General features: G+C 40.0%; 3 protein-coding genes across 3 annotated transcripts in view; 1 reads left to right on the top strand and 2 right to left on the bottom strand.

The window, feature by feature from the left end:
• The first annotated feature begins 32,357 nt into the window (after window positions 1-32,357).
• Window positions 32,358-37,782, top strand: LOC113660895 (E3 ubiquitin/ISG15 ligase TRIM25-like). The gene is made up of 6 exons (XM_047820446.1): window positions 32,358-32,960; window positions 33,214-33,309; window positions 33,448-33,681; window positions 33,870-34,029; window positions 34,352-34,411; window positions 37,556-37,782. Exons 1-6 carry the CDS (start codon window positions 32,379-32,381, stop codon window positions 37,780-37,782), a joined length of 1,359 nt encoding a protein of 452 aa, XP_047676402.1. The 5' UTR covers window positions 32,358-32,378.
• A 1,552-nt stretch (window positions 37,783-39,334) lies between these two features.
• On the bottom strand, window positions 39,335-44,384 carry LOC113649456 (tripartite motif-containing protein 16-like). The gene is made up of 6 exons (XM_027157272.2): window positions 44,275-44,384; window positions 41,457-41,820; window positions 41,111-41,206; window positions 40,757-40,990; window positions 40,409-40,568; window positions 39,335-40,162 (listed from the first exon to the last, which is right to left on the bottom strand). The coding sequence occupies exons 1-6, from the start codon at window positions 44,277-44,279 to the stop codon at window positions 39,636-39,638; spliced, it is 1,386 nt and encodes a 461-aa protein (XP_027013073.2). The 5' UTR covers window positions 44,280-44,384; the 3' UTR covers window positions 39,335-39,635.
• Window positions 44,385-64,924: 20,540 nt separating this feature from the next.
• Window positions 64,925-65,000, bottom strand: part of LOC125145857 (tripartite motif-containing protein 16-like) — a 3,897-nt gene continuing 3,821 nt past the window's right edge. The window contains exon 2 of the mRNA XM_047820413.1: window positions 64,925-65,000. This exon is cut by the window's right edge and continues 499 nt beyond it. Coding sequence (XP_047676369.1) covers window positions 64,973-65,000 — 28 coding nt within the window. The 3' untranslated portion in view covers window positions 64,925-64,972.

Here is a 65,000-nt window from a genome sequence, read left to right on the forward strand (position 1 = left end):
TGACTATGAGGCTGAAGTTGTGGATAAACCGTCTGTGGAAATTTGCAAATCCCAAAAAGCATTGAAGCTCCTTGATGGTGTTGGGAATAGGCCAGTTTTGAACCGCTTTTACCTTCCCCTCGTCCATAGAGGTTCCGGATGCTGATACCTCATAGCCTAAAAAGGCTATCTGGGGTGTGTGGAACTCACATTTTTCGGCCTTGAGGTATAACTGGTGTTCCCGGAGCTTCTGTAGGACTTCCGTGACGTGTCGAATATGTTCTGGCATGGATTTGGAAAAGATGAGAATATCGTCGATGTAGACAATCACAAACCGGTTCAGGAAGTCCCGGAACACATGGTGCATAAAGTCTTGAAAGACAGATGGCGCGTTAGCTAAGCCATACAGCATGACTAAATATTCATAGTGGCCCGTCGGAGTCACAAACGCCATTTTCCACTCATCCCCTGAACGGATTCTGACTAGGTTGTATGCACTTCTTAAATCAAGTTTTGTGAAGATTTTGCAACCATGTAATTGTTCCAGGGCCGCAGGGACGAGGGGGAGGGGGTAGCGGAACTTGGTGGTGATACTATTGAGTGATCGGTAGTCAATACAGGGTCGGAGGCCTCCGTCCTTCTTAGCTACAAAGAAGAAACTGGACGCAGCAGGAGAGGTAGAAGGACGGATGTAGTCTTGTGCAAGAGCCTCTTGAATGTACTCCTCCATGGCCTCTTGTTCGGGAATAGAGAGCGGGTAGATCCTTCCCCTGGGCACTGGTTTACCTGGTAGGAGATCAATCGCGCAATTCCATGGCCTATGAGGCGGTAGCTGCAAAGCTTTCTTGGGACAGAATACGTCGGCATACTCTTCATATTGGACCAGGACCTTGGAGGGGATGTTCTGGTGAGGGCTTTCGATGGAGGTGGTACATACTCGTACTCTGGATGTTGGTCTACGTAGTAAAGGCAGTTGAGGGAAACAGGTTGACAAACAGTGAGAACTCCATCTCGTCACCTCACCGGTTTACTAGAGAGCTCCGGGTGGTGTTGTTTGAGCCATGGATGCCCAAGAATGACATCTGAGGTCGGATTTTCCAAAACCAGGAGGGTGATGTCCTCCGCATGCAGCGCTCCCACTGTCAACATCACAGGGCCTGCATTATGGTGGATGTTGGATCTGTTTAGTGGTCTGCCGGTGATGGAGTGGGCTTGGAGTGCCCTCGGAACTCTGCTCTTGGGGATCTGAAGGGCGTGACAGAGGTTCGAGGAGATGAAGTTGCCCGCTGAACCGGAGTCGAGGAGAGCTGAAATAGACATAGAGTGATGGAGAAAAGATATCACCACTTGAGTTTGTAAGGGTGAGTGAAGGGGTGGTTCAGATTGGAGAACACTCACCGGGTGTCGTGGTGGGCGAATGGGGCATGAGGAGACCGTATGCTCCGCAGCTCCACAGTACAGACATAATCTCTGATGAATTCTCCGTTGACGTTCTGACGATGAGAGATGCATGGAATCCACCTGCATGGGTGTAGGTTCGGGATGAGCGAACATTGATCGGCTAAGAGATCGGGGTGGTGAACCCTCCGTCGTTAGACACCCTAGTCGGCGATGATCCGTGCAAATGGACAGTTGAATGAACCTCTCCAACCCCATTTGATCATCATAAGAGACGAGATGTAATTGTACTGATGGATCCAATCCATTACGAAAGGCTGTAATCAAAGCCGTTTCATTCCAGCCACTCACAGCTGCTAGGGTGCGAAACTTCAAGGCATAGTCAGTGACTGTCATGTTCCCTCGTCGTAAATGATACAGCTCGTCACGTGCTGAGGAGTCAGCATCAGAAATATGAAATACTTCCTTGAAATGAGAGACAAATAAAGCATATGACTGTACCGTCTGGGAGTTCTATTGCCACAACAAATCTGCCCATTGGAGAGCCTTTCCTCGGAGATGTGAGATGATAAAGGCTATTTTAGAGCGCTCGTGGGATATGGTTGAGGTTGCATCTCGAACACTAGCGAACACTGCAGCAGAAATCCGGTGCAATTCTCCGCCGAACCAGAGTAGGGCGCTGGGCTGGCCTTGGGAGATGCGACTACGGCTGCAGAAGAAGATGGTGCTATGGCTGGTGCGGTTCCGCAGGGATTGTAGCGATGCGCGAAGAAGATCCACCAATTCACGAATGGGATCCGACACTGGAACATTCATAATGCTTCCAGTATTGGTCTGGTCTTCTGTAATGATACACACATGTATCGAAATCAAACTGTATGAAGCACTACGAAGTTTCAGCAAGTGCACACACACACACGCTGTGGAGAACACAGGTGAAGGAGAGACAGGATCCTAGACAGGAGTAGGTAGATCCTGTTGCACCGAAGGCGAGGGAGAAGGAAGGAGAGCCGATAGCTGTGAAGCAAACGGGAGTCTGGCGCTTGAATGACTGCGGGGAAAAATCACGTTAGCACATACGAGACCAGACAAAGACTGAGTGACTGAGAGTGGTTTATATAGGGTGTGTGTTGATTGAAGAATGCAGAGCAGGTGGTGCTAATTAGTACTCAGGGGAATGTGAGTGCTGGTGAGTGAGAGAAGGACCTGGTGACTCCGTGACAATATGTTCCAATACAATTTCCATTTACTTACGTTGTCTTTTTCCACTATTTGTATTTCCTGTAGTTGTTTTATTGTCAGATTACTAGGTCCATCCATTGTCTTAAACAGGTTAACTATAACATATATACTGTCCTTAATATTTTTATTACTGCAATTCATTATTTCTTCAGGCAAAGGGTTTATGACATGTGCTTCCAGAGCTGTCATTATTTGTTGAGCCGAAATGTCTCCCATTTGATCAGGACATTTGGGATCAATCTCTTCAATTGTTCTATTACATGTTTGAAATAGCTGAGGAGTCACAGTCACTTCTTCCTTTATTCCTATAATTAATATGGTTATTGATAATAAAAACAGGGTTATAAAGGATATCAGTCCTATGCTAGATGCACAGCACTGGTGCTCCTTCTTTTTCTTCATTCTATAACACAGATTAAGAATTTTCTTTATTCAACTGTTTGCCTATTTTATTCAACCATCTCTTCACTCTTCCCTCTTTCTTAAGGGTTACATTCTGAGCATTTCCTTCTGCTGCTCCTTGAATTAGGGACATTTTCTCCCCGACTACTGCTATGTCTGCAGTCACTCCTTCAATTGTCCTATACAGTCCTAAAACTGTTGGCCCAATTGACCTTTTTACCATTACCTGAACTCTCCCTGAGTTCTCCTTCTCCTCCTGGGAAGGCTGATGTCTTCCATCTTGTCGGCTGCTGGGAATAATATTAAAACAGATACTCTTCAACAAAATCACTGTTTCCATCCCCATCGAGTTGAGCCTGTTTTTTTTCTGGTTTTACTCTTGGCTGAAGACCATAATTTATGGTATCCAATATCCTCCAGGGGATTTTTTCCCCCTCGCTATTCTGCGACTCTCCTTCTCTTATCACTTGCACCATCAGGTCAGTTAATAGGAGTTTCTCCCAAACATCAGGCCCTGTTGCACACCAAACAATTCCTGTCATTTCTCCCTTCTCCCTTCGCCTCTTAAAGCCTTCCGGAAGAATTGTGGTGCCAACTGCCTGTCTCATCCAGTGATTATAGTTAATCATGGATGTTAACATTTCTTGTTTTTCCTTTATAGTCCTTCTCTGTTTCTGTCATGATTAGAATATCATCATATACACAACAGTTTTAGGTACATCTTTCAAGATTTCTAGCATTGCTGCCTGAAATAAGTTCGGGCTGTTTATGAATCCCTGGGGGAGTCTGGTATATACATATTGGTTCTGTTCCCATGTGAATGCAGTTTTACTCTGCGATTCTTCAATGGCTTCATCAAGCTAGGTCTATTTTTGATAAGAACTTGATAAGAGCAGAGAAGATTTTCTGCAGTGTAGGTTTTACACACACACACAGATACACACACACACACACAGATACACACACACACACACACAGATACACATACACACAGATACACACACACACACACACACAGATATACACTCACACATGCACGCAGACGTACGCACACAGGCACGCAGACGCACGCAGACGCACATACACTCACACACAGGCACGCAGACGCACACACGCTCACACAAACATACGCACACACACACACGCTCACACAAACATACGCACACACACACACGAGCTCACACAAACATACGCACACACACACACGCGCTCACACAAACATACGCACACACACGCTCACACAAACATACGCACACACACACACACGCTCACACAAACATACGCAGACACACACACACACACACACGCTCACACATGCATACGCTCACACAAACATACGCACACACATGCATACGCTCACACAAACATACGCACACACACGCTCACACACACACACACACACGCTCACACAAACATACGCACACACACACGCTCACACACACACACACACACACACACAATCTTAAAATGTCTGTATTGTTGATCTAAATCTGATCCATGTTTATAAAGCTGCATTAGGAGGATAGAAACACAGACAGGTGTCTCACACACACTTATTATAAATCCTGTGATTAACATCTAACATGTGGACATTTTATTACTGTAGATTTCTGTTATCTGACTCTGGACCCAAACACAGCACATCCTCATCTCATTCTGTCTGAGAAGAACAGAGTGGTGACATGGAGTGAGACACAACAGCGATACTCTGATCATCCAGAGAGATTTGACTCCTGGCCTCAGGTGTTGTGTAAGGAGAGTGTGTGTGGACGCTGTTACTGGGAGGTGGAGAGGAGCGGTGATGTGGACATATCAGTGTCATATAAAGAGATCAGCAGGAAAGGACGGGGTAATGAGTGTTGGTTTGGATACAACAGTCAGTCCTGGAGTCTGTGGTGTTTTTCTTCCTCTGTCTCTTTAAGGCACAACAGCATTAAGACTGAGCTCCGAGGTCCATCATCCTCCAGAATAGGAGTGTATGTGGATCACAGTGCAGGAACTCTGTCCTTCTACAGCGTCTCTGACACCATGAGGCTCCTCCACAGAGTCCACACCACATTCACTCAGCCTCTATACGCTGGAGTCAGGATGTGGAGTTATAACTCACCTGTGAGGTTTTGTGATCCAAAATAAAATGTTAGTAAAAGTTTTCAGTAAAATTCTTTTTTTTAAATGTGACAGACTTGTTTTTTTTTTATTTATTCATTTATTTTTATTAGATGCAAAATATAAATACAAAGACCAACAAAACAAAACGTGTGTGTGTGTGTGCGCGCGTGCGCGTGTGTGTGTGCGCGCGTGCGCGTGTGTGTGTGCGCGCGTACGCGTGTGTGTGTGTGTGCGCGTGTGTGTGTGTGCGCGTGTGTGTGTGCGCGTGTGTGTGTGCGTGCGCGTGCGTGCGTGTGCGTGCGTGTGCATACATACATATACACATACATAAATCAAAGAGGAAAATATATTAATAATAATAATTATAATGACAATAATAACGATGAAGACAGTAATAGTATCACACAAGACAAAATGTAAATGTAAAATTGGGTACGAGGAAGGTGACAATATCAACAGTAATAGCAATAATAATAATAATAATAATAATAATAATAATAATAATAATAATAATAATTTAATAATTATTAATAATTTATTAATTAATAATAATTAATAATAATTATTAATAATTATAATAATAATTATTATAATAATATTGAAAAAACAATTAATAAGAAATAGTAATAATAGTATTAACAGTAGTAGTAATGATAAATATATTAACAAATATACTCATTTCATCCAGAATGAAGGGGAGGTTAAAGGATCAGAAAGAGGACAAATAGAACTAGTAGTAGTAATAGCAATAATAATGCTGATACAGCCATTAATAGTAATGATAATAGTAGTAGTTATAATAGCAATAATAATAATAATAATAATAATAATAATAATAATAATAATAACTGTAATATTGATACAACTATTAATGATAAGGTATTATAAAGCTGCCGCTGATAACCCTCATGGCCATGGCATAGCATAGACCAACACTGGCGTCATATTACAACGGGCTATCAAGGTGAAGTGCTGTGGGATCCATGGTCCCAAAATCCATCCCCATCCCCAGCCGTCCCGCACATGCCACGCTTACCCTGTTTGTGTGTGTATACGTTTTTTGTTTGTTTGTTTTTTGTGCAATAAATATGGCGAGAGAGACAGAGAGAGAGAGAGAGAGAGAGAGAGAGAGAGAGAGAGAGAGAGAGAGAGTTTTAAATATAAGTATATCATTTGTATTTATTAGTCTGTGTTGCTGCCTCTTCCTGACCCTCCCTCCTCCCAATCATGTGTGATTATTGATGTGATTATTGATGGTGTATCATTGAGGATGGCTTCAGACAAAGAAGGTCAGTGGATTCATGACTGTTTGAAGGTAAAGAGAGATAACCAAGACGGGTGCAATTCTGATGTATTATTTTGAGTGGAGGTAGACAAGTTTTCCATGGAGATGTACTCTATTAGTACATTTTTCCAAGTTGTAATGTGTATGGCGTTCCTCGATTTCCAGTTCATGAGGATAGTTTTCTTGGCGATAGTTAGAGCCACTAGGAGTAATTGACTGTTTGTACTGTTTAAATTGATTATGGATATGTCACCTAATATACAGAGGGAGGGAGACAGCGGGATGTGACAACCCATAAGGTTGGATAGTGAGTCCATAACGTTTTCCCAGAATGTTTCAACCGCAGTGCGTTGCCAAATAGCGTGTAAATATGTATCTGGGGTGTTTTGTGTGCAATGTGAGCATGTTTCTGAAGTAAAACCCATTTTAAATCATTTCTGTCCAGTTAGGTGAAATCTATGAAGTACTTTATACTGTATAAGTTGTAAGTTGGCGTTTTTTGTCATGAAGTAGATATTTTTGCAGATTTGTGTCCAGAAAGCGGCATTGGGAGCAATAGATAAGTCTGATTCCCATTTAGCATTGGGTAGGCTTAATGTGTTGTCTGATTTGGATATTATTTTATATATTTTGGAGAGTAATTTTTTTTTTTTTGGGGTGGGGGGGGGGTTATATTAATTAGTTCTGAAATTGGAGGCGAAAGGTCTAGATTAATTCTCTGAGTGTCAATTTTTGATTGAATGGATGATTTGATTTGTAAATATTCCAAAAAACAATTACTCCCAATGCCGTATTTCTGGACCAAGTGGGAAAATGGTGCCAAGTTGTTATTAAGGAGGATGTGTTGAAGTTGTGGGTTGCACGGTTCCCACCTTCGCCTTGTGTGTGTGGAGTTTGCATGTTCTCCCCGTGCATCGGGGGTTTCCTCCGGGTACTCCAGTTTCCTCCCCCGGTCCAAAGACATGCATGATAGGTTGATTGGCATCTCTGGAAAAATTGGCCGTAGTGTGTGATTGCGTGAGTGAATGAGAAGTGTGTGTGTGTGTTTGTGCCCTGCGATGGGTTGGTACTCCGTCCAGGGTGTATCCTGCCTTGATGCCCTAAGACGCCTGAGATAGGCACAGGCTCCCCGTGACCCGAGGTAGTTCGGCTAAGCGGTAGAAAATGAGTGAGAGAGTGAGTGAGAGTGTTGAAGTTGTGTGATGCCCTTATCTACCCATGTGCATAAGTTGAGTGGCTTCTTCTTTACTATAAAATCTGGGTTATTCCAGATCGGGGTGTATTTAGATGATGCAAGAGGGGTGTTTGTGATTTGATGAAATTTCCACCAGGCTGTCAGAGCTGTGGCTATTGTTGGTGATTTAAAACAGTGGTGCTTTTTGATTGCCTGACTATAGAAAGGTAATTCTGAAATGTTAATCTCTTTACAAATTGACTGTTCAACATCTAGCCATGTGCTTTCTGATGGGTTAAGATGAATCCATTTGTATATGTTTTGGAGCTGATTGGCCAAAAAGTAGTGGTAGAAATGTGGTGCTTCCAGTCCTCCTTGTGTTTTTGGTTTCTGTAGTGTAGTCAATTTAATTCTTGGAGTCTTATTTTTCCAGTAGAATTTAGTGACGTTTGAATCTAGTGATTTAAACCGGGTGAGGGTGGGTAGTGCTGGAGTCATTAGTTTAATTTAGGGAGTATAGTCATTTTAATTACTGATATTCTGCCCATAATGGATAGTGGTAAATTCATCCAGCGGTGAAGGTCATCATTTATTGTTTTAAGTAATGGAGTAAAATTGAGTCCAAACAGCTCTGACAGCCTGGGGGAAACATTAATGCCCAAGTATGTGATATAGTTAGTGCACAAAGGGATAGGTGATGTCTGGGATGTCACATCCAAACTGTTAGAATGTAATGAAAGTATGGCTGATTTACTCCAGTTGATGGAGTATTCAGAGATATTTGAGAATGAATCAATGAGTTTAATCGCTTCTTGTAATGATGGTGAGGGGTCTTGTAAATATAGTAATATATCATCAGCGTAAAGACTAATTTTGTGGTGCATGTTTAGTGTTTGAATTCCTTTAATGTAGCTGTTTTGACGGATAGCTGCTGCTAATGGTTCAATGAAAATGGTAAATAATGAAGGGGAGAGTGGGCATCCTTGTCTAGTCCCCCGTTGCAGCATGAAGATATGTGATGTTAGTCCATTGGTGATGACAGTGGCTGAGGGTGATGTATACAGAATTTTGATCCAATTAATGAATGACTCTCCAAAACCAAACCTCTCTAATGTGGAAAACAGGAATTTCCAATTGACCTTGTCAAAAGCTTTTTCTGCATCGAGAGTAACTATGATGGTTTTGGTTTTTTGAGTTGATGAATAATGCATCAAGTTAAAAAGTCTGCGTGTGTTGTTGGATGAAAGTCTACCTTTGATGAAACCGGTTTGATCTGAATGGATTATAGATGGTGTGACTTTTTCTATTCTATGAGCTAGTGCTTTAGCGATGATTTGAATGTCTACATTAATTAGGGAAATCGGGCGATAACTTGATGGTAATGTTGGGTCTTTATTTGGTTTAAGGAGGAGTGAAATTGTGGCGGTGTTCATAGTATCTGGGAGTTTTGATTTTTGTTTCGATTCAGTAATCATACGGATAAAAAGTGGTGATAAAATGGACCAAAAGTGTTTGTAGAACTCAGCAGGGAATCCATCGGGGCCTGGTGCTTTGTTGTTTGGCTTGAGTTTGAGGGCATTAAAAAGTTCATATTCTGATAAGGGAGATTCAAGAGTATTTATTTGATGTTTACTGAGTTGAGGTTGGTTGATATTGTTGAGGAATGAGTCAATGTCTTTCTGATCTGGGTCTTTATTGGAGGAATATAATTTACTGTAAAAGTTTTGAAAGATTTGATTTATTTCATCTGGTGAGTTGGTGGATTTCCCTGCTGTGTCTACAATCACTGGTATTGTAGCTTTTTCCTTATTTTGTTTGATTTGATTTGCCAAATATTTACCAGATTTGTTATTATGATGGAAGTTTTCTTGTCGTAGCCTATGAATTAGGAATTGTGTATGTTTATTGATTAATTCGTTCAATTTGAGTTTATATTTTCTTAATGAATCCTGAGTTTCTTCTGTTGGGTTATTAATGTGCTTGCTAAAGCACATTCTTATTCTCTTGCATACTTATTATTATTATTATTATTATTATTATTATTATTATTATTATTATTATTATTCCAGACACATTTTCGGCACGTAACTTGTCCTGCAGCTTTTGTCCTAGACCCATAAATGAGGTGTCAAATCGACCGGCTCATTGAGGAGAGGTGTGCTATCCATTTTGTAAGCGATCAGAATTCCAGAATTCCCAGTATGGAAATTCAAAGGGGTGTTTTTTCCCCATAGACTTGAATGGGGAATCTCTCTGTAGATGTGCTAACATCCAAAAGAGGGCAGCAGACACCAGTGAATCTGTGTAAAGGTCTTTATTAAAGCTTGTTGCTATATTTCACAGTGAGCTTCAGTTTCATTTCATATATATATATTGTGGGATCGCCCCCTATTTTCATGATTTTCGTTTGACGGCTCAGTGTAGTTTTTTAAGCCTCCTAGGACAAGTGAGAGCCGAAACAAAGGACGGAAGTGCTGTGTGTTTCGGTCAGAAACGCATTTTGGATTAAAGCGTTTTGGATTAAAAGGCTTACATATTCCAGTTCCTTAGACTCTTGGGGATTTTTTACAAGCATTTGTTTTGGAAAATATTCCCCCAGTGAAGAAAGGTAAGCGCCGCCTATTTCCGGTGACTATCAACTTGGATTAAATTAGTGTGATGGCTATAAATAATATTATGCTTTGTTTGTGGGCTTAATAAAATCCCGAGAGTCCAAGCTTTCAAACAATATAACATTTAACTGTGTATTTAATGCTTAAAACGAGTTGGTGGCGTGCCTTGGACAGCACGGCGGTCACATATGTTGTTGTTTCTGCCATTTGTATAACTTTTTGTTGTTTTCAACTATCAGTGTAGTTTTTATAAGTTTTTTATTTCACTTTAAACTAATGTCCTTTTAAGAACAGCAACGGCTCTTTTAAGAGCCACCCATTAATTAAAATTAAGCGCATTTTTTCTTTGTCTCCTCACATTACATAATTACTTTTTGACATGATATGACACGTATATCACAAAGAATGATAAGAATGATTGTAATATAATAAAGCTTGGGTATTGTTAGATGCGCCATTCTTCACATTAGTTAATTAATACATAAAACCGCAAAGGCTTTCTCGTGTTCCTGGATGGCCTAGTGGAAAGCGAATCCGTTTAGCATGCAGACATTCGGGGTTCGAATCCACCCTTGGACAGTTTTTTTTCTAAAACTTTATAATAAAGGTTCATTAGTTGACATTAGTTACCACATTACTTAACATGAACTAATAATGAACTGCACTTCTACAGCATTTATTCATTTTGTTCATGTTAATTTCAACATTTACTAATACATTATTAACACCGTGTTAACATTACTTAATATACTGTGAACTAACATGAACAAGGAATAAACTTTATTTTAACAAAGATTACTAAATACAATAATTTATTGCTCATGGTTAGTAAATGTTAGTTAATACATTGCATTTGAACTAATGATCCTTATTGTAACGTGATTATATTTTTTCCCAGTAAAATCACTGATTGATGCTTTAGTTCAAGATCTTCATGGCGCTTGTTTCAGGAAAAGATAAATGGATTTTCAGGTGTGCTCTTTTGTTGCAGGTGAGAAACTAGTCTGCAAATATAACCATAGTAACTGTGCAGCCATACCCTAGCAACCATGTAGTGCACCGTACGAACCATATTGCAATATAAAGAAGCCATATCTCAGTTACACAACATAAAACACTCAGCACGATGAGGGGAACTGACGTCACGTGTAGCCCCGCCCCCAAAATAAGCGAAATCAAAAATTTAGCACAACATGGACATGTCGTATATCAAAACACTCAGCACGATGAGGGGAACTGACGTCACATGAAAGCACATTCACATTTTCTTTAGGAAATGTCCCGTTCTAGTTTATGTTAATGTCTTCTAGTTGTTTAATTTTTTGTTCCAATTCTACTTGTTCATCCTTTTCTTTCCTTTTTTTGTAAACTGCAAATGAAATTATTTTTCCTCTTAGTACTGCTTTTCCTGTTTCCCACAGAAGAGATGGAGATGTTTCCGGGGAGTCATTCATCTCTAGAAAACATGCCCACTCTCTTTTGAAATAACTGTCAAAATCATGATCTTTCAGAAGAGATATGTTAAATCGCCATCTGGTAGTGGGTTTATGTTGACTAGTTGTGTTCCATTTTAATGTTACCGGGGCATGATCACTGATGGCTATTGGATGAATCTTTGATTCAGAAATATTTGATATGATAGAATTACTGGTAAGAAAGAAGTCAATGTGGGAATATGAGTGGTGTACTGGTGAGAAAAATGAGTATTCTTTACAGTTAGGATGCTGTAGACGCCAACTATCGCCAAGACCAAAATCCCTCATGAACTGTTTTATGGTTTCTGCAGATTTCCAAATGCGTTTATTGCCTAAACTATTACATCTATCTATTGTTGGATCTAGAACTGTATTGAAATCACCTGCAATTATAACTGGACAATTAGAAACATTTGAAATTGAAGAGAAAAAGGTCTGGAAAAAGGATGGGTCATCTGTGTTTGGGCCATACAAGTTGCCAATTGTGACCAGGCTATTATTAATGGAGATGTTTATAATAATGAAACGTCCTTCAGGGTCTGTAATAGTGGTGTTATGAACAAAAGAGCTTTTTTTATTTATTAGAATGCATACTCCTCTTTGTTTTGTGTTGTAGTGAGCCGAGAATAAGTGACTGTAATTTGATGATGTAATTTTGTTATAATCTGATTCCGATAGATGTGTTTCTTGCAGGAGACAAATGTCGGCTTGTAGTTTATTCAAATGATTAAAAACTTTGACCTTTCTTTGTCTGAGAACCAAATCCACGAACGTTCCAGGTTACAAAAGTGATAGATGACATGTTTTAGTGACTATGGCAGTTATTGACTCAGGAATGAAAGTGAAGTGTTCAGAAAAGCCAGGGAGTAATGTCCTTATCGCGATATAGTTGTCTGTCTATGTATAATTTGTCCACTGTAATGACTGCCTTTTTTCCTTCATTTATTTATTTCAGTAAAATTCTAACTGAGGTGTGAGATTTAATTTGTCCCTGAGCTACACTGGTCATTTTGTGTGCAGAAACTGGAACAGTAATGAATGCTGAATGTAGGATGTTTCTAGAAATAAGAAATACTTTCAAACAGACTATTTAACTGTATGCACTCTTAGGATGGATTTATTATACATGATATGAAAAGTTTCTAACCTCAAAAAAAAAGTGTAGCTAGAGCATGAAACAAAGACAGCAGCTTGACAAATAAACCTGCGTAATAAACGGCGACATAGATGAACTCTCCCAAAGTAGAGCCAAATGGGGATTCAGGGGAAGTACTTCATAGATTTCCCTCTCTTTCTTTTTCATATCTTTACTTTCTAAGTATTTTCAAGACCTCTGTAAATAATCTGGATATTTTGGACTTTTTGGTTTTACCTTCTTTTTTCCTTTTTCCTTTTTCTTTTTTTTTTTTTTTGCTCTTGATGTGAAGTTTGTTTTATTATTGTTTATTGATGACTTATATTGGTTTATGAAAGTTCAGACAGGCGTGCAACCAGGTATAGTTAATGTGTAAAAAGTCTTTTGTTTAATTTTTTTCTTAAAGATTAAAAGCTCTTTTATTTTATTCTAAAGATTCTGAATGTTTTACATTACTTGAAATATAGGCCCTAAGTTCAGGCTGCTCAAAGCCGTGTTTGCACTTTTTATTTATTTTATTCAGAAGAAATTCAGTGTCTGTTGTCTGTTACTTGACATGTAGTAAAGACAACTACAGGATTGTTTTCCATTTAAGTGCCAGACAAGTTCAGACTTTAAAAACACTTGAAATTTAACAATAAATGATATAGAAATGTATGTGTGTTATTGATTTTATTAACATGAGGGTACTATTTTAAGTGACAATATAAGATTCGGACCTTTGCTGGGAGGACATTTTAGTAACTGGACCTCTTTGAATTTTAATTGAATACCCCTGGTCTAGATGAAAATAAAGGGTGTGAAAGCATTAGTTTGCCATCTATGATGTCATAAAAATATCCACTGCTGCATTTTTGAGATCCAACATTTATCATGGCAAAGATTTTTGGATGAGACAATAATTGTTCTAAACTCTTTCTCAGGGGAATATAATGGAAACATTTGTTTTTTATTGTGAGGTCTCTTCAGTTTTCTCTTTTCTGACAACAAACTGCTAATCCGACCGAAACCTCTTCTGCTTCCACAAAATTGAATTTTTCTTTTATGACACTGTCCTGTCTGTATGATGCTGAAACTACAACAAATGGCTCTTTAAAGGACACAAAGAGTCCCAAAGCTTCTTGTTGAAGTTCACTTCCTGCATGTGTGTTGAATACTGTTTGTATCGCTGACTCCTCAAGCTGTTCAGTAACTGAGCTTGATACAACTGAACCGCAGCCACAAGAGCTTTATAACTCGGCAAGTTTTCGAGCGATTTACACCGAACTCGGGCAGGTTCTTTAGGACCTTACTCCGGACGAAATTTTTATTTCGGGGTTCCGATGGAATTTTCGGTTTTCCCGTAGACGGCGATCGAACATCCCATAGACTTGAATGGGGAATTCCGAAAATTCCTCTAAGCTCTCACACACGCAGCATGCACAGAGCTCAGGTACGGCTTCTGTTCTGTGTTCTATGCAGTATAATAATAAGTAGAATCCCATAACGACTGCAGTATTGACATGAAATGTCCAAACCCTCAGTAGCCACTTTTTGCCAAAAGTATTGGCACCGCAACGGGTATTCTGGTGACATCACGTGACGTCACGTGTAGCCCGGCCCCCAAAATAAGCGAAATTAAAAATTAAAAGCACAAAATTAAAAACTCAGCCCAATGAGGGGAAGTGCCTCACGTGTATTTTGGTCACATCACATGAGGTTACATGACGTCACGTGACATCACGTGAAAATAAAAAATTAGCACAACATGGACATGTGACATATCAAAACAATCAGCACAATGAAAGGAACTGCCTCACGGGTATTCGGATCACGTCACATGCTCATGTCCGCTCGCCTCCAAAAGTATTGGCACCCTAGTGTTCCAGTTGCTTTCACAATCTTTCTGTCCACTTGCCTCCAAAAGACATCAAAGTTTGTCGCGACGAACTTTACAAATCTAGTTTTCAATTTTTGTTTTTTTTAATTTTTGTTTTGTAGGTCAAAGTGTTTTATATATTGTGTCTTGAGTTAATGTTGCTGATCGATTTGAATTTATTATTATTTATTGATTATATTTAATTTTCTTTTTCAGTATGTGGAGGAAATTCTATTCTATTAATCAAAGATAATAGTTCAAGTGAACTTTCCCTAAGTTGCAGAGAAGAACGCAGCAGAGTCCTGTGGAATATCAAACTTCTTTATTCAATACACTTGCAAGTGTGAAGTAAGTCTGTCCCGACCTAAGTCTGAAAAGAGTGAGTTACTTGGATGTAAGGCAGTTCTCCTTTTATACATGGAGCTATGTGTGTGTGTGTCTTCCACTGTGCGTGACTTCCTCGAATCTAATCGGTCACTCCATTAGTCTCCGTTATTTCCACACACCTGCAGCCTGAAATGTTCTTGTCTTTTCAGCCTAGTGTGCAACTGGAAACAGTTCAGTTCCCCTTTGTTACTTTTTTGCTGTTCCTAGTTTTTGGTGCGTGAGCGTATTGGTACAGAATGTTCAATGTTAATTTTTGTTATTCACAACATTTTCTATTACATTTCCACCTTTTTGAATCACAAAAATGGACATAAAAATTGCTAAGGAAAAAACATTACTGCAATTACTGATCTGTATAATACACGTATATTAGACTTAATCATGCATGCTTGTGCTAAAATGTGGTTTGAATAGGGCTTCTTAAGCAAGCATTAGCTAAAACAGTGATGACAAAACAGAAAATGGATTTTCTTCTAGTTGATTCCACACTTGTGTCCATCTTCAATGCTGTTCTTAGTGCGTTTATACATGTGGCCTTGTCTGTGTTGTTCTCACACCATCTGGCGCCGGTTCTGTTCAGGTATCGTCTATGTTGATGTCCGCGCTCCTTCTCTGTCGCGTTGCCTGATATGCACGTCTCTGAGATGCAGACCTGCACCATAGCCGTAAGGGTGTTGTCAAAAGTACAGTATCATTTTGAGGTGTAATGGTGGTTGTTATAGTAGACTTTGGGAACACCTTACACACGTAACATGACTCATTAGTATGTTGCCTGGCCGTCCAGTTGGCGAATTTCCAGAATTTGTTGGCATGTGGATGAGACGAAGCTGGGTCGCTCCAGATGATCAGCAGCACTGACAGGATCAAGAAGACTCTCATTTTCCCTTTATGGCACCCGGCACACTCTTTTCCCGTACCCCGAGTCACTGAGATTAGCCCAACTTCTTGAGTCTACGTGCTGGCGCTTCAGGGAAAATACGTTTCCTTATTCAATTACACACCTGGCCTGCCCAGCAGACTATTGGGTGTCTCAGTGATCTAGTGCACGTCACGAGTGTCCGTCGGTGGTGCCAGAACCTTCCGTGTGTGGCTTTGATGGATCCAGGACTCTCGTCCATCAACCTTACACACTGTCGGTGTGACCAGTAGGACTTGGAACGGTCCTCTCCACCTCAGGGATGACCAGTTTTTCCTCCAGAAGTCCTTGACCAGAATCCACTAACCAGGTTTCAGCTTACTCTCAAACTTGCCTTTTGTTCCTTGACAACCTGCTTAGAAACAACAGTGAGAGCATGGCATAGCATTTCACAGAATTTAATCATAGCATCATCACACATCATTGTCAATGCAGTACTGTTGGCGGGACATAGGGGTGTTATTCCCGTGCTTGGGGCCTGCCAAAAAGAATTTCAAATTAGCTTAGGTTAGCTCGTTCTCTGATATGTGTTCTCATGTAATGTAACACTAATGGTAGTGCTTTGGGCCATGGCAGTCCGGTGTCTTAACAGCATCTGGCCAGTTTGTTTTCTAGAGTGCCATTGCCACACCTGATGCACTCAGGGATTCCCCACCTAAGTATAATTTATGTAAGCAGTGCCTTTGCTACTGCCGTGGAGTCTTGTTTAGCTGTTCGGAAAACCTCTACCCATTTAGAGAATATGTCGACTATTATTAGGCTATACCTTTTGCCTGCTGATGGAGTAAGTTCAATAAAGTCCATCTGTAGGTATTGGAAAGGTGCTTGTGACTGGAATGGGATGTCTGGATGCACCTCCAATCCCCTTCCTGCATTACGTTTCTTACAGATTAAACATCGATCTAAAAAATTTTTTTAGAGTAATTTTGGAATCCCTTTGTGTACCAGGACTTTATCACTACTTCACTATACAACCCCCCTTTTGACATATGGTCTTTACCATGTGTCAACTTAGCATAAAAAGACAACAAGCCTTTGGTAAAACCAGTTTCCCTGAGGCCCATACCAAACACCTTGTTTTTGGACACTTCCCACCTTCCTCCAGCGTTGTTTCTCCTCATGATCACTCATACCCTGTAATTCAGTGAGATTTAGGATAGAAGAAAACAGTTCAATCATGATGTTTATGTTTTGTTTCTGCTCAGGTAGCTTTGCTGCTGCCTTTGCCACTGCATCAGCTTTCCCATTACCTATGGAAATAGGATCGTTATTAAACGTTTACATATTGCAATTGCTTTTGAAAGTAGGATTGCATCCAAGAGGTCAGCTATCAGGCCATGGTGTCTATTGGGTTTGCCCAAGAAAGTTAAAAAAACCTATGTTTCCACAGTGTGTCAGTATACACAGTCTTACCCTCTGACAATTTGCAGGCTTCTATAAGGGCAGTAAGTTCTTCTGCCTCTGCTGAGTAATGAGATGGGAGTTTATCTGAAAGTAAAATTTCTTTCTGGGTAACTACTGCAAACCCCACACAGTTTTGACCTGTTTCAGAGTTCCTGGATGCTAATCCTTCCACAAATAATTCCAGATCAGGGTTGGTCAGTGGTGTCTCCTGTAAATCAGGCCATGGGCAACAAACTCCATTACAATCATAACAATCATACTTAACAACAGACACATAATCATGAGGCTCCCCATCATGCTCCGTGTGAAGAAGTGTGGCAGGGTTAAGAATTATACATCGTTTAACAGTAACATTTAGCATCATTAAAAGCCCAGCGTTATATCTCAACCATTGTGCAACCGTAATATGTGCTATTTTTTTTGTTATAAAAGCCGTTGTGACACTGCATGTGGTACCGAGTTAATTCGCTGTAGCTCTGAGATACATGAGCAGACCTGCTGTCACTGGTCTGAGTTTGTCCCCATGCCCTTGGAGCAAACTAATGTCATCCATCCCCCTTTTTCGTCAACAGTTTGTGCAAGTAGTCTTAGGGTCAGGGACCTACAACAGTCGTCTGTAATGTCTGTTTCAGTCGTTCAAATGCAGCTTTTGCATTCTCAGTCCACGTCACTTTGCTGTGTGCTTGTAGGCCTTGTCCATGAGCAATTGTGCTCAGTGGTGCCTCTGAAACAGCATAATTGGGTATAAATATCCTACAAAATAAACACATGCCTAAAAAAGACATGAACTGTTTTTGTTTTTTTGTTACCGGTTTTGGAATTTTCTGAATTGCCTCTATTCTACTTGACTCCGAGTTATTTACCTTTTGCAGAAATTAAATGTCCTAGGAACTTGATTTCTTGTTGAACAAATTTCAAATTTGACAGGCTTATTTTCTTTACTGGAAATAATAGGGTTTGCACAGGAGACGTCTCACATGGTACAATAACTCCAGCTTTTAACAAGGAGTTGAACAACGGTGTTATACATGCTATAGCTTCTACATCATATTTTACACAATTCTTTGGGCACCTTTTGTAATCTTCAATTTTACACACTGGGTTAAGATCTGATAAGTCATCAAGATGGATCTTTACATCTCTTTTTGCCCCAACCATCCAATTACTATATATAATTAATATACAAACTATGTAAATTCAATTTTCTGTTTGCTTCCAATAATGAGTCTGAGCAACCTGTGACATCCATATTCCCAAATTTTTCCACTCATCATTGGCAGATTTGACTAAAGAGAGATGTGGAGATGCATGGTTCATTTGGAATGGGTGTGGATAACCAGCTCGAGTTGAAACCCGAGATAAGTCGAGATAAGTCTACCTCTACCGCACGTCTGTGCTCACTCCATATAAAAGTTTCAACATTAGTACAGTACAGCTGGCTTATCTAATTTCCTATATCACTCTTTCTCATAGCTCTCATCCGATTCACATCTGTGTATGTGTGCAGTGCAATGTAAAGTTTTTTATGTAGTCTGTGTGAGAAGAAGAGATGAAACTGTTTCTCAGATGAGACTCATATGGAGTGAGGTCAGCAGCTTCAGCCATGTTATCAGGGCACTCAAGGCCACTGTGTGCATCATGTACTACTGTCAATAGTGCAAGATATCTGGAGACTGTTTCATTGTCCTCTTGTCTACACAAGGAGATTTTTGTCATGTCCATTTTTACTGGAAAGTAAAAAGATCATGTTCCCTGAGTGCGTTGGAAAGAGGATCATCTTGTCTCACACTTCTGAGAGCTGCATTCCTTTGTGCACATCTGTGTGTGTAACATCCTGCTGGAAAGTAAACTGTCCGTTGATTGGATGTAGAAGTAGTAGCAGTAGGAAGCAGTATAACAGCTGGTGGTTGGTTGTTGGTACAGAATGTTCAATGTTAATTTTTGTTATTCACAACATTTTCTATTACAAGTATCAAATGGTCAAAATGTTACAGTTTAACGCTCTGGGGTCTGACCATTTTGGGACACTGGCAGAGGTTCTGACATGCTCTTACATTTGGTCTTTTTTCAGTTATTTCAAAACAAATTAATGGCTAATATCACATAACATTGTATTCAGCACAAATTGTGCTACAATATTCTGTAAGTAAAATGTATGTACATGTTTGTATTTTTAAGTAAATGATGTTTATGAGTGGGTAGTAAAAAAAAGAAAAAGAAAAGATGCTGAAATAAGGCCAAGAAACACATACTAAACATTTGTTCACACACAATAAAGTTCTCTACTCTTGTAGAGTTGATAATTTGCTACAAAAAGATGTGAAAACCATTTTACCCACTCATTCACATGAAACAATACATTGATTTAACTTTTGTAAGACAGTTTTTGTTGTGTAAAGGCAATATGCAAGGGAGGGTCAATGGTCATGAATATTGATGATTCACACCTGAGGCCCAACCCCCTAATGGCTTAGTCTGGATTGTGTTGACAAAAGAATGAATGTGGGGAGACTTAAAGAGAAAATCTTTTGCTTGTAGTGTAATAAAATAGTGTACATCCATCCATCCATCCATCCATTTTCTACCGCTTATCATTCCCCGGAAGAGCTGGAGGAAGTGTCTGGGGAGAGGGAAGTCTGGGCATCCCTGCTTAGACTGCTGCCCCCGCGACCCGGCCTCGGAAAATAGTGTACAATGAAGTACAAAAGACTTAAGATTTTATTTAGTCAAGAATTGTATGCAATGATTCAAAATGTCAGCTGTAAATGTACAGTTTGGTGTGCATCTAAAAATACTTTACATATAAATTAAATATTTATATAAATATAAATTTGTTAAATGTTGTCATGCCATTGTTCAAAACAGTTCCTATTTAACTGAACACACAAGGGAACATTACATGTTTTGCATTTCCAAGGTGTGTCCTGTCTTTTACCATGCACTGTCTTGCAGCGCACACATTTATTCTTTATTGTTCTCGCCGGTGCGTTTTTGGCGCTTTTTTCCTCTTCAACGTGAAATGCACTTAAAATACTCTGTCATTCATTAGACATATGTATCATGTTCGTGTGATAAGTATTGGCGGAGTTATCAGTTCATGTTTGTAACGTGTTTCAGGAAGATGGTCAAGGAGACAGAGATGTCTGAATGCACACCCTGGTTATTTTCTTTATTTGCCAAAAGCACAGCGTTTTGTTGTTATTATGAAGGCAGTCAAATAAAAGTAGACACTTCACAGTTTCGAATGATGTATTACATGTGTGTGTATGATTATGAATGACGAAGTATTTTAAGTGGATTTCACGTTGAAGAGGAAAAAAAGCGCCAAAAACGCGCCGGCAAGCCCATCGACCTCAGAGGGTTAAATAAGGATTGCAATTTCTTTTTTAATTTCAAGCAAATTGATGCACTTTAAGTCTTTTCTGTTACAGACAAAAAAAAAACTGTTAATAAAGTTATTCTTTGTTGTAAGTTGATCTATATTTCTTTAATGTTAATAAGTGTACAATGTTATGCAGAGGTGTACTTATAACAATTTTATAGACAAATTATACTATTTACAGTCATGGCAGAGAGGTTGGGGGACGGGGTGGGGGTGTTTACTTCTTCCTAGGGAAGGTGTAACAGAAAATAATTGAGAAGCACTGCTCTAGCCTTTTAGTTATGCTGTCATAATTAGTATTGCTTTAGTTTCTCTCTGCACTTTGCACATATTGTCCATCACCTGATTACAACTACAGTGATCCCTCGTTTATCGCGGTTAATGGGGACCGTAACCCCTAGGATTGGCCCTAAGTTTGACATTTTCACTGATGGTCATCATCTTCCTCTTACTCTTGGGCTAACTAGAGAAATCTTTCACAGTGGCACGGTGCTTAGAAGGCATTGTAAGGGCTTAACGAAAAGTTAATTTCGAACACAATTCGCGAGACACACTTGACAGCGTGAACGAGAGTGGCGAGACACAACAAGGGAAGAAGCTGGGTGAGGATGCGATGATGCGCAGCCAATCAGCTCAGATCTCGCGCCGGGAAATAATCATGTGCCTTGTCTGAGTGCCCCTGGGTATGTACAAAGCCTCTGAGAGACATTCTCTCTTTGTCTGGCATCCTGGGATTATTATTCATTTTCGATGAATATTATTGAAAAATCAGCGATGCACCGAGGCCGCGAAACTCGAACCGTGAAGTGGCAAGGGATTACTGTATACCTAATATCATGAATTGTTGTGGATAGAGCCTTCTTTAAACCATTGTTGTGTCAGTCAGCTGTATGGTCTGGACATTATCAGAGATCATTTGAAGACTTTGAAAGGAAGGAATTATTGTTGGGTCCATGGTGAACTCAGAGTTTGCACTGACCCATTATTTCCTCAGGAGCTCTCAGTTGCACTATTATAAACCATTGTAAAAATGACATTATTTACATTTACATTATTTATTGTACAGTGTCACCTAAATGATGATGGATTCCCTTCTGTGTCTAGTTCCTTCCTCCAAGGTTTCTTCCTCATACAGGACCCAAGTTTGCTTCACTTTGAGGTCACAAGCAGATGGCTGCATATTGTCCTTCAGGATTTTTTGGTAGACAGCAGAATTTATGGTTCCATTTATTAAAGCAAGTCTTCCAGGTCCTGAAGCAGCAAAACAGCCCCAGACCATCACCGTAATTTACTGTTGGTATGATGTTCTTTTTCTGAAATGCGGTGTTACTTTTAAGCCAGATGTTATGGGACACGCACCTTTTCAACTTTTGTCTCGTCAGTCCACAGAGTATTTTCAGAAAAGTCTCGAGGATCATCAAGATATTTTCTGGCAAATCTGAGAAGAGCCTTTATGTTATTTTTGCTCAGCAGTGGTTTTCATCTTGGATCTCTACCATGCAGGCCATTTTTACCCAGTCTCTTTCTTATGGTGGAGTCATGAACACTGACCTTAACTGAGACAAGTGAGGCCTGCAGTTCTTATGTTGTTATGGGGTCTTTTGTGACATCTTGGATGAGTCGTTGCTGCGCTCTTGGGCTAAATTTTGTCAGCCGGCCACTCCTGGGTAGGTTTACCGCTGTTCCATGTTTTCACCATTTGTTAATAATGGCTCTCACTGTGGTTCACTGGAGTTCCAAAGCTTTAGAAATGGATTTATAACATTTTCCAGACTTATATCAGTTACTGACATGGTATAATGTGTAGCTTTTGAGGATCTTTTGGTTTACTTCACTTTGTCAGTCAGGGTATTTAAGTGATTTCTTGATTGTAAACAGGTGTGGCAGTAATCAGGCCTGGGTGTGGTTAGAGAAATTAAACTCAGGTGTAATAAACCACAGTTAAGTTTTGTTTTAACGTGGGGGGTGGTGGTGGGGGGGGCTGGGGTTTACACAGGGCCATGTGGGTTTGGATTTTGTTTTCCCTTCATAAAAAAACCTTCATTTACAAACTGCATGTTGTGTTTACTTGTTATCTTTGATGTTCTATTTAAATTTGTTTGATGATCTGAAACATTAAAGTGTGGAAAACGTGCAAATTTATAAAAAATCAGTAAGGGGGCCAACACTTTTTCACACCAGTGTAGCTATGCTGCTAATGTGAGCTGAAACTCCCATGCATTATGTGATGACAACTGTAGCTCATTACTCACTTCACCTACTGTCCTTTAATGCTTATAGCACACAGACATATACTGAACATGGTGTAATAAATTAGAACATTTATTATTAAACAGTGCTTAGAATTCTTATGTTGGCTTTGTAGAAGCCAACATTCTGTTTTCCTGTTTAAGCTTCGACAAAAATTTATCGAGTAACTCCTCCTAGGGCTTTCAAGCCACATGCACCAAATTCAGATATGTTGTAGAACCTGGTCTGAAGTTTGTTGCTATTACTTTTCTAAGCGATCCGAGTACCGGTACTTTGGGTACCGGGTCTCAAAATGGCCTTTTTTCCCATAGACTCCCATTATAAACTTTGGAGGTTTATAACTCTGCAAGCTTTAAAACAATCTACACCAAACTCGGCCAGCTCCTTTAGGGTGATACTCTGAACAAAGGTTGGTGTACCGACTGGCCTTTTGGTTGTCCCTCAGCCCCACCCCCAAGATATGCAAAATCAAAAAACTTTTTACAACATGGACATGTGACATATCAAACACTCAGCACAATAAGGGGAACTGCCTCGCGGGTATTCTGATGACATCACGTGATGTCCCGTGAAAACAAAAAACATTTGCACAACATGGACATGAGGCATATCAAAAAACCCAGCCCAAGGAGGGGAATTGCGTCACAGGTTATCTGATGATGTCACATGCTTGTCTCCACTTGCCTCCAAATGTTTTAGCACCCTAGCACTCCATTAGATTTCACAAGTTTCATGTTCAATTCAATTCAATTCAATTCAAGTTTATTTGTATAGCGCTTTTTACAATAGACATTGTCCCAAAGCAGCTTTACAGAACATAAACACAGAGCAGAAGGTAAACATAATTAATGATAAAGGAATTAACAAATAATAAAAGAAATAAGAATTAACAGAATAAAAATTCTAGATTATTATTAGATGTATATAGTTCACAGTGTGTATGTATTTATTCCCCTATGAGCAAGTCTGAGGTGACTCAGGCAGCAGTGGCAAGGAAAAACTCCCTTAATTTGGTAAAGGAAGAAACCTTGAGAGGAACCGGACTCAAGGGGGAACCCATCCTCATATGGGTGACACTGGGGGTGTGATTGTAATATACAGTCAGTTAAATGTTGTATTGGTGTAAGGTTCAAGGACTTCTGATCTCCTGACTACCACAGAGTCTAACTGGAGATGTCTCAGGATTCTTAGAGTCGGCCTCGGTTCAGTGGACGTCCAAAGGCTTCGTCCCACAGAGGACGTTGGGAGCTGGTACAGTGTCTGGATGCCTCAGGATAGGTACAAAGAGAGAAGCAGTGGAAAGGGATTAACATATCTGCTGTTCATAAAAATGTGCTGGTCTGATGTACTGGTGCATGATATTATGGGATGTATTATGTGTACGCCTGACTAAAGAGATGAGTTTTTAATCTACATTTAAACTGGGAAAGTGTGTCTGCGCCCCGAACACTATCAGGAAGACTATTCCAAAGTTTGGGAGCTAAATAAGAAAACGCTCTACCACCTTTAGTAGACTTAGATATTCTGGGAACTACCAGAAGTCCTGAGTTTTGTGATCTCAGAGAGCGTGAAGGATTGTAACGTGTTAGAAGACTAGTTAGATACATGGGAGCTAAACCATTAAGAGCCTTGTACGTAAGTAGCAGCAGTTTGTAGTCAATTCTATACTTAACAGGTAGCCAGTGTAGAGATGATAAAATTGGGGTTATATGGTCATACTTTCTTGTCCTAGTGAGAACTCTGGCAGCTGCATTTTGGACTAACTGTAACCTATTTATTAAAGATGCAGGACAACCACCTAGTAATGCATTACAATAGTCCAGTCTAGAGGTCATGAACGCATGAACTAGCTTCTCAGCATCAGATACAGACAGGATGTTTCTCAGCTTGGCAATGTTTCTAAGGTGGAAGAAGGCTGTTTTGGTAGTATGGGCGATATGATTTTTAAAAGACAAGTTACTGTCTAATATAACACCAAGGTCTTTCACTGTCGAGCTACTTGTAACAGTACATCCCTCTAAATGGGAGTTAAGTTGTGAGAGTTTATGTGCACTGGTTTTTGGACCTATGAGTAGTATTTCTGTCTTATCGGAGTTTAACAATAGAAAGTTGCAGCTCATCCAGTCTTTTATCTCTCTAAGGCATTGAGTTAATTTGGACACTGTGGCTATTTCATCTGGTTTTGATGAGATATATAACTGTGTGTCGTCAGCATAACAATGGAAACTAATCCCATGTCTTCTAATAATGTTCCCTAATGGAAGCATGTATATAGAGAAAAGCAGAGGTCCTAGAACTGATCCTTGAGGGACCCCATAATTAACTGGTAGTAAACTGGAGGATTCACCATTTAATTCTACCAAATGGTATCGGTCAGACAGGTAGGATCTAAACCAGCTTAAAGCCTGACCATGAATACCTGTGTAATATTGTAAGCGATCTAGAAGAATGTTGTGATCTATAGTGTCGAATGCAGCACTAAGGTCAAGTAGAACTAATAGTGACATACAGTCTTGGTCCGGAGCTAAGAACAAGTCGTTTGTAACTTTAACAAGTGCAGTTTCTGTGCTATGATGGGGCCTGAAACCTGACTGAAACTCTTCAAGGATGTTGCTCTCCTGTAAGAAGGAGCTCAGTTGAACAGACACAACCTTTTCAAGTATTTTAGACATAAACGGAAGGTGTGAGATAGGTCTGTAATTTGATAGTTCATTAGGGTCTAAGTTAGGTTTTTGATGAGTGGCCTAATAACTGCCAACTTAAAAGACTTCGGGACGTAACCTAAAGATAACGAGGAGTTAATGATATTAAGAAGAGGCTCACCAGCTTTATGTAACACTTCTTTCAGTAGTTTAGTTGGGATGGGGTCTAGTGAACATGTTGTTGATTTAGCTGTAGTAATAAGTTTATCTAACTCTTCCTGTCCTGTACTTGTAAAGCTGTGCAAAGCCTTAGGTGAGATTGTGTCACTGGTTGCTCTCATATGTTGGGCGTCACCTATTTTATTCCTGATACTTTCGATTTTATCAGTGAAGAATCTCATAAAGTCCTCACTACTGAAATGTGATGGAATAGTGTGTTCAGATTTCTGATTTTTTGTTAAACTAGCCACTGTGCTAAATAAAAACCTGGGCTTGTTCTGGTTATTTTCTATGAGTTTGCTCAGGTGCTCAGCCCTAGCAGCTTTTAGAGCCTGTCTGTAGCTGGACATACTGTCCTTATACGCAATTCTAAACACCTCTAATTTAGTTTTTCTCCATTTCCGTTCGAGGTTACGGGTCTCCCTATTGAGGGTGTGAATATGACTATTATACCATGGGGCAAGTGTTTTATCTCTAACCTTCTGTAATCTGACTGGGGCAACAGTGTCTAATGTGCTAGTGAATATAGCGTCTATGCTGTTAGTCATTGCATCTAGGTCGTTTGAGTTTGAGGGTACATTAAGAAGTCCAGACAGATCAGGCAGGTTTTTTGTGAATCTGTCTTTGGTGGTCGAAATAATGGTTCTACCGAGTCGATAACATGGTGAGACACAGTTAGTCTGTTCTATAGGTAGTGTGTACATTATGAGGTAATGGTCTGTGATGTCATCACTTTGAGGTATGATATCTATATCAGTGACTTCTATTCTGTGTGATATTATTAAATCTAGTGTGTGGTTACGTCGATGAGTTGCACTAGTGATGTTTTGTTTGAGCCCAAGTGAGTTTAGTAAGTCCATAAATGTGAGTCCTAAAGCTTCGTTTGTGTCGTCAACATGAATGTTAAAGTCTCCTACAATTAATGCTTTGTCAAAGTTAACCAATAGGTCTGAGAGAAAATCTGTGAATTCTCTAAGAAAAACTGTGTAGGGCCCTGGGGGTCTGTACACGGTCGCTAGAGCAAGAGACATCAGGGATTTCTTCGTGTGCATGTGCGATAGTGTAACATTAAGGACGAGCACTTCAAAAGAACTAAATCTATGCTGTGTTCTCTGGGTAACAGTGAGGTAATCACTAAGGATAGTGGCGACACCACCTCCACGACCAGTCAGACGAGGCTCGTGCTTATAGATATATCCTGATGGTGTAGACTCGCTTAGACTGATGTATTCATTTGGTTTAATCCACGTTTCGGTGAGGCAGAGTACAGTAAGGCTATTATCTGAGATCATTTCATTTACAATAAGTGCTTTGGGTGCAAGAGATCTAATGTTCAGAAGTCCAAACCTTAAGAACTGTTTTTGTTTGTTTCTTTGGCATTTTTCTGGTCTAATTACAGTAAGATTATTTCGAGAACTTCTCGTGTATTTACTTTTGGATCTCACTGCTCGGGGAACAGACACAGTTTCTATAGGGTGAGCTATGTGTGCATTTTCTGTGTCAATGTGCTGAGGTGAAGGATGGCTATTGAGATTTAAATTTAAAGAGTAGTTTACCACTCAGAAGGTGTTCAGCGCCCTGGTCCGAGAGGATCTCCGCTCCAACTCTGCTGGGGTGCAGGCCGTCAGCACGGAATAGCCTAGGACGCTCCCAGAAAACATTCCAATTATCGATAAAGAGTAGTTTCTGAGCCTGACACCATGACTGTAACCATTCATTTAAAGCGAAAAGTCTACTGAACCTTTCAATTCCTTGCTGGTAAGTTGGAAGTGGTCCAGACACGATGATCCTCGTCGTGGGCACTGTGCTGCGAACCGTATCCACCAGGGTGTTGAAGTCCCTCTTCAGGATCTCCGACTGCCTCAGGCTGGTGTCATTCGAGCCGACATGAAGAACCACAGCTCTGGTGTTTCTGCTCACGACTCTAGGTACCTGTGCAGAGACATCAAGAACACGAGCACCAAGTAAGCAGTGGGTGCGAGCCTTACCTTTAGCCACCGTAGCACGGACATGGCGGACGATGGAGTCTCCGATGATCACGTTGTCGCAGTCCGTCTTGCTAAGGGGGGCAAAGCGGTTCTGGGTGGGGATCTCGAAGACCGGCGGTGGTGGAGGGGGAGAGGTCCTAGGCAGGGGACCGACACGCGTCCTCCGCTGCTGCACCCAGGGCCTGCGGTGTCCTGGCGCCGGAGTGAACAGCTCCTGGGCAGGCCACTTCATCGGTGTGTTGGGCCTGGACAGAGAAACACACGGGGTCTATGTCTTAAAGTTTTAAAGTCTATGTCTGTGCCTTGAATTGGAAGTGTGACCATCCATGCTCCATCTGCATCATTAATTTGTGTCAACTCACCAAGGAAGTGTGTGATGTTGCTGCCCTCTGACGGTTTGGTAACTTCATGGACTGCTCGGGTCCCTGCAGCAAAGTGACCCTTTTTTCTGCATTTGCGACATTCAGTACTTTTTGCTGAGCATATGTCCCCTTTTCCATGATTTCTTCCACATCTTTTACACCTCCATTCTGTTGCCTGCTCTGTCTGATTTTGTTTTGAGCCTATGTGTTGTCTACCTCTTCCACTGTAATGTGATTTTCCTCTGGCACCAGTCACTTCACTGATTTGAGTGCTAACACACACAGCTTGTTCATTAACCTGTCCTCGTACCTGTTCAGACTGTCTCACAAGCTATATGGTGTGTTTGAGCGTCAAATCTGGCATTAATTGAAGCTTTTCCGACAGTTTTCTGTCTAAAATCACAATCACAAGCCGATCGCGAATGTTTTCATCCTTTGCTGCCCCGAAGTCACATGTACTGGCTAGCTCATGCAGGCTGCGAATATATTCTTCGCCCATTTCCCCTGGCCTCTGAACTCTCATGTGAAATCGTGCACACTCATGAATAACATTAACTTTTGGTACAAAGTAGTCATCAAGCTTCCTGGTCACGTTCCTCACCCTCTCCGAACGTAAATGTTTGATACACCTGTTCCGCTTCTTTTCCCATCGAATAAAGCAGCTGATTATATAATATGGAGTAGCACAAGACCTGAGTGACTCGTCCATAGTCATAAACGGAGAGAAGTAGCGCCGGTTACAATGTTCTTCCGCAAGACGCATGCGGTTCTGTTTATTAACTGCTATAGCGTGAAACAAAAACAGCAGCTTGACAAATAAACCTGCGTAATAAACGGCGACATAGATGAACTCTCCCAAAGTAGAGCCAAATGGGGATTCAGGGGAAGTACTTCAAAGATTTCCCTCTCTTTCTTTTTTTATATCTTTCATTAAAGTGTGACAAACGTGCAAATTTATAAAAAATCAAGAAGGGGCCAACACTTTTTCACACCACTGTAGCTATGCTGCTAATGTGAGCTCAATCTCCCATGCATTATGTGATGACAACTGTAGCTCATTACTCACTTCACCTACTGTCCTTTAATGCTTATAGCACACAGACATATACTGAACATGGTGTAATAAATTAGAACATTTATTATTAAACAGTGCTTAGAATTCTTATGTTGGCTTTGTAGAAGCCAACATTCTGTTTTCCTGTTTAAGCTTCGACAAAAATTTATCGAGTAACTCCTCCTAGGGCTTTCAAGCCACATGCACCAAATTCGGATATGTTGTAGAACCTGGTCTGAAGTTTGTTGCTATTACTTATCTAAGCGATCCGAGTACCGGTACTTCAGGTACCGGGTCTCAAAATGGTCTTTTTCCCCATAGACTCCCATTATAAACTTTGAACTGAAGTAATTATACTGACATACTTGCCCCTTGGCGACACATGTTTTCGGATTGTGTAGGAAACCTTACGCGCCCCCACTAAGGAGTGTATCTTAATTTGCACGAGGTAATGTTGGAAACACAAGATCAACTATTAAAAGTTGGTCTTACCTTGAACGCAGATGTCCTTCGAAGTCCCCTCGGTCTTCTAACAAAGGCTCCTCTCCAAGGTCTTCTACTTAAACTATTGTTTGAATCTTTAAATGAAGGAGGCAGACTTATACCTTTTTGTCTTTTCAGGATCCTCACAATGGGAGGCCTTGTTTTTATTAAAAGTAGTGTAATACAAATAGGTGTGTGTAATATATGTAAAATAAAAAGAAAAAGATTACAAATAAAAACTTCCTTCAAATAATCAAACAGTACTAGAATAAGTAAAAGGTAATAAGATGCAAAGATTATAACAAACCAAGAAACACTTTCCAAGTGTAAACTTGCATTTGTTTTAGGATGCAACTAAAGTACAACATGCACTAGGCTGCTTACAATAGAATGCACACTCAATGTGATTCAAGGCAGGCTTTTATACTTTTTTACTGTGGCCAGATTTGGCTGTCAGGTTTGGTTGGCTTTGTGCCTTTTAGACGGCTACCATCTTATTTCATAAATACTTCTCGGTTTCCCAAACATATCTCGCCAGCCGACTCTGTGTGCGCTGCTAATGTCTTTTCTTTTCTAACCTCACGGTTAACACTTCTATATGTGGTCATACTTCCTGCAACTTCTCAGGCTGTGATTGTATAGAACTGAAGCTTTCTCTTGCCGTGGAATTTGACAGCAAGCTATAAAACCCTGCGCGTGCAGATTACTCCCCGCGAATACACAGAAGGCTTCACTTTTAACAGCAGGCCTTGAAACACTTGTGTGCAGATACTCTCAGTAATACACAGTAGGCTTTATAAGTGTTTACTACTAGAAAGTTTACAGTTAAATACACAAGATTAATCTAATCAACTCTATTACATGAGGATACATGATTATAAGTAACAGAAAAGCATTTTGGAATTTCTTGAACATTCTGAAAATAAAACATAACACATAATGCATTATAAGATAAGTTAATAATCGGTCGTGGTGTACCTTGATATTTATTATTATTTATTTGCTGAGAACCAGTATTAAAAAAAACAGTATCAGGTATGTAGAGTCCTGTAACTCCATCCAGTACATGCCGGTGTCTGATAACATCTCTTGCATGCCGCTGGCTCACAACAACTCTGAACTCTGGTTGGTGTACCGACTGGCCTTTCGGTTGTCCCTCAGCCCCACCCCCAAAATATGCAAAATCAAAAAACTTTTTACAACATGGAAATGTGACATATCAAAACACTCAGCACAATAAGGGGAACTGCCTCGCGGGTATTCTGCTGACGTCACGTGATGTCACGTGAAAACAAAAAACATTCGCACAACATGGACATGAGGCATATCAAAACACACAGAACAAGGATGGGAATTGGGTCACAATTTTTCTGATAATGTCACATGCTTGTCTCCACTTGCCTCCAAAAGTAACACTGACCCTTATAGTATGTCCACTTGCCTCCAAAAAGCACCAGCCTTTGAGAATACTTGCCTCATCAAAGCCAACATCAAAGTTTGTTGCGACAAACTTTACAAATCTAGTTAAACGTTAGACTCCACTTATAGTTTTAAAACAAACCAACCAGTAATGTTTTTGTTTTTCTCAACCAGTAATGTTGTGTGTGTGTTGGAGCTCACCCCAATCCTGTGTAAACTGTTTTGTCCTTACAGTTCCCTTGGATTCAAACCACCATTAGCATCCATATCACTTGTGGATAAAAATAAAATAGCTGCATGTATAAACCTGTAGACTCCTAACACAGCGACAAGTCCCAACTCCTTCACTGCAGCAATTTCTGCACAAAAGTTTGATGTCACAGGGTTTCCCATGAACAGTCTCCATTCCTCTCGCTAACACAACTGAAACCCCTTTTTCCTTTCTTATTGAGAAAGCTGAAAGCAGACTTATATATAAAATGATTTTGGAACATGTTGTGAGTCTGCCTTCATTCGGTTTTTTAGAAGCTTCAGATTTTGCTAGACTGGTGTAGATCCACCGGAATAGACTGAAACTTTGAGAGATAAAATACTGTCTAAGCTGTATCCTCAATTATCCTAATTTTTGTTCTTTCTCTTTTGGAAAAAGATCCAGAACTAACCACTAAATTACACAAGCAGATTTTATAGATTTGAGTCACTTGTGCTAACTTGGCTAACAGTTAGCATGAGTAGGATTTAAAAACTTTTTCTAATAAATAAATCTTTTTTTATAATCTTTTTAAAGCTTGGTGGAGGGAGTATCATTATAAAATACTCTTCTGTTGTGTAACTTCACCTTTATCTTTAAAGTCTGAGCTCCTTTTCTCTATAAAGCCACACCTCCTCTCTCTGTTACACAATAACACACTGAACCAGGAAGTTCATTTCAGAGAAAACGAAACTTATAGAACTCTCTCTCTCTCTCTCTCTGTTACACTATAACACACTGAACCAGGAAGTTCATTTCAGAGAAAACGAAACTTATAGAACTCTCTCTCTCCTCTCTCTGTTACACTATAACACACTGAACCAGGAAGTTCATTTCAGAGAAAACAAAACTTATAGAACTCTCTCTCTCTCTCTCTCTCTCTCTCTCTCTCTCTCTCTCTCTCTCTCTCTCTCTCTCTCTCTCTCTGTCTGTCTGTCTGTGAGTTCAAGAAAATGGCAGAAACCAGTGATCAGGATCAGTTCAGCTGTCCAGTGTGTCTGGATCTCCTGAGGGTTCCAGTGACTCTACATTGTGGTCACAGTTTCTGTAAGGTGTGTATTAATGGCTGCTGGGATCAGGAGGACGTAAAGGGCGTCTACAGCTGTCCTCAGTGTAGAGAGACTTTCACTCCAAGGCCTGTTCTACGCAGGAACAACATGCTGGCTGAAGTGGTGGAGAAACTGAAGAAGACTGAACTCCAAGCTGCTTCTCCTGCTCACTGTTACGCTGGACCTGGAGATGTGGAGTGTGATTCCTGCACAGGGAGAAAACACAAAGCTGTCAAGTCCTGTCTGGTTTGTTTAGCCTCTTATTGTGAAGATCATCTTAAACCTCACTATCAGTCTCCTGCCTTTAAGAAGCACAAGTTAGTTGAAGCCTGTGCAGAGCTCCAAGAGAAGATCTGCTCTGAACATGACAAACTGATGGAGATCTACTGTCGTACTGACCAAAGCCTCATCTGTTACTTGTGTACGATGAAAAAACACAAAGGCCATGATACAGTTTCAACTGATACAGAAAGAACTAAAAAACAGGTGAGAACTGGACAACATTATTCTTTTCCAAGTCAGATTTTACAAATTGTATTTTAAATCTATTTTCTATTGAGTTATACTACTGTCATTCAGTGTGAAGTGGATATTTTTTTTTAAAGTCAAAGGTTCTTCTGGTATGAAGTGTGAGAAGCTCAGACCAGTCAGTGCACTTTAAACAGCCAACAGTGTAACAAGATTCTTAGAGCATTTTATACCTAAAGTTTACAAAGACCATGTGAAAACTCTGTTAAAGAATGAGTTAAAGGAGGATCAGATAAAATCCCAGCAGAAGATCCAGGAGAAGCAGAAGAAGGTGCAGGAGCTGAAACAGACTGTGGACATTATTAAGGTGAGGAGGAAACTGAGAGATTCACATAAACATACACATTATAGAGTCACTGTGAGATAAAGAGTTTAACTCAGATCTGTGTGTGTGTTTGTGTGTGTGTGTGTGTGTGTGTGTGTGTGTGTGTGTGTGTCCTTACAGAAGCGTTCACAGGCAGCAGTAGATGACAGTGAAAGGATCTTTACTGAGATGATCAGCTCCATGGAGAAAAAGCGCTCGGAGGTGACGGAGCTGATCAGAGCTCAGGAGAAATCTGAAGTGAGTCGAGCTGAACGACTCCTGAATCAACTGGAGCAGGAGATTGCTGATCTTAAGAGGAGAGTCACTGAGATGGAGCAGCTTTCACACACACACGATGACATCCACTTCCTCCAGGTAACACTCACTGTCTGATCTACAGAGGGCGCTGTTCCTCACAAAGTTTCCTCCTAAAAGCTCATTACAGCAACAAGAAATGTTCCTGTCTGAGATCACAAGTGTGTCTTTGTTCTGATTCAGTCTGAGATTCATTCGTTCCTCTCGTCCACTTTTCTCCTTCTCTATGATGTGTTTCCTCTCTGTAGAGTTTCCCGTCTCTCTGTGTTTCTCCTGGATGTGACGACTCACTCAGCTTCACTGTCAATCAACATCTCTCATTTGATGGAGTGAGGAAATCTCTCTCAGGTCTGAAAAAACGAGTCGAGGAAATCTGTGAGGAAGAATTCAACAAAATCAGACCAGAAGGTGAACAAACAAACATTGTTTCTGTATCACAGTAAAAAGAGCCATAAAATTCATCTAACAGAAATAAGAAGTAAGCAGGAACAAGACTGCAGAAAATCACACAGTATTAGCATCAGTCTTGTAAATGACATCAAGATCAATTTAGCAGATAAACAAAGTACAAATCTTACATTTGTGGAGAAAATCTTAGCTGATGAATAAATTGAGATGGTGACGTTGTTGACGTCTGAAATAAACGTGAGGAAGCAAATTTTTCACATTCACACTTTAAACTGTTTCCACCTCATTTTTCTGTCTCCATTTTGTCTCTGTGTCTCCAAAGCTGCAGCAGTTCAGATGGTTTTACCTTCAGAACCAAAGAGCAGAGAAGATTTTCTGCAGTGTAGGTTCCTAGATTGGCAGGTACATCATGCTTCATTATTTCAAACAGGATTTTGTATTTTTGTCCTTTGTACACACAATTCAGTGCTCTCTCGCCCAATGGCGCCATCTTGTGTACAGAATATGTAACAAGTTTGCAGCTTGACCTCTGCAGTCTCCCTGATATGTTTAGCAACTTGTATAATCTTTCTGACAGAACATTACATTCAGCTCCTGAATCCAGTGTCACTTTAACATCATTCTTGTTTATCTGGATTGTCTTGACCCATTGTTCATCCTCTTTACTTGAGTTGCTGGACATTACATTACTTTCTTCTTCCACTGTTACTGTACCAATAAACAGAGGTGGCAAAAGTACACACATCCTTTACTCAAGTAGAAGTACAGATATTCATTTTTAAAAAGACTCCAGTAAAAGTAAAGAAGTATGGGCTCTGACATGTACTTTAGTAAAAAGTCTCCGATACTAATACCTGTTTAGTGTCATGCTGGTAACTGGATGTCATGTTTTATATATATAAACGTTTAACTAGATTTGTAAAGTTTGTCGCAACAAACTTTGATGTTGGCTTTGATGAGGCAAGTATTCTCAAAGGCTGGCGCTTTTTGGAGGCAAGTGGACATACTGTAAGGGTCAGTGTTACTTTTGGAGGCAAGTGGAGACAAGCATGTGACATTATCAGAAAAATTGTGACCCAATTCCCATCCTTGTTCTGTGTGTTTTGATATGCCTCATGTCCATGTTGTGCGAATGTTTTTTGTTTTCACGTGACATCACGTGACGTCAGCAGAATACCCGCGAGGCAGTTCCCCTTATTGTGCTGAGTGTTTTGATATGTCACATTTCCATGTTGTAAAAAGTTTTTTGATTTTGCATATTTTGGGGGTGGGGCTGAGGGACAACCGAAAGGCCAGTCGGTACACCAACCTTTGTTCAGAGTTGATGTGAGCCAGCGGCATGCAAGAGATGTTATCAGACACCGGCATGTACTGGATGGAGTTACAGGACTCTACATACCTGATACTGGTTTTTTAATACTGGTTCTCAGCAAATAAATAATAATAAATATCAAGGTACACCACGACCAATTATTAACTTATCTTATAATGCATTATGTGTTATGTTTTATTTTCAGAATGTTCAAGAAATACTGAAATGTTTTTCTTTTACTTATAATCATGTATCCTCATGTAATAGAGTTGATTAGATTAATCTTGTGTATTTAACTGTAAACTTTCTAGTAGTAAACACTTATAAAGCCTACTGTGTATTACTGAGAGTATCTGCACACAAGTGTTTCAAGGCCTGCTGTTAAAAGTGAAGCCTTCTGTGTATTCGCGGGGAGTAATCTGCACGCGCAGGGTTTTATAGCTTGCTGTCAAATTCCACGGCAAGAGAAAGCTTCAGTTCTATATAATCACAGCCTGAGAAGTTGCAGGAAGTATGACAATATATAGAAGTGTTAACCGTGAGGTTAGAAAAGAAAAGACATTAGCAGCGCACACAGAGTCGGCTGGCGAGATATGTTTGGGAAACCGAGAAGTATTTATGAAATAAGATGGTAGCCGTCTAAAAGGCACAAAGCCAACCAAACCTGACAGCCAAATCTGGCCACAGTAAAAAAGTATAAAAGCCTGCCTTGTATCACATTGAGTGTGCATTCTATTGTAAGCAGCCTAGTGCATGTTATACTTTAGTTGCATCATAGAACAAACGCAAGTTTACACTTGGAGAGTGTTTCTTGGTTTGTTATAATCTTTGCATCTTAATACCTTTTACTTATTCTAGTACTGTTTGATTATTTGAAGGAAGTTTTTATTTGTAATCTTTTTCTTTTTCTTTTACATATATTACACACACCTATTTGTATTACACTACTTTTAATAAAAACAATACAGTATCACCCTAAAGGAGCTGGCCGAGTTTGGTGTAGATAGTTTTAAAGCTTGCCGAGTTATAAACCTCCAAAGTTTATAATGGGAGTATATGGGGGAAAAGACCATTTTGAGACCCGGTACCTGAAGTACCGGTACTCGGATCGCTTAGATAAGTAATAGCAACAAACTTCAGACCAGGTTCTACAACATATCCGAATTTGGTGCATGTGGCTTGAAAGCCCTAGGAGGAGTTACTCGATAATTTATTGTCTAAGCTTAAATAGGAAAACAGAATGTTGGCTTCTACAAAGCCAACATAAGAATTCTAAGCACTGTTTAATAATAAATGTTCTAATTTATTACACCATGTTCAGTATATGTCTGTGTGCTATAAGCATTAAAGGACAGTAGGTGAAGTGAGTAATGAGCTACAGTTGTCATCACATAATGCATGGGAGATTGAGCTCACATTAGCAGCATAGCTACAGTGGTGTGAAAAAGTGTTGGCCCCCTTACTGATTTTTTATAATTTTGCACGTTTGTCACACTTTAATGAAAGATTTAAAAAAAAGAAAGAGAGGGAAATCTTTGAAGTACTTCCCCTGAATCCCCATTTGGCTCTACTTTGGGAGAGTTCATCTATGTCGCCGTTTATTACGCAGGTTTATTTGTCATGCTGCTGTTTTTGTTTCACACTCTAGCAGTTAATAAACAGAACCGCATGCGTCTTGCGGAAGAACATTGTAACCGGCGCTACTTCTCTCCGTTTATGACTATGGACGAGTCACTCAGGTCCTGTGCTACTCCATATTATATAATCAGCTGCTTTTTTCGATGGGAAAAGAAGCGGAACAGGTGTATCAAACATTTACGTTCGGAGAGGGTGAGGATGAAAAAGAGGATTATGATAACTTAGTTAGGCTTAGTGAAAAGGTTGGAAGAGCTTCAACCCATTTCCTCACCTGAACTTGGTTTAGTTAAGATCAAACCTATCAAAATCTGCTTAAAAGAGAATGCAGTACCCTACAGTGTCCACACTGCACGTCGAGTATCCATACCTTTACTCTCAAAAGTTAAAGCTGAGCTAGAAATCACTGAACCTACTGAATGGTGCGCCCCTATGGTAGCTGTTCCAAAGAAGACGGGGCAAATCAGAATCTGTGTCGATCTAAAGCAACTGAATAAATCTGTCAAAAGGGAGATATTTGTGCTGCCAACGATTGACGACATTCTTCTGCATCAGAAATCTTCCAGCGTGAAATGTCAGCAATCCTCGACGACCAAGAAGGAGTCGCAGTGTTCATGGATGATATTTTAGTTCATGGCAACACTCCTGAGGAACATGAGCAGCGATTGCAGAGGGCTTTGACAGTCATTGACCGGGCAGGTTTGAAGCTGAATAAGGAAAAGTGTCTACTGAGACAGAATCAACTCAAGTATTTAGGACACGTCATAGACAAGGAGGGCATACGGCCTGATACAGCCAAAGTCTGAAATCATACTACAGTGCACGTCATCACCTGTCAGTTTTCCAGGACCTTGTGCTCTATGATGATAGGATCATAATTCCCCAAACAATGAGGTCAGACATACTCCAGAGATTGCAAAGCGGTCACCAAGGCATTGTGAAATGTAGGGAGAGAGCAAAATGTAGTGTGTGGTGGCCAGGATTAAGTAAAGAAATCCAGTCGCTTGTTAATAACTGCAAAGACCTACCCAGAAAAAGGAGCCACTCATAACCACTCCCCTGCCAAACTGCCCATGGGAGAAAATTGGTGCTGATATATGTGAAGTGGATAAGCAGCATTATTTGATAGTTGTGGATTATTTCTCGAGGTATATTGATATAGCTCACCTTTTGGACCTGTCAGGAAAAACAACACGTGCTTGTTTACAGGACATGTTCGCACAATGGGGCTGTCCCAACGTTTTGTTTTCGGACAATGGTTTTAAAGACTTTGCAAGAGACTATGATTTTCAACATGTTACCTCAAGTCCTGACTATGCACAATCAAAAGGTGAGGCTGAAAGAGCTGTGCAAACAGCTAAAAAGATCTTGAAACAATCAGACCCATTTGCAGCTCTGATGAGCTACCGAGCCACACTCATTCAGGCTACAGGTGTAAGTCCCTCACAGCTTATGATGGGTAGACAAATAAGAACCACTGTTCCCACATTGGATTCAAACCTGCGGCCTGAGTGGCCAGATCTTCATAAGGTGAGAAAGTTGGATCGAAAAGCTAAAGAAAGCTATCGGAAATATTACAAGAAGAACGATGTTCGTGCATTACCTGAGATTTCACCTGGTGCTTCCGTAGCAGTGAAATTGGATGATGAGAGAGGATGGATAAGGTCTGGAACAGTACTTGAGAAGTGTGAGTCACCGCGGTCTTACATTATACAATCTGAGGCTGGATTACTTAGACGAAGCCAGCGACATCTAATGCCTTCACCCAGTGACAAAGGACCAACATCTACTTCAGCTTCACAAACTCATGTACAGCAAGAAATCAACAGTCCCGACCATCTTGCAAATGAAATGCTTAATGCTGGTCCGAACATTCCAGAGTCAATTGAACAACCTGTAAGTAATTCACCTGAGTCAGAGTCTAGCCAAACATCAGTTCCTTCATCAGAGGTGGTAAAAACAAGATCTGGACGATCTGTCTTAATTCCACAGAAGTATAAAGACTTTGTGTTAATGGCTTAATAAAAATAGCAAAAGAGGTTAAGTGGAAATGACATAATAAGAAAATGTGTTAAGCTAAACTTTGTTTAAAAGTTGTTAAGTATTATATTGTTTCATACAGTATTTTCTGTTACATGTTAAGTAACTCATAAGGAAGGGTGATGTGATATAAGCAGGTTAGTGTTATAATATGATGTGTGTATTTGTCCACTAGATGGCAATAGTGTGTGGAGTATGTGGGGATGCGTTAGTGCTGAAGGAGTTGTTGTAGCCTTGTGCAAGCTGAGCAGTGAATGTAGTCACAGCATGTTTCTGTCCGTTGTTTAATATCTGATGTTAATAAAGTAAAGACATTAAGACATCTCAGGAGCTTTATTGAAACATCACACTCCACATACCTGAAAGTTCCTCACCCACTGGCAAAGTACTACACTTTATATTTGATGTTAGAAACTTTTCATATCACGTATAATAAATCCATCCTAAGAGTGCATACAGTTAAATAGTCTGTTTGAAAGTATTTCTTATTTCTAGAAACATCCTACATTCAGCATTCATTACTGTTCCAGTTTCTGCACACAAAATGACCAGTGTAGCTCAGGGACAAATTAAATCTCACACCTCAGTTAGAATTTTACTGAAAACTTTTACTAACATTTTATTTTGGATCACAAAACCTCACAGGTGAGTTATAACTCCACATACTGACTCCAGCGTATAGAGGCTGAGTGAATGTGGTGTGGACTCTGTGGAGGAGCCTCATGGTGTCAGAGACGCTGTAGAAGGACAGAGTTCCTGCACTGTGATCCACATACACTCCTATTCTGGAGGATGATGGACCTCGGAGCTCAGTCTTAATGCTGTTGTGCCAGAAAGAGACAGAGGAAGAAGAACACTCCAGACTCCAGGACTGACTGTTGAATCCAAACAAACACTCATAACCCAGTCCTTTCCTGCTGATCTCTTTATAGGAGACTGATATGAACACATTACCGCTCCACTCCACCTCCCAGTAACAGCGTCCACACACACTCTCCTTACACAACACCTGAGTATAGAAGTCAAATCTCTCTGGATGATCAGAGTATCGCTGTCGTGTCTCACTTCGTGTCACCACTCTGTTCTTCTCAGACAGAATGAGATGAGGATGTGCTGTGTTTGGGTCCAGAGTCAGATAACAGAAATCTAAAGTAATAAAATGTCCACATGTTAGATGTTAATCACAGGATTTATAATAAGTGTGTGTGAGACACCTGTCTGTGTTTCTATCCTCCTAATGCAGCTCTATAAACATGAATCAGATTAGGGTCAAAGCCATTTACAAGACTGATGCTAATACTGTGTGATTTTCTGCAGTCTTGTTTACTTATTTCTTTTAGGTGAATTTTTGGCTCCTTTTATGTGAGGCAGAAACAATATTTGTTTGTTTACCTTCTGGTCTGATTTTGTTGAATTCTTCCTCACAGATTTCCTCGACTCGTTTTTTCAGATCTGAGAGAGATTTCCTCACTCCATCAAATGAGAGATGTTGATTGACAGTGAAGCTGAGTGAGTCGTCACATCCAGGAGAAACACAGAGAGACGGGAAACTCTACAGAGAGGAAACACATCATAGAGAAGGAGAAAAGTGGACGAGAGGAACGAATGAATCTGACACTGAATCAGAACAAAGACACACTTGTGATCTCAGACAGGAACATTTCTTGTTGCTGTAATGAGCTTTTAGGAGGAAACTTTGTGAGGAACAGCGCCCTCTGTAGATCAGACAGTGAGTGTTACCTGGAGGAAGTGGATGTCATCGTGTGTGTGTGAAAGCTGCTCCATCTCAGTGACTCTCCTCTTAAGATCAGCAATCTCCTGCTCCAGTTGATTCAGGAGTCGTTCAGCTCGACTCACTTCAGCTTTCTCCTGAGCTCTGATCAGCTCCGTCACCTCCGAGCGCTTTTTCTCCATGGAGCTGCTCAGTTCAGCAAAGATCTTCTCACTGTCATCTACTGCTGCCTGTGAACGTATCTGTTAGGACAAACACACACACACACAAACACACACACAGAGATCTGAGATAAAATTTTTCTATTACAGTGACTCTATAATTTGTGTGTGTTTATGTGAATCTCTCAGTTTCCTCCTCACCTTAATAATGTCCACAGTCTGTTTCAGCTCCTGCACCTTCTTCTGCTTCTCCTTAATCCTCTGCTTGGATTTTATCTGATCCTCCTTTAACTCATTCTTTAACAGAGTTTTCACATGGTCTTTGTAAACTTTAGGTATAAAATGCTCTAAGAATCTTGTTACACTGTTGGCTGTTTAAAGTGCACTGACTGGTCTGAGCTTCTCACACTTCATACCAGAAGAACCTTTGACTTAAAAATAAATCCACTTCACACTGAATGACAGTAGTATAACTCAATAGAAAATAGATTTAAAATACAATTTGTACAATCTGACTTAGAAAAGAATAATGTTGTTCAGTTCTCACCTGTTTTTTAGTTCTTTCTGCTTTAGTTGAAACTGTATCATGACCTTTGTGTTTTTCCATCGTACACAAGTAACAGATGAGGCTTTGGTCAGTACGACAGTAGATCTCCATCAGTTTGTCATGTTCAGAGCAGATCTTCTCTTGGAGCTCTGCACAGGCTTCAACTAACTTGTGCTTCTTAAAGGCAGGAGACTGATAGTGAGGTTTAAGATGATCTTCACAATAGGAGGCCTGACAAACCAGACAGGAATTAACAGCTTTGCGTTTTTTCCCAGTGCAGGAATCACACTCCACATCTCCAGGTCCAGCGTAACAGTGAGCAGGAGAAGCAGTCTTCTTCTGATCACTGGCCTCTGCCATTTTCCTGGACTCACACACAAGAGAGAGAGTAAGAGACTGAAATTTAAGTTTCCTTTACTCAGAAAGGAAAGCCCTTGTTCATTTACATTTACTTTTGCATCTACGGCATGTGACTCATGCCCTTATCCAGTGTGATGTACAAACATGCTTTGAAGTCTCACTAGGACACAGAATAAGGATACCATCCACCTAAAAACTGTTGGGATAAGCTATTCATAAGCTAAGAGGGAAAACAGTAAACACGAGTTCATATATTTCAGGAAGATGTAGGTATTTGCCCTATATTTAAAGATAGTAATTCATTTGTTTGTTACTAATTCTAAAAGGGTAAATGTTTTCACAGCACAGACGTCACTTTTTCCCCAAAAAATTAAATCTATTGCAGATGTCTATCCAAGAGTTTGTGAAAGGGCACGAGCGAGCCGGGAGCAGATCATCACTAACCCTGTAGGACACAGGACCCAGGTGTGGTTTACAGGTCCAGGTTATCAACCCTATCAAGGCCCATAGAACAGGCAAGTGATTCACAGCAATGGCTGATACATAGACCTCCAATGTAGAGTGTGACAGGCTCTTGTGTCTGCAGGAACTCTAGCACTGCACCAACATGGCAGTGAACAGGGTCCTGGCGATGCTGATTGCACCAGAGGTGAAACAGCCTCCATTTTAGGGCATGCGATTTCCTGGTATAATGCCATTCAATATAGTCTCAACAGCATTAGTTGAAAGACCCAAACTTATAAGCTGGTCCCCCTCATGAGCCAGACCTAGAGGTTAGTGCTGTCCGTGTGGACCAACAAATGGTAGCCCCTGAGCTGTGGGACAAAATGCGTAGTGTTAGAAACCCTCATCTCCTGGCAACTTATGTGCCATAAGAGACAAGGCCCTCCCAGGTGCCCTGGGCCAGGCAACCAGTTAAGATCACACTCCTGCCTAACAAGGAGGCATCTGTCGAAAGTGTTTTGTGATGATGAAACCCGAAAGAGTCAAATCTAAGGTGATAAACCAGGGTCTTGTCCACATAAGAATAGTATGAAGTCCATGACGCTTAACCCTTATGACCTTGAATAGGTGTCTGTGGTGGGTGAAAAGCCCTAGTCCTGAACCAGATTTGAAATAGTCTCATGTGTACCAGGTCTGGGCAGCAGAAAGCCATCTTCCAGGCTGGATGTGAAAAAGTAATTCACGTTTTTATTTCATCTAGGTTGGTCTACTATAACTCGCTTTATTTTGGGATCAGCCAGACAGCTTTATTCAGCTTGAAGCTTGTCCAAAATGCTGTGGCTCGACTCTTTTGTGGGGTAAAAAAGAGGGAGCATATTACTCCTTTTTTACATTGGTTGCCTGTTTGTTTTAGATTGGATTTTAAAATTTGGCTCCTCGTTTATAAATCTCTAAATGGTTTGGCCCCCCCTTATCTCAGTGAGTTACTGACCACGTATCAACCCACTATATCCCACTATATCCCTTCGGATCTATTGTTTACCTCAAAGTCGAGGCTCAAGTGCAGGAGAGATCGTGTTTTTTGTATTGCTGCCCCCAGGCTCTGGAACGTCTTGCCACTGTCCATTAGACAAGCCTCTTCTCTTAATATTTTTACGTCCAGGCTAAAGACATTTTTGTTTTCAAAAGCGTATGGCTGATGGGATATTTGTACGATTTTTATAATTTTTCTGTTTTTTTTGTTGTGTGTTTTTAATGACCAAATGGAAAGCACATTAGTCGACAGAAGTTGTAATTAATTGTGCTATCTAAATAAATTGTCATTGTCATCTGCCAGGCTGGATGTCCTTTATAGAACAAATGATGGAATCACTAGAGCTGGAGACAGACATGCCTTCATCATGGCTGAATCCCAAACTCCTTTGGGCCGGGGCCTCATCTCGATTCGATGTTCATTCATTCATTCATTCATTCATTTTCTACCGCTTTATCCGAACTTCTCGGGTCACGGGGAGCCTGTGCCTATCTCAGGCGTCATCGGGCATCGAGGCAGGATACACCCTGGACGGAGTGCCAACCCATCGCAGGGCACACACACACTCTCATTCACTCACACATTCACACACTACGGACAATTTTCCAGAGATGCCAATTAACCTACCATGCATGTCTTTGGACTGGGGGAGGAAACCGGAGTACCCGGAGGAAACCCCCGAGGCACGGGGAGAACATGCAAACTCCGCACACACAAGGCGGAGGCGGGAATCGAACCCCGACCCTGGAGGTGTGAGGCGAACGTGCTACCCACTAAGCCACCGTGCCCCCGATTCGATGTTCAATTCAATTCAATTCAAGTTTATTTGTATAGCGCTTTTTACAATTGACATTGTCTCAAAGCAGCTTTACAGAACATAAACATAGAACAAAAGGTTAATATAAAGAATAATAGAAAGATTAATAAAATACAAAATTCAAGATTAATATTAGATATATTTAGTTCACAATGTGTATGTACCTCATCCTCAGTGGTAACAGTGGAGGGTGTGATTATAAATATACAGTCAAACAAATGTTGTATTGATGCAAAAGATCACATGGAGTTCACATCTCCTCTATCTCTAGATGCCTCAGGAGAGTCGGCCTCATCTCAGTGCAAAATCTTCATCGCACGGAAGACAATCTGAGCTGGTACAATGTCTAGATGCCTCGGGATGGGTAGAAAGAGAGAAGCAGTGGAGAGGGATTAACATATCTGCTGTTCATAATATGTGCAAGTCTGATGTAATAGTGCACAATATTATGGGATGTATTATGTGTACGCCTGACTAAAGAGATTAGTTTTTAATCTACATTTAAACTGGGAAAGTGTGTCTGAGACCCGAACACTATCAGGAAGACTATTCCAAAGTTTGGGAGCTAAATAAGAAAACACTTTACCACCTTTAGTAGACTTAGATATTCTTTAACACTGAGACTGTGTCTGAGTACCGAACAATAATTGGAAGGCTGTTCCATGGCTCTGATCCCTGCTGTAGCCTTTTGTACTTGAGGTACTACCAAATAGCCAACTTACCAAGTAGGCATGACGGATCAATGAAAACCAAAAGATCTCTCAGGTACTGTGGCGTGAGACCATTGAGTGCTTTATAGGTTAATAATAGTATTTTATAATCAATGTGAAACTTGACTGGGAGCCAATGCAGTGTGGATAAGATATGAGTGATATGTTCATATCTTCTGGTTTTTAGTTAGGACTATAGTTGCTGCGTTCTGGACTAACTGGAGCTTGTTTATGCTCCTACTGAAACATCCAGACATTAAAGTATTACAATAATCCAATCTAGAGGTAACAAATGCATGGACTATTATTTCTTATCTTAGCAATATTCCTGAGATGAAAGATACCCTTGTGATATTATTAATGTGAGCTTTAAATGAGAGACCAGTATCAATAATCACACCGAGGTCTTTTACTGCTGCACATGATGTAATAGAAAGACCATCCAGAGTTACTCTGTAATCAGAAAGCTTACATAGTAAAAGCACTTCTGTCTTGTCAGAGTTTAGCAGAAGGAAGTTAGTAAGCATTCACATCTGTGCTTTGCAGAGGTGGGAAGTAACGGAGTAAAAATACTTCGTTACTGTACTTAAGTACATTTTTTCTGGTATCAGTACTTTACTCCACTATTTATTTTTCGGACAACTTTTTACTTTTACTCATTACATTTTTACACAAATATCTGTACTTTTTACTTCTTACATTTTCTAAACGGACTCGTTACTTTTAGTATTATTCCTTCTCATTGAGCGCTGTTTCCAGCCTATCATCCTATCATTGTGCGGCTTTTTCCCCATGTGACTGGTGTACTGTATTATTTACTGGCTATCAGACATAGACTAAAGCACTATTCGGACGGGATTAGTTCTACGTGGGGACGTTGGGGTAAAGTAATTATTACCAGAGCTTCTCTGTGATTTTAGTCCCATCGGAATGTGACATCTCGGTAATCATTACGGACAATGTCAGCAAAGATTATGACGACTTTTACCTTCTGTAAAAAGGTCGGGAAAAATTACCTCAGGTAATACTAATCCCGTCCGAATAGTGCTTAAGGATAGCGGAGCTAACAATGAGCAGCGCCTACAAAAGGAATGGCTAATGTTAATTCAGAGGGAGTCACCGATGTTAAAATAACTAACAACGAGGACATTCCTGAACACACATGGCTATATGTGAGGGAGATGTTTGTAATAATCGGCGTCAAAAAGGATTCCTGGCGAATGCGTTGCGAATTGTGTCACCCAGGGGGGGTTCTAGCCCTTTATTAGGGTGGCTTCAGCCCCCTGTCTGTAATCTCAGCCACCCTAAAACTATAAGGATCATTTTTACTTTCACAAATAAACAATAAAAAGTACGTTAAAATGCAGGACATGTCGTCGATGGGAAAGAAAATTATTTATCAGTTTGATCCAAAAGCGATTTTTTTACTTTGCTTTTATTCCATACTTTTACACGCGTGTGTTGTAGTCTTTCAAAAGTGCGTCAGCTGTCTGCTGTATTTGAACGGAAAAGCACAGGTACGCGCAGCGTGCACGCGCAGTCAGAGCTGGAGGCGTTTATCTATAACGTTAATCGGCGGAAAGACGTAAAGACGCATCCAAAAGCAGTAAAATTTCACTATTCTTATTACCAGAGTTGTCTTATAATATATAATATAAAACTCTTCTTGTTTTAAATTCTCACTGAGGGCTAAACCCCCTAAAGATGAAATCCTAGAACTGCCCCTGGTGTCAACCCAAAAAACACGAAGTGCTTAATTTAATTAACATTAATTTTGTCATTTGTAAAACAACACAATAATTTTGAGTTGTTTTCAAGGACAGAGCTGGAATCTCCCTACAGTTTGGGATATGGCCTTGGTGATACACTTGGTATACATTATATTTCCAAAAGTATTGGGTCACCTGACCTTTCCTGCTATATGTGGTTGTTTTCTGATCTCATCCCTACTGAACACCTTTGGGATGAATGTGAACGCTGACTCCACCCTACCTCACCTACATCAGTGCCTGCCTTTCGTAACACTCTTGTGGCTGATGAACACAAATATTCATCAGCACACTCCAAAATTAAATAATCATAATCTTATACACACACACACACACACACACACACATATATATATATATAGGGGGGCACGGTGGCTTAGTGGGTAGCATGTTCGCCTCACACCTCCAGGGTCGGGGTTTGATTCCCGCCTCCGCCTTGTGTGTGCGGAGTTTGCATGTTCTCCCCGTGCCTCGGGGGTTTCCTCCGGGTACTCCGGTTTCCTCCCCCGGTCCAAAGACATGCATGGTAGGTTGATTGGCATCTCTGGAAAAATTGTCCGTAGTGTGTGATTGCGTGAGTGAATGTGAGTGTGTGTGTGCCCTGCGATGGGTTGGCACTCCATCCAGGGTGTATCCTGCCTTGATGCCCGATGACGCCTGAGATAGGCACAGGCTCCCCGTGACCCGAGGTAGTTCGGATAAAGTGGTAGAAAATGAATGAATGAATGAATATATATATATATATGAGACAGCTTGAGGATTGATATATATATATATAACACATGACGTCCAGTTGCCAGCATGACACTAAACAGGTAGTAGTAACGGCGACTTTTTTTTGACTTGAGTAAAAGAGTGTAGTCACTACTTCTACTTTTACTGGAGTCTTTTAAAAAATGAGTATCTGTACTTCTACTTGAGTAAAGGATGTGTGTACTTTTGCCACCTCTGGTAATGAGCTACAGTTGTCATCACATAATGCATGGGAGTTTGAGCTCACACGACAGACACATGGCCCAGACACAATTTCCCAGTTTAAATGTAGATTAAAAACTAATCTCTTTAGTCAGGCGTACACATAATACATCCCATAATATTATGCACCAAAACATCAGACCTGAACATTTTTTATGAACAGCAGATATGTTAATCCCTCTCCACTTCTTCTCTCTTTTTACCCATCCCCAGGCATCCAGACATTGTACCAGCTCCGATCGTCTTCTGTGCGATGAAGATTTTGGACCTCCACCGAGACGAGGCAGACTCTGTGAGAATCCTGAGGCATGTAGAGATCTACCAGCTCCGCTTAGACTCTGTGAAACTAAGAGGAGATCTGAACTCCATGTGATTCTTACACCAATACAACATTTGTTTGACTGTATATTTACAATCACACCCCCAGTGTCACCCATATGAGGACGAGGTTCCCCTTTGAGTCTGGTTCCTCTCAAGGTTTCTTCCTTCACCAATTTAAGGGAGTTTTTCCTTGACACTGCTGCCTGCGTCAGCTCAGACTTGCTCATTGGGGGAAAAACACATACATATTGTGAACTATATATATCTAATAATAATCTAGAATTTTTTTTTTGTTAATTCTTTATATTACTCCTTATGTTTACCTTCTTTTCTATGTTTATGTTCTGTAAAGCTGCTTTGAGACAATGTCTATTGTAAAAAAAAATGCTAAACAATTAAACTTGAGTTGAATTGAATGCCTGATTTATAGTATACTGTCCACAGTGCACAGCACAAAACAACTGGGAAAACCTCATGACCAGCTGACTCCTCAAAGGTCCACTAGGAAGGTGCTTATCTGGGGTTTAAAAAAGATGTGACAGGGGAGGTTAAACAGGATGGGGTTGCATCAGGTAAAAAACGAAAGGAAGTGAACAAACAGAGTAGATGTAGTAAACAGGAACCAATCACAAAGCGGAGACAATCAGAGACTAAGACAAAACACCTGGGGAAGAGATTGAGTGCAATTAATGTCCATGGTAACAAATAAGTGGGCGGGGCCAACAATTAACAGCAGGGAATGACAGCAGACAGAAACAAAGGAAAACACAGACAGAATCATTACAGCTTTCAGCTTTCTCAATAAGAAAGGAAAAAGGGGTTTCAGTTGTGTTAGCGAGAGGAATGGAGACTGTTCATGGGAAACCCTGTGACATCAAACTTTTGTGCTGAAATTGCTGCAGTGAAGGAGTTGGGACTTGTCTCTGTGTTAGGAGTCTACAGGTTTATACATGCAGCTATTTTATTTTTATCCACAAGTGATATGGATGCTAATGGTGGTTTGAAACCAAGGGAACTGTAAGGACAAAACAGTTTACACAGGATTGGGGTGAGCTCCAACACACACACAACATTACTGGTTGAGAAAAACAAAAACATTACTGGTTGGTTTGTTTCAAGACTATAAGTGGAGTCAAACTTTTTTAAGAATTCTAAGCACTGTTTAATAATAAATGTTTTACACCAAGTTCAGTATATGTCTGGATGTTAGGTTAAGCTAAAGGACAGTAGGTGAAGTGAGTAATGAGCTACAGTTGTCATCACATAATGCATGGGAGTTTGAGCTCACATGAGCAGCATAGCTACAGTGGTGTGAAAAAGTGTTGGCCCCCTTACTGATTTTTTATAATTTTGCACATTTGTCACACTTTAATGTTTCACATCATCAAACAAACTTAAATAGGACATCAAAGATAACAAGTAAACAACATGCAGTTTGTAAATGAAGGTTTTTATTATTAATGGAAAAAAAAAATCCAAACCCACATGGCCCTGTGTGAAAGTGTTTGCCCCCCCTGTTAAAACATAACAACTTGTAACTGCTGCTATAATATAATTTTATTTGGTTACCTTTCAATAACAATTTTCATTGAATATAAGCTGTGTCTGTTCTTTAGACTTTTATGTATTATTCAATTTATGTTGTGGGACATTTATTTTGATGCCTCGTTGTAAGAGTGTGCTCAAATGCTTAATTGACGCGAGACTTCCAGTCATTATGGGCTAGCGGCAAGGACGGACATTTTGTATTCTCCGATGAAAAGTTTGTTCCAGTCAAAAAGGACTTGAATGGTCATAAGGAAGAATTAAAGTCTATTTCTCTTTCTCATAGCATGCAGCCAACGAGGTATTTGCTTTATTTTCTGTATTATATGTCTGTAAAATGTCACTTTGCATTTGATTTCATTTTTTGTCAAGTTAATGTGATTACTTTATTTTGTTATTAATATTGTTTAGTTTTCACGGTGGATTTGGAGACCAGTCCTCAAATAAATCAGTTTTTGGAGAACCACTTGTGTGTGTGTGTGCTTGGAGGGAGTTACACTGTGGTTTATTACACCTGAGTTTAATTTCTCTAGCCACACCCAGACCTGATTACTGCCACACTTGTTTACAATCAAGAGATCACTTAAATAAGACTTGACTGACAAAGTGAAGTAGACCAAAAGATTCTCAAAAGCTACACATCATGCAGAGATCCAAAGAAATTCAGGAACAAATGAGAGAAATTAACTAAGATCTATCAGTCTGGAAAAGGTTATAAAGCCATTTCTAAATCTTTAGGACTTCAGCGAACTGGTGAAAACATAGAACAGCGGTAAACCTACCCAGAAGTTGCCGGCCGACCAAAATTTAACCCAAGAGAGCGGAGTGACGACTCATCCAAGATGTCACAAAAGACCCCATAACAACGTCCAAAGAACTGCAGGCCTCACTTGCCTCAGATAAGGTCAGTGTTCATGACTCCACCATAAGAAAGAGGCTGTTCAAAAATGGCCTGCATGGCAGAGCTCCAAGACGAAAACCACTGCTGAGCATAAAAGAAAACATAAAGTCTCGTCTCAGATTTTCCAGAAAACATCCTGAAGATCCCCAAGACCTACTCTGTGGAATGACGAGACAAAAGTTGGACTTTTTGGAAGGTGTGTGTCCCATTACATCTGGCGTAAAAGTAACACCGCATTTCAGAAAAAGAACATCATACCAACCATACCAAATGGAACCATGAATTCTGCTATCTACCAAAAAATCCTGAAGGACAATATGCAGCCATCTGTTTGTGACCTCAAGCTGAAGCAAACTTGGGTTATGTATGAGGAAGAAACCTTGAAAGGAACTAGACACAGAAGGGACTCCATCCTCATTTAGGTGACACTGTATAATAATGTAAATGTAAATAATGTCATTTTTACAATGGTTTATAATAGTGCAACTGAGAGCTCCTGAGGAAATAATGGGTCAGTGCAAACTCTGAGATCACCATGGACCCAACAATAAATATAGCGTTCAGCGTCAATTCAGGCATGCCACATAGTCAAGCTCGGCTAACAGCTGATGTCAATTTTCTAACCCCACCCATCAGCTGATCTGATTCCTAAGCGCGCTATTGGTCCATTTCAAACAGGGCGCCCTATTTAAATGCTTTTTTCAGTCTGTCTGCTTGGCCGTTTCCTCTGCATTGCTGCTGCGAGTTAAATTTGGTGGCTATTAGAGATTAAACCGCAAGCTATCTCCTTTCGTGTTCGCGATATGGCACTATAAAAGGTTGTGATTACTATTAGTATACTCGAGCTGAAGGGGACGTTTTGAAGACGCTTTGAACTTACGGTAAACCAATATGGCATGCATGTTCGTGTCTAATGGTGCGTTTGTTGAGCCGGAAGCGACCGGGCTGGCATGTTGTACTGTCTGTTATGCTAGGAAGGATACGCCTTGCTAGGCTATGTTGCATTATGCTAGGCCAGGTTAGGTTACGTTACGCTATGTTATGACTCGCTAGGCTGTTATGATACGCTATGCTATGCCTCACTAGGCTATGTTAGGTGAAAGTGAAAGTGACGTGACGTATGGCTAAGTATGGTGAACCATACTCAGAATTCGTTCTCTGCATTTGACCCATCCAAAGTGCACACACACAGAAGTGAACACACACTCACCCTGAACACACACCCGGAGCAGTGGGCAGCCATTAATGCTGCGGCGCCCGGGAGCATTTGAAGGGTTCGGTGCCTTGCTCAATGGCACCTCAATCGTGGCCAGCCCAAGACACGAACCCACAACCTTAGGATTACAAGTCAGACTCTCTAACCATTAGGCCACAACTTGTTATGCTATGCCTCACTAGGCTATGTTAGGTTACATTATGCTATGCCCTGCTAGGCTGTGTTACATTATGCTATACCTCGCTAGGCCAGGTTAGGTTACGTTGCCCTATGTTATGCATCGCTAGGCTGTTATGATACGTTATGCTATGCCTCACTAGGCTATGTTGGGTTATGTTGTGCCATGCCTTGCTAGGCTATATTAGGTTACGTTATGCCCTGCTAGGCTATGTTACATTATGTTATGCTATGCCTCGCTAGGCTATGTTAGGTTACTTTATGCTATGCCCTGCTAGGCCATGTTACGTTATACTATGCCTCACCAGGCTATGTTAGGTTACGTTATGCTATGCCCTGTTAAGCTATGTTAAATTACGGTATGCTATGCCTTGCTAGGTTATGTTATGCCCTGCTAGGCTATGTTATGTTATGCTATGCCTTGCTAGGCTTTGTTAGGTCACTTTATGCCATGCCCTGCTAGGCTAGGTTACGTTATGTTATGCTATGTCTCACTGGGCCATGTTAGGTTACGTTATGCTATCCCTTGCTAGGCTATGTTACATTATGCTATGCCTCACCAGGCTATGTTAGGTTCCGTTATGCTATGCCCTGCTATGTTAGGTTCCATTATGCTGTGCTCTGCCAAGCTATGTTAGGTTCCGCTATGCTATGCCCTGCGAAGCTACGTTAGGTTCCATCATGCTATGCCCTGCTAAGATGTGTTAGGTTCCGTTATGCTATGCCCTGCTAAGCTACGATAGGTTACGTTATGCTATGCCCTGCTAAGCTATGTTATGTTACGCTATGTTAGGCCTCGTTGGCTGTTATGATACATTATGCTATGCCTCGCTAGGCTGTGTTATGGTGCTTGGTGCTGTGCCTTGCTGGGCTTGTTTTGTTGCGTTGTGCTGTGCCTTGCTAGGCCGTGTTAGGTTACGTTACGCTATGTTGTGCCTCACTAGGCTGTTGTGATACGTCGGGCTGTGCCTCGATAGGCTGTTGTGATACATTGTGCTGTGCCTTGCTAGGCGATGTTAGGTTACGTTGCGCTATATTATGCCTCACTAGGCTGTTATGATGCGTTATGCTATGCCTCGCTAGGTTGTGTTATGGTGTGCTGTGCCTTGCTGGGCTATGTTGTGTTGCATTGCTAGGCCGTGTTAGGTAACGTTACCATATGTTGTGCCTTGCTAGACTGTTGTGATGCGTTATGCTATGCCTCGCTAGGTTGTGTTATGGTGTGCTGTGCCTTGCTGGGCTATGTTGTGTTGCATTGCTAGGCCGTGTTAGGTAACGTTACCATATGTTGTGCCTTGCTAGACTGTTGTGATGCGTTATGCTATGCCTCGCTAGGCTGTGTTGTGATACGTTGTGCTATGCTTCGCTGGGCTGTGTTATGGTACAGTATATTGTGCTGTGCCTCGCTAGGCTATGTTGTGTTGCGTTGCGTTATGCTAGGCCATGTTAGGTTACGTTGCACTGTGTACCTCGCTAGGCTGTTGTGATGCGTTGTGCTGTGCTTCGCTAGGCTGTTATGATGCGTTAGGCCATGCCTGCTAGGCATTTACGTTGTGCTGTGCCTCACTAGGCTGTTGTTATGCATTAGGCCGTGCTCTGCTAGGCATTTTGTTTCGTTATGCTGTGCCACGCTTGGCTATTATGTGTTGTGCCGTGCCTTCCTGGGCTGTGTTTGTTACATCGTGCTGTGCCCGGCTGGGCTGTGTTGGGTTGCGCTGTGGTGCTGTTGTAATGTGTTGTGCTGTGCCTCACTGGGCTGTAGTGATATGTTATGCGAAGCCTTGCTAGGCGTTATTTTTCATTGTGCTGTGCCTTGCTGGGCTGTTTTGCGTTACGTTATGCGATGCCTTGCTGGGCTGTGTTACGTTACCTTATGATATGCCTTGCTGGGCTGTATCGGGTTGCGTAACGCTGGGTTATGCCTTGTTGTGCTGTGCTTCGCTGGGCTGTTGTAATGCCTTATGCCATGCATTGCTGTGCGTTATGTTGCGTTGTGCCAGGACTCTCTAGGCCGTTATGATGTCTTATGCCATGCCTTGCTAGGCGTTGTTACGTTATACGATGCCTCGCTAGGCTATGGTATGTTGTGCTATGCCCTACTAGGCAGTTATGATATGATATGCCATGACTTGCTAGGCGTTATGTTGCATCACGCTGTGCCTTGCTAGGCTGTTGTGATATGTTATGCCATGCCTCGCTAGGCTGTTATGATACGTTATGCAGGAAATATTTACTGGCAAATGGTTTAACTTCTTAACTTGACATGGTTAAATTTTAGCCAGCAATGAAAAATGAAAAGCTTGATTCAATTTCTCTCCTCTCTGTAGCAGTGTCCAGCGAAAGATAGTGACCTTTGGATTGATAATCAATGGCTCCTGGCCCTGCTTGTATTGTTTCTGTTCGTTACATATATATAAATAAATAAATAAATAAATAAATAAATAAATAAATAAATAAAGTAAATGTTCCAAAGCTGGAAAGGCCCCGAGAAGCATCCTAAATGCTGCTTCTTCAATTATTTAATAGCTGGACTTATCCAAGGTTTTCGCAGGAGTGTTTGGTTGACTACTCATTAGTTTGCCTATAATTTGCTTTCTGCCGTTAAAGAACCTGAAATTGTTGGAAAAGGAAGATTTCTTGTTGGGTCTTTTGGAAGTCTCGGGTTGTTGGATGGATCCTAGAGGGATGGCTACTCGGGATATTCAGGGAGGAGGCACTTGGTTCTCGTGTTCTGTTTGTGATTGAGCTAGCTCTGCTGCTGCTACACTAGCTCTCCTCCTCTGCTGCTGCTAGCTCTCCTCCTCTGCTGCTGTCCCTAAGGTAGCTGAACCAGGAGTGGAACGTTAAAGGTTCTGGTTGCTCCTTGGGAAATTGGGATGGCATGATGTTCATGATGATCTGGAGTCTTCTGCAGCCTTGAATCGTATACAGGCACTGAGCCTTCCATTGGTTTGGGGGGGGGGGGTTAATGGTCAGTGGTTGCTAGTAAATGGTAAAGGAACTACTTTCCATGCCTGATAACATGTCCTCTGCTATGATGGTATTTTACTAACAAGTTTGGCTAGTGAAAAGCTTGCTTTAATCCTCTGCTGGCTCTTCAGTTAGCATGAAGAGCCAGGGAGGATTGCCTGGTATGGTCTGTTTGGGGGGGGATTTTGTCTGGCTGCTTTCCCAGTTAATGGGAGATTGTCCCCCCACGAAGCTGCTGCTGTTCCCTGACTAGCTTTCATGGAGCTCATGAAAAGGATGGGGAATTCAGAACAGAGCCATACTGCCAAATGTAAATTTCATAAGCTTGCAAATAAAAAATTTAAATATTTCAAAGAATTGTCTTTATTTTGACTCAAGTGGTCCTGACTGAATTCCTTCCTTTGAAAGTCTTCAAATGATCTCTGATAATGTCCAGACCATACAGCTGACTGACACAACAATGGTTTAAAGAAGGCTCCATCCACAACAATTCATGAGTCACTGGCTGACCATGCAGATCAGTCTCTGGCAGAGTGACCACCGGGTGACAAGACTCCAACCAGTGGTAAAACATCAGAATTGATGAAGTAGCTCAGTAAGAAGAGATGATCAGACTAGGAACTTGGAACACTGGGAGATTGGGAGTGGCATATATAGCTCGACAGAGAGAGAAAGTAAGAAAAAAAATGTTACGTATAGTTGTAATCAGGTGATGGACAATATGTGCAAAGTGCAGAGAGAAACTAAAGCAAGACTAACTATGACAGCATAACTAAAAGGCTAGAGCAGTGCTTCTCAATTATTTTCAGTTACACCTTCCCTAGGAAGAAGTAAACACCCCCTCGCCCCCCCCAACCTCTTTGCCGTGACTGTAAATAGTATAATTTGTCTATAAAATTGTTATAAGTACACCTCTGCATAACATTGTACACTTATTAACATTAAAGAAATATAGATCAACTTACAACAAAGAATAACTTTATTAACATTGTTTTTAGTCTGTAACAGAAATGACTTGAAGTGCATCAATTTGCTTGAAATTAAAAAAGAAATTGCAATCCTTATTTAAACTGTAAAATTTTTTGACCATTTGATACTGAAAAATAAAATTAAATATAATCAATGAATAATAATAAATTCAAATTGATCAGCTACATTAACTCAGGACGCAATATATAAAACACTTTGACCTACAAAACAAAAATTTAAAAAACAAATTGAAAACTAGATTTGTAAAGTTTGTCGTGTCAAACTTTGATGTTGGCTTTGACTGTGCAAGAATTTGCAAAGGCCGGTGCTTTTTGGAAGCAAGTGGACATAAGTGGACATAAGGATCAGTGTTACTTTTGGAGGCAAGTGGACAGAAAGATTGTGAAAGCTACTGGACCACTTGGGTGCCAATACTTTTGGAGGCAAGCGGACATGAGCATGTGACGTGATCGGAATACCCGTGAGGCAGTTCCCCTCATTGTGCTGAGTGTTTAGATATGTCACATGTCCATGTTGTGCAAATTTTTTATTTCGTTTATGTGGGGGCGGGGCTACACGTGATGTCACCAGAATACCCGTTGGGGTGCCAATACTTTTGGCGAAAAGTGGCTACTGGGGGTTTGGACAATTCGTTTGGACAATTCGACAAAACACAGAACAGAAGCCATGCCTGAGCTCTGTGCATGCTGCATGTGTGAGAGCTTAGAGGAATTTTTAGAATTCCCCATTCAAGTCTATGGGATGTTCGATCGCCGACTACGGGAAAACCGAAAATTCCAGTGGAACTCCGAAATAAAAACTTTGTCCGAGTTCGGTGTAAATCGCTCGAAAACTTGCCGAGTTATAAAGCTCTTGTGGCTGCGGTTCAGTTGTATCAAGCTCAGTTACTGAACAGCTTGAGGAGTCAGCGATACAAACAGTATTCAACACACATGCAGGAAGTGAACTTCAACAAGAAGCTTTGGGACTCTTTGTGTCCTTTAAAGAGCCATTTGTTGTAGTTTCAGCATCATACAGACAGGACAGTGTCATAAAAGAAAAATTCAATTTTGTGGAAGCAGAAGAGGTTTCGGTCGGATTAGCAGTTTGTTGTCAGAAAAGAGAAAACTGAAGAGACCTCACAATAAAAAACAAATGTTTCCATTATATTCCCCTGAGAAAGAGTTTAGAACAATTATTGTCTCATCCAAAAATCTTTGCCATGATAAATGTTGGATCTCAAAAATGCAGCAGTGGATATTTTTATGACATCATAGATGGCAAACTAATGCTTTCACACCCTTTATTTTCATCTAGACCAGGGGTATTCTATTAAAATTCAAAGAGGTCCAGTTACTAAAATGTCCTCCCAGCAAAGGTCCGAATCTTATATTGTCACTTAAAATAGTACCCTCATGTTAATAAAATCAATAACACACATACATTTCTATATCATTTATTGTTAAATTTCAAGTGTTTTTAAAGTCTGAACTTGTCTGGCACTTAAATGGAAAACAATCCTGTAGTTGTCTTTACTACATGTCAAGTAACAGACAACAGACACTGAATTTCTTCTGAATAAAATAAATAAAAAGTGCAAACACGGCTTTGAGCAGCCTGAACTTAGGGCCTATATTTCAAGTAATGTAAAACATTCAGAATCTTTAGAATAAAATAAAAGAGCTTTTAATCTTTAAGAAAAAAATTAAACAAAAGACTTTTTACACATTAACTATATCTGGTTGCACGCCTGTCTGAACTTTCATAAACCAATATAAGTCATCAATAAACAATAATAAAACAAACTTCACATCAAGAGCAAAAAAAAAAAAAAAGAAAAAGGAAAAAGGAAAAAAGAAGGTAAAACCAAAAAGTCCAAAATATTCAGATTATTTACAGAGGTCTTGAAAATACTTAGAAAGTAAAGATATGAAAAAGAAAGAGAGGGAAATCTATGAAGTACTTCCCCTGAATCCCCATTTGGCTCTACTTTGGGAGAGTTCATCTATGTCGCCGTTTATTACGCAGGTTTATTTGTCACGCTGCTGTCTTTGTTTCATGCTCTAGCTACACTTTTTTTTTGAGGTTAGAAACTTTTCATATCATGTATAATAAATCCATCCTAAGAGTGCATACAGTTAAATAGTCTGTTTGAAAGTATTTCTTATTTCTAGAAACATCCTACATTCAGCATTCATTACTGTTCCAGTTTCTGCACACAAAATGACCAGTGTAGCTCAGGGACAAATTAAATCTCACACCTCAGTTAGAATTTTACTGAAATAAATAAATGAAGGAAAAAAGGCAGTCATTACAGTGGACAAATTATACATAGACAGACAACTATATCGCGATAAGGACATTACTCCCTGGCTTTTCTGAACACTTCACTTTCATTCCTGAGTCAATAACTGCCATAATCACTAAAACATGTCATCTATCACTTTTGTAACCTGGAACGTTCGTGGATTTGGTTCTCAGACAAAGAAAGGTCAAAGTTTTAATTGTCTAGTTGTCTAATTGTCCAGTTATAATTGCAGGTGATTTCAATACAGTTCTAGATCCAACAATAGATAGATGTAATAGTTTAGGCAATAAACGCATTTGGAAATCTGCAGAAACCATAAAACAGTTCATGAGGGATTTTGGTATTGGCGATAGTTGGCGTCTACAGCATCCTAACTGTAAAGAATACTCATTTTTCTCACCAGTACACCACTCATATTCCCACATTGACTTCTTTCTTACCAGTAATTCTATCATATCAAATATTTCTGAATCAAAGATTCATCCAATAGCCATCAGTGATCATGCCCCGGTAACATTAAAATGGAACACAACTAGTCAACATAAACCCACTACCAGATGGCGATTTAACATATCTCTTCTGAAAGATCATGATTTTGACAGTTATTTCAAAAGAGAGTGGGCATGTTTTCTAGAGATGAATGACTCCCCGGAAACATCTCCATCTCTTCTGTGGGAAACAGGAAAAGCAGTACTAAGAGGAAAAATAATTTCATTTGCAGTTTACAAAAAAAAAAATGAAAGAAAAGGATGAACAAGTAGAATTGGAACAAAAAACTAGAAGACATTAACATAAACTAAAACGGGACATTTCCTAAAGAAAATGTGAATGTGCTTTCATGTGACGTCAGTTCCCCTCATCGTGCTGAGTGTTTTGATATACGACATGTCCATGTTGTGCTAAATTTTTGATTTCGCTTATTTTGGGGGCGGGGCTACACGTGACGTCAGTTCCCCTCATCGTGCTGAGTGTTTTATGTTGTGTAACTGAGATATGGCTTCTTTATATTGCAATATGGTTCGTACGGTGCACTACATGGTTGCTAGGGTATGGCTGCACAGTTACTATGGTTATATTTGCAGACTAGTTTCTCACCTGCAACAAAAGAGCACACCTGAAAATCCATTTATCTTTTCCTGAAACAAGCGCCATGAAGATCTTGAACTAAAGCATCAATCAGTGATTTTACTGGGAAAAAATGTAATCACGTTACAATAAGGATCATTAGTTCAAATGTAATGTATTAACTAACATTTACTAACCATGAGCAATAAATTATTGTATTTAGTAATCTTTGTTAAAATAAAGTTTATTCCTTGTTCATGTTAGTTCACAGTATATTAAGTAATGTTAACACGGTGTTAATAATGTATTAGTAAATGTTGAAATTAACATGAACAAAATGAATAAATGCTGTAGAAGTGCAGTTAATTATTAGTTCATGTTAAGTAATGTGGTAACTAATGTCAACTAATGAACCTTTATTATAAAGTTTTAGAAAAAAAAACTGTCCAAAGGGGGATTCGAACCCCGAATCTATGCATGCTAAACGGATTCGCTTTCCACTACACCATCCAGGAACACGAGAAAGCCTTTGCGGTTTTATGTATTAATTAACTAATGTGAAGAATGGCGCATCTAACAATACCCAAGCTTTATTATATTACAGTCATTCTTATCATTCTTTGTGATATACGTGTCATATCATGTCAAAAAATAATTATGTAATGTGAGGAGACAAAGAAAAAATGCGCTTAATTTTATTTAATGGGTGGCTCTTAAAAGAGCCGTTGCTGTTCTTAAAAGGACATTAGTTTAAAGTGAATAAAAAATTATAAAAACTACACTGATAGTTGAAAACAACAAAAAGTTATACAAATGGCAGAAACAACAACATATGTGACCGCCGTGCTGTCCAAGGCACGCCACCAACTCGTTTTAAGCATTAAATACACGGTTAAATGTTATATTGTTTGAAAGCTTAGACTCTCGGGATTTTATTAAGCCCACAAACAAAGCATAATATTATTTATAGCCATCACACTAATTTAATCCAAGTTGATAGTCACCGGAAATAGGCGGCGCTTACCTTTCTTCACTGGGGTAATATTTTCCAAAACAAATGCTTGTAAAAAATCCCCAAGAGTCTAAGGAACTGGAATATGTAAGCCTTTTAATCCAAAACGCTTTAATCCAAAATGCGTTTCTGACCGAAACACACAGCACTTCCGTCCTTTGTTTCGGCTCTCACTTGTCCTAGGAGGCTTAAAAAACTACACTGAGCCGTCAAACGAAAATCATGAAAATAGGGGGCGATCCCACAATATATATATATATATGAAATGAAACTGAAGCTCACTGTGAAATATAGCAACAAGCTTTAATAAAGACCTTTACACAGATTCACTGGTGTCTGCTGCCCTCTTTTGGATGTTAGCACATCTACAGAGAGATTCCCCATTCAAGTCTATGGGGAAAAAAACACCCCTTTGAACTTCCACACTGGGAATTCTGGAATTCTGATTGCTTACAAAATGGATAGCACACCTCTCCTCAATATGCCGGTAGATTTGACACCTCATTTATGGGTCTAGGACAAAAGCTGCGGGACAAGTTACGTGCCGAAAAAGTGTCCGGAATAATAATAATAATAATAATAATAATAATAATAATAATAATAATAATATGCAAGAGAATAAGAATGTGCTTTAGCAAGCACATTAATAACCCAACAGAAGAAACTCAGGATTCATTAAGAAAATATAAACTCAAATTGAACGAATTAATCAATAAACATACACAATTCCTAATTCATAGGCTACGACAAGAAAACTTCCATCATAATAACAAATCTGGTAAATATTTGGCAAATCAAATCAAACAAAATAAGGAAAAAGCTACAATACCAGTGATTGTAGACACAGCAGGGAAATCCACCGACTCACCAGATGAAATAAATCAAATCTTTCAAAACTTTTACAGTAAATTATATTCCTCCAATAAAGACCCAGATCAGAAAGACATTGACTCATTCCTCAACAATATCAACCAACCTCAACTCAGTAAACATCAAATAAATACTCTTGAATCTCCCTTATCAGAATATGAACTTTTTAATGCCCTCAAACTCAAGCCAAACAACAAAGCACCAGGCCCCGATGGATTCCCTGCTGAGTTCTACAAACACTTTTGGTCCATTTTATCACCACTTTTTATCCGTATGATTACTGAATCGAAACAAAAATCAAAACTCCCAGATACTATGAACACCGCCACAATTTCACTCCTCCTTAAACCAAATAAAGACCCAAAATTACCATCAAGTTATCGCCCGATTTCCCTAATTAATGTAGACATTCAAATCATCGCTAAAGCACTAGCTCATAGAATAGAAAAAGTCACACCATCTATAATCCATTCAGATCAAACCGGTTTCATCAAAGGTAGACTTTCATCCAACAACACACGCAGACTTTTTAACTTGATGCATTATTCATCAACTCAAAAAACCAAAACCATCATAGTTACTCTCGATGCAGAAAAAGCTTTTGACAAGGTCAATTGGAAATTCCTGTTTTCCACATTGGAGAGGTTTGGTTTTGGGGAGTCATTCATTAATTGGATCAAAATGCTGTATACATCACCCTCAGCCACTGTCATCACCAATGGACTAACATCACATATCTTCATGCTGCAACGGGGGACTAGACAAGGATGCCCACTCTCCCCTTCATTATTTACCATTTTCATTGAACCATTAGCAGCAGCTATCCGTCAAAACAGCTACATTAAAGGAATTCAAACACTAAACATGCACCACAAAATTAGTCTTTACGCTGATGATATATTACTATATTTACAAGACCCCTCACCATCATTACAAGAAGCGATTAAACTCATTGATTCATTCTCAAATATCTCTGAATACTCCATCAACTGGAGTAAATCAGCCATACTTTCATTACATTCTAACAGTTTGGATGTGACATCCCAGACATCACCTATCCCTTTGTGCACTAACTATATCACATACTTGGGCATTAATGTTTCCCCCAGGCTGTCAGAGCTGTTTGGACTCAATTTTACTCCATTACTTAAAACAATAAATGATGACCTTCACCGCTGGATGAATTTACCACTATCCATTATGGGCAGAATATCAGTAATTAAAATGACTATACTCCCTAAATTAAACTAATGACTCCAGCACTACCCACCCTCACCCGGTTTAAATCACTAGATTCAATCGTCACTAAATTCTACTGGAAAAATAAGACTCCAAGAATTAAATTGACTACACTACAGAAACCAAAAACACAAGGAGGACTGGAAGCACCACATTTCTACCACTACTTTTTGGCCAATAAGCTCCAAAACATATACAAATGGATTCATCTTAACCCATCAGAAAGCACATGGCTAGATGTTGAACAGTCAATTTGTAAAGAGATTAACATTTCAGAATTACCTTTCTATAGTCAGGCAATCAAAAAGCACCACTGTTTTAAATCACCAACAATAGCCACAGCTCTGACAGCCTGGTGGAAATTTCATCAAATCACAAACACCCCTCTTGTATCATCTAAATACACCCCGATCTGGAATAACCCAGATTTTATAGTAAATAAGAAGCCACTCAACTTACGCGCAGGGGTAGATAAGGGCATCACACAACTTCAACACATCCTCCTTAATAACAACTTGGCACCATTTTCCCACTTGGTCCAGAAATACGGCATTGGGAGTAATTGTTTTTTGGAATATTTACAAATCAAATCATCCATTCAATCAAAAATTGACACTCAGAGAATTAATCTAGACCTTTCGCCTCCAATTTCAGAACTAATTAATATAACCTCCCCCCCAAAAAAATTACTCTCCAAAATATATAAAATAATATCCAAATCAGACAACACATTAAGCCTACCCAATGCTAAATGGGAATCAGACTTATCTATTGCTCCCAATGCCGATTTCTGGACACAAATCTGCAAAAATATCTACTTCATGACAAAAAACACCAACTTACAACTTATACAGTATAAAGTACTTCATAGATTTCACCTAACTGGACAGAAATTATTTAAAATGGGTTTTACTTCAGAAACATGCTCACATTGCACACAAAACACCCCAGACACATATTTACACGCTATTTGGCAACGCACTGTGGTTAAAACATTCTGGGAAAACGTTATGGACTCACTATCCAACCTTATGGGTTGTCACATCCCGCTGTCTCCCTCCCTCTGTATATTAGGTGACATATCCATAATCACTTTAAACAGTACAAACAGTCAATTACTCCTAGTGGCTCTAACTATCGCCAAGAAAACTATCCTCATGAACTGGAAATCGAGGAACGCCATACACATTACAACTTGGAAAAATTTACTAATAGAGTACATCTCCATGGAAAACTTGTCTACCTCCACTCAAAATAATACATCAGAATTGCACCCGTCTTGGTTATCTCTCTTTACCTTCAAACAGTCATGAATCCACTGACCTTCTTTGTCTGAAGCCATCCTCAATGATACACCATCAATAATCACATCAATAATCACACATGATTGGGAGGAGGGAGGGTCAGGAAGAGGCAGCAACACAGACTAATAAATACAAATGATATACTTATATTTAAAACTCTCTCTCTCTCTCTCTCTCTCTCTCTCTCTCTCTCTCTCTCTCTCTCTCTCTCTCTCTCTCTCTCTCTCTCTCTCTCTTTCTCTCTCTCTCTCTCTTTCCCTTTTTCGCCTCTTCTGGTCCCTGGTTGGCTGTGGCATACTAGTCCCTGCCATGTGCAGTTCTGATTAGTCGTGGGTGGGTGTGATGTGGGGCCGGGGGCATTGGACTTTCACCCTCCAGCTTGTACTTCTGTCTGATATTTCTTGTCTCCGGCTGGCCCAGCACTTGTCCCGCTGTTTTAATGCATCACATATTAGATGAGGTGCACACACATTCATTTGGAGCATAATAATATTAAAATAAATAAATAAATAAATAAATACATAGGGTAGGTGTGTCGTGTGCACATACATAGGGTAAGTGTGGCGTGGGCGTGGTGGCCTGGGCTTTGCACTGGGCTGGTTCCATGCTACACGCCATGCTTTTTTAATGCATTATACACTAGTTGACAAACATATCATGAGTATAACAATGAATGCAGCCATATTTATTGCACAAAAAAAACAAAAACAAAAAAAAAACGTATTCACACACAAACAGGGTAAGCGTGGCATGTGCGGGACGGCTGGGGATGGGATGGGATTTTGGGACCATGGATCCCACAGCACTTCACCTTGATAGCCCGTTGTAATATGACGCCAGTGTTGGTCTATGCTATGCCATGGCCATGAGGGTTATCAGCGGCAGCTTTATAATACCTTATCATTAATAGTTGTATCAATATTATCATTATTATTATTATTATTATTATTATTATTATTATTATTATTATTATTATTGCTATTATTACTACTATTATCATTACTATTAATGGCTGTAGAAGCATTATTATTGCTATTACTACCTTCATTCTGGATGAAATGAGTATATTTGTTAATATATTTATCATTACTACTACTGTTAATACTATTATTACTATTTCTTATTAATTGTTTTTTCAATATTATTATTATTATTATTATTATTATTATTATTGCTATTACTGTTGATATTGTCACCTTCCTCATACCCAATTTTACATTTACATTTTGTCTTGTGTGATACTATTACTGTCTTCATCGTTATTATTGTCATTATAATTATTATTATTAATATATTTTCCTCTTTGATTTATGTATGTGTATATGTATGTATGCACACACACGCGCACACACACACACACACACGCACACACACACACACACACACACACGTTTTGTTGGTCTTTGTATTTATATTTTGCATCTAATAAAAATTAATGAATAAATAAAAAAAAAACAAGTCTGTCACATTTTTAAAAAAAAAGAATTTTATTGAAAACTTTTACTAACATTTTATTTTGGATCACAAAACCTCACAGGT

The sequence above is a fragment of the Tachysurus fulvidraco genome, chromosome 11 (genome assembly GCF_022655615.1).
Source record: "Tachysurus fulvidraco isolate hzauxx_2018 chromosome 11, HZAU_PFXX_2.0, whole genome shotgun sequence".
Lineage (NCBI taxonomy): Eukaryota > Metazoa > Chordata > Actinopteri > Siluriformes > Bagridae > Tachysurus > Tachysurus fulvidraco.

What these genes read in the sequence shown, in the direction of transcription:
- LOC113660895 (XM_047820446.1), top strand. Translation starts at nt 32,379, where the DNA reads ATGGCAGAAACCAGTGATCAGGATCAGTTCAGCTGTCCAGTGTGTCTG. An exon ending in CAGAAAGAACTAAAAAACAG is followed by an intron (nt 32,961 to 33,213) that starts GTGAGAACTGGA and finishes ACTCTGTTAAAG; the next exon opens with AATGAGTTAAAGGAGGATCA. An exon ending in CAACAAAATCAGACCAGAAG is followed by an intron (nt 34,030 to 34,351) that starts GTGAACAAACAA and finishes GTGTCTCCAAAG; the next exon opens with CTGCAGCAGTTCAGATGGTT.
- LOC113649456 (XM_027157272.2), bottom strand. An exon ending in ATGACATCCACTTCCTCCAG is followed by an intron (nt 40,569 to 40,756) that starts GTAACACTCACT and finishes TCCTCTCTGTAG; the next exon opens with AGTTTCCCGTCTCTCTGTGT. An exon ending in CAACAAAATCAGACCAGAAG is followed by an intron (nt 40,163 to 40,408) that starts GTAAACAAACAA and finishes TTATTACTTTAG; the next exon opens with ATTTCTGTTATCTGACTCTG.